Below are 72,089 nucleotides of genomic sequence, written 5' to 3'. Positions count from 1 at the left end.
GGAACGAAAGGGAGCAGGACGAACATATCGGAAAAAAAGTTGAGAAGTGGGGAACACTGCAGAACAGTGGGGAATCAAAGGGAGCAGGGGGAACAGATTGGAAAAAGTGGGGAACTGTGTGGAAAAATGCAGAACAGTGGGGAACCAAAGGGAGCAGGAGGAACAGATTGGAAAAAGTCGGGAACCGTTCGGAACACTGCACAACAGAGGGGAAACAAAGGAGCATGGGGAAGAGATTGGAAAAATTGGGAAACAGTGTGGAAAAATGCAGAAGAGTAAGGAAACAAAGGGAGCAGGGGGTATACATTGGAAAAATTGCGGAACCGTGGGGAACACTGCAGAACAGAGGGGAACCAAGGGAGCAGGTGGAACGAATTGGAAAAAGTGAGGAATCGTGAAGGACAATGCAGGACAGAGGGGAAAAAAAGGGCACAGGGGGAACGGATTGGAAAAAGTGGGGAACTGTGGGGAACACTGCAGAACAGAGGGGAACCAATAGGAGCAGGGCGAACAGATTGGAAAAAGTGGGGAACTGTGTGGAAAAATGCAGAAGAGTGGAGAAACAACGGGAACAGGGTGAACGGATTGGAAAAAGTGGGGAACCGTTAGGCACACTGCACAACAGAGGGGAAACAAAGGAGCACGGGGAAAAGATTGGAAAAATTGGGAAACAATGGAGGACAGTGCAGGACGGAGGGGAACCAAAGGGAGCAGGGGGAACAGATTGGAAAAAGTGCGGAACCGTGGCGAATACTGCAAAACAGTGGAGAACCAAACGGAGCAGCGGGAACGGATTGGAAAAAGTGGGGAACCGTGGGAAACACTGCAGAACAGAGGGGAACGAAAGGGAGCAGGAGGAACAGATTGGAAAATGTGGGGAACTGTATAGAATACTGCAGAATAGAGGGGAAACCAAAGGGAGCAGGGTGAACAGATTGGAAAAAGTGGAAACTGTGGGGTAAACTGCAGAACAGAGGGGAGCCCAAGGAGAAGGGCGAACAGATTGGAAAAAGTGGGGAACGGTGTGGAAAAATTGAGAAGAGTGGAGAAACAAAGGGAGCAGGGTGAACGGATTGGAAAATTTGGGGAACAGTGTGGAACACTGCAGAACAGAAGGGAATCAAAGGAAGCAGGGGGAACGGATTGGAAAAAGTGGGGAACCGTTCGGAACACTGCACTACAGAGGGGAACCAAAGGAGCACGGGGAAGAGATTGGAAAAATTGGGAAACCATGGAGGACAGTGCAGGACGGAGGGGAACCAAAGGGAGCAGGGGGAACAGATTGGATAAAGGTGGGAACTGTGGGGAACATTGTAGAACTGAGGGGAACCAAAGAGAGCACGGCGAACAGATTGCAAAAAGTGTGGAACCGTGGGGAACACTGCAGGACAGAGGGGAACCAAAGGGAACAGGAGGTACAGGTTGTAAAAAATGGGGAACCGTTAGCGAAAACTGCAGAACAGTGGGGAACCAAAGGGAGCAGGGGGAAAAGATTGCAAAAGGTGTGGAACAGTGGGGAATATTGCAGAAAAGAGGGGAACCAAATGGAGCATGGGAACAGATTGGAAAAATTGGGGAACCGTGTGGAAAAATGCAGAACAGTGGGAAACCAAAGGGAGCAGGGAGAACAGATTGGAAAATGTGGGGAACCGTGGAGAGCACTGCAGTATTGTGGGGAACTAAAGGGAGCAGGGGGAACGGATTGGAAAAGTGGGGAACTGTGGGGGAAAATGCAGGACAGAGGGGAACCAAAGGGAGCAGGGGGAATGGATTGGAATAAGTGGGTAACCGTGGGGAACACTGCAGGACAGAGGGGAACCAAAGGGAGCAGGGGGAACGGTTTGGAAAAAGTGGGTAACCGTGGGGAACACTGCAGAACACTGCAGAACCAAAGGGAGCCGGGGGAACAGCACGGAAAAGTGGGGAACCTTGGGGAACACTGCAGAATAAAGGAGAACCAAACGGAGCAGGGGGAACAGATTGGAAAAAGTGGGGAATCGTGGGGAGTTCTGCAGAACAGTGGGGAACCAAAAGGAGCAGGGGGAATGGATTGGAAAAAAGTGGGGAACCGTGGAGAACATTGCAGGACAGAGGGAAAACAAAGGGAGCAGGGCGATCTGATTGGTAAATGTGGGGAAACGTAGGGAACACTGCAGGACAGAGGGGAAACAAAGGGAGCAGGGTGAACAGATTCGAAAAAGTGTGCAGCTTGGGGAACACGGCAGAATAGAGGGGAACTAAACGGAGCATGGGGAACAGATTGGAAAAAGTGCAGAACCATGGCGAACACTTCAAAACAGTGGGGAACCAAAGGGAGCAGCGGGAACGGATTGGAAAAAGTGGGGAACCGTGGGAAACACTGCAGAACAGAGGGGAACGAAATGGAGCACGGCGAGCATATCGGAAAGAAGTTGAGAAGTGGGGAACACTGCAGGACAGAGGGGAACCAAAGGGAGCAGGGGGGAACGGATTGGATAAAGTGGGGAACTGTGAAGAACACTGCAGACAGAGAGGAACCAAAGCGATCACGGCGAACAAATTCGAAAATAGTGGAAAAGTGGGGAATACTGCAGAACAGTGGGGAACCAAAGGGATCGGGGGAAACAGATTGGAAAAAGTGGGGAACAGTGTGCAAAAATGCAGAAGAGTGAGGAAACAAAGGGAGCAGGGGGATCAGATTGGAAAAAGTGGCGAACAGTGTGGAAAAATGCAGAAGAGTGAGGAAACAAAGGGAGCAGGGGGAACAGATTGGAAAAAGTGGGGAATTGTGTGGAAAAATGCAGAACAGTGGGGAACCAAAGGGAGCAGGAGAACAGATTGGAAAAAGTCGGGAACCGTGGAGAACACTGCAGAACAGAGGGGAACCAAAGGGAGCAGGGGTAACGGATTGGAAAATGTGGGGAACTGTATAGAATACTGCAGAATAGAGGGGAGAGCAAAGGGAGCAGGGGGAACAGATTGGAAAAAGTGGAAACTGTGGGGTAAACTGCAGAACAGAGGGGAGCCCAAGGAGAAGGGCGAACAGATTGGAAAAAGTGGGGAACGGTGTGGAAAAATGCAGAAGAGTGGAGAAACAATGGGAGCAGGGTGATCGGATTGGAAAAATTGGGGAACAGTGTGGAACACTGCAGAACAGAAGGGAATCAAAGGAAGCAGGGGGAACGGATTGGAAAAAGTGGGGAACCGTTCGGAAGACTGCACAACAGAGGGGAACCAAAGGAGCACGGGGAAGAGATTGGAAAAATTGGGAAACCATGTAGGACAGTGCAGGACGGAGGGGAACCAAAGGGAGCAGGGGGAACAGCACGGAAAAGTGGGGAACCTTGGGTAACAACGCAGAATAAAGGAGAACCAAACGGAGCAGGGGGAACAGTTTGGAAAAAGTGGTGAATCGTGGGGAGTTCTGCAGAACAGTGGGGAACCAAAAGGAGCAGGGGGAATGGATTGGAAAAAGTGGGGAAGCGTGGAGAACATTGCAGGACGGAGGGGAACCTAAGGGAGCAGGGGGAACAGATTGGAAAAAGTGCGGAACCGTGGCGAATACTGCAGAACAGTGGAGAACCAAACGGAGCAGCGGGAACGGATTGGAAAAAGTGGGGAACCGTGGGAAACACTGCAGAACAGAGGGGAACGAAAGGGAGCAGGAGGAACAGATTGGAAAATGTGGGGAACTGTATAGAATACTGCAGAATAGAGGGGAAACCAAAGGGAGCAGGGTGAACAGATTGGAAAAAGTGGAAACTGTGGGGTAAACTGCAGAACAGAGGGGAGCCCAAGGAGAAGGGCGAACAGATTGGAAAAAGTGGGGAACGGTGTGGAAAAATTGAGAAGAGTGGAGAAACAAAGGGAGCAGGGTGAACGGATTGGAAAATTTGGGGAACAGTGTGGAACACTGCAGAACAGAAGGGAATCAAAGGAAGCAGGGGGAACGGATTGGAAAAAGTGGGGAACCGTTCGGAACACTGCACTACAGAGGGGAACCAAAGGAGCACGGGGAAGAGATTGGAAAAATTGGGAAACCATGGAGGACAGTGCAGGACGGAGGGGAACCAAAGGGAGCAGGGGGAACAGATTGGATAAAGTTGGGAACTGTGGGGAACATTGTAGAACTGAGGGGAACCAAAGAGAGCACGGCGAACAGATTGCAAAAAGTGTGGAACCGTGGGGAACACTGCAGGACAGTGGGGAACCAAAGGGAGCAGCGGGAACGGATTGGAAAAAGTGGGGAACCGTGGGAAACACTGCAGAACAGAGGGGAACGAAATGGAGCACGGCGAGCATATCGGAAAGAAGTTGAGAAGTGGGGAACACTGCAGGACAGAGGGGAACCAAAGGGAGCAGGGGGGAACGGATTGGATAAAGTGGGGAACTGTGAAGAACACTGCAGACAGAGAGGAACCAAAGCGATCACGGCGAACAAATTCGAAAATAGTGGAAAAGTGGGGAATACTGCAGAACAGTGGGGAACCAAAGGGATCGGGGGAAACAGATTGGAAAAAGTGGGGAAATGTGGGGAACATTGTAGAACTGAGGGGAACCAAAGCGATCACGGCGAACAAATTCGAAAATAGTGGAAAAGTGGGGAATACTGCAGAACAGTGGGGAACCAAAGGGAGCAGGGGGAACAGATTGCAAAAGGTGGGGAACAGTGGGGAATATTGCAGAAAAGAGGGGAACCAAATGGAGCATGGGAACAGATTGGAAAAATTGGGGAACCGTGTGGAAAAATGCAGAACAGTGGGAAACCAAAGGGAGCAGGGAGAACGGATTGGAAAATGTGGGGAACTGTGGGAGAAAATGCAGGACAGAGGGGAACCAAATGGAGCAGGGGGAATGGATTGGAATAAGAGGGTGACCGTGGGGAACACTGCAGGACAGAGGGGAACCAAAGGGAGCAGGGGCAATGGTTTGGAAAAAGTGGGTAACCGTGGGGAACACTGCAGAACACTGCAGAACCAAAGGGAGCAGGGGGAACAGCTCGGAAAAGTGGGGATCCTTGGGGAACACTGCAGAATAAAGGAGAACCAAACGGAGCAGGGGGAACAGATTGGAAAAAGTGGGGTATCCTGGGGAGTTCTGCAGAACAGTGGGGAACCAAAAGGAGCAGGGGGAATGGATTGGAAAAAGTGGGGAACAGTGGAGAACATTGCAGGACAGAGGGGAAACAAAGAGAGCAGGGCGAACTGATTGGAAAAAGAGGGGAAACGTGGGGAACACTGCAGGACAGAGGGGAAACAAAGGGAGCAGGGTGAACAGATTCGAAAAAGTGTGCAACCTTGGGGAACACTGCAGAACAGTGGGGAACCAAAGGGAGCAGGGGGAACAGATTGCAAAAGGTGGGGAACAGTGGGGAATATTGCAGAAAAGAGGGGAACCAAATGGATCATGGGAACAGATTGGAAAAATTGGGGAACCGTGTGGAAAAATGCAGAACAGTGGGAAACCAAAGGGATCAGGGAGAACGGATTGGAAAAAGTGGGGAACCGTTCGAAACACTGCACAACAGAGGGGAACCAAAGGAGCACGGGGAAGAGATTGGAAAAATTGGGAAACCATGGAGGACAGTGCAGGACGGAGGGGAACCAAAGGGAGCTGGGGGAAAAGATTGGATAAAGTGGGGAACTGTGGGGAACATTGTAGAACTGAGGGGAACCAAAGAGAGCACGGCGAACAGATTGGAAAAAGTGTGGAACCGTGGGGAACACTGCAGGACAGAGGGGAACCAAAGGGAACAGGAGGTACAGGTTGTAAAAAGTGGGGAACCGTTAGCGAACACTGCAGAACAGTGGGGAACCAAAGGGAGCAGTGGGAACAGATTGCAAAAGGTGGGGAACAGTGGGGAATATTGCAGAACAGAGGGGAACCAAATGGAGCATGGGAACAGAGTGGAAAAATTGGGGAACCGTGTGGAAAAATGTAGAACAGTGGGAAAACAAAGGGAGCAGGGAGAACGGATTGGAAAATGCGGGGAACCGTGGAGAGCACTGCAGTACAGAGGGGAACTAAAGGGAGCAGGGGGATCAGAATGGAAAAGTGGGGAACTGTGGGGGAAAATGCAGGACAGAGGGGAACCAAAGGGAGCAGGGGGAATGGATTGGAATAAGTGGGTAACCGTGGGGAACACTGCAGGACAGAGGGGAACCAAAGGGAGCAGGGGGAACGGTTTGGAAAAAGTGGGTAACCGTGGGGAACACTGCAGGACAGAGGGGAACCAAAGGGAGCAGGGGGAACGGTTTGGAAAAAGTGGGTAACCGTGGGGAACACTGCAGAACACTGCAGAACCAAAGGGAGTAAGGGGAACAGCTCGGAAAAGTGGGGAACCTTGGGTAACACTGCAGAATAAAGGAGAACCAAACGGAGCAGGGGGAACAGATTGGAAAAAGTGGGGAATCGTGGGGAGTTCTGCAGAACAGTGGGGAACCAAAAGGAGCAGGGGGAATGGATTGGAAAAAGTGGGGAACCGTGGAAAACATTGCAGGACAGAGGGGAAACAAAGGGAGCAGGGGTAACGGATTGGAAAATGTGGGGAACTGTATAGAAAACTGCAGAATAGAGGGGAACCAACGGGAGCAGGGGGAACAGATTGGAAAAAGTGGGGAACGGTGTGGAAAATGCAGAAGAGTGGAGAAACAACGGGAGCAGGGTGAACGGATTGGAAAAAGTGGGGAACAGTGTGGAACACTGCAGAACAGAGGGGAATCAAAGGAAGCAGGGGGAACGGATTGGAAAAAGTGGGGAACCGTTCAGAACACTGAACAACAGAGGGGAACCAAAGGAGCACGGGGAAGAGATTGGAAAAATTGGGAAACCATGGAGGACAGTGCAGGACGGAGGGGAACCAAAGGGAGCAGGGGGAACAGATTGGAAAAAGTGGGGAACTGTGGGGAACACTGTAGAACAGAGAGGAACCAAAGAGAGCACGGCGAATAGATTGGAAAAAGTGTGGAACAGTGGGGAATATTGCAGAAAAGAGGGGAAACAAATGGAGCATGGGAACAGATTGGAAAAATTGGGGAACCGTGTGGAAAAATGCAGAACAGTGGGAAACCAAAGAATGCAGGGAGAACGGATAGGAAAATGTGGGGAACCGTTCGGAACATTGAACAACAGAGGGGAACCAAAGGAGCACGGGGAAGAGATTGGAAAAATTGGGAAACCATGGAGGACACTGCAGGACAGAGGGGAACCAAAGGGAACAGGAGGTACAGGTTGTAAAAAGTGGGGAACCGTTAGCAAACACTGCAGAACAGTGGGGAACCAAAGGGAGCAGGGGGAACAGATTGCAAAAGGTGGGGAACAGTGGGGAATATTGCAGAAAAGAGGGGAACCAAATGGAGCATGGGAACAGATTGGAAAAATTGTGGAACCGTGTGGAAAAATGCAGAACAGTGGGAAACCAAAGGGAGCAGGGAGAACGGATTGGAAAAAGTGGGGAACCGTTCGGAACAGTGCACAACAGAGGGGAACCAAAGGAGCACGGGGAAGAGATTGGAAAAATTGGGAAACCATGGAGGACAGTGCAGGACGGAGGGGAACCAAAGGGAGCAGGGGGAAAAGATTGGATAAAGTGGGGAACTGTGGGGAACATTGTAGAACTGAGGGGAACCAAAGAGAGCACGGCGAACAGATTGGAAAAAGTGTGTAACAGTGGGGAACACTGCAGGACAGAGGGGAACCAAAGGGAACAGGAGGTACAGGTTGTAAAAAGTGGGGAACCGTTAGCGAACACTGCAGAACAGTGTGGAACCAAAGGGAGCAGTGGGAACAGATTGCAAAATGTGGGGAACAGTGGGGAACAGTGGGGAATATTGCAGAAAAGAGGGGAACCAAATGGAGCATGGGAACAGATTGGAAAAATTGGGGAACCGTGTGGAAAAATGCAGAACAGTGGGAAACCAAAGGGAGCAGGGAGAACGGATTGGAAAATGCGGGGAACCGTGTAGAGCACTGCAGTACAGAGGGGAACTAAAGGGAGCAGGGGGAACGGATTGGAAAAGTGGGGAACTGTGGGGGAAAATGCAGGACAGAGGGGAACCAAAGGGAGCAGGGGGAATGGATTGGAATAAGTGGGTAACCGTGGGGAACACTGCAGGACAGAGGGTAACCAAAGGGAGCAGGGGGAACGGTTTGGAAAAAGTGGGTAACCGTGGGGAACACTGCAGAACACTGCAAAACCAAAGGGAGCAGGGGGAACAGCTCGGAAAAGTGGGGAACCTTGGGTAACACTGCAGAATAAAGGAGAACCAAACGGAGCAGGGGGAACAGATTGGAAAAAGTGGTGAATCGTGGGGAGTTCTGCATAACAGTGGGAAACCAAAGAATGCAGGGAGAACGGATAGGAAAATGTGGGGAACCGTTCGGAACATTGAACAACAGAGGGGAACCAAAGGAGCACGGGGAAGAGATTGGAAAAATTGGGAAACCATGGAGGACACTGCAGGACAGAGGGGAACCAAAGGGAACAGGAGGTACAGGTTGTAAAAAGTGGGGAACCGTTAGCAAACACTGCAGAACAGTGGGGAACCAAAGGGAGCAGGGGGAACAGATTGCAAAAGGTGGGGAACAGTGGGGAATATTGCAGAAAAGAGGGGAACCAAATGGAGCATGGGAACAGATTGGAAAAATTGTGGAACCGTGTGGAAAAATGCAGAACAGTGGGAAACCAAAGGGAGCAGGGAGAACGGATTGGAAAAAGTGGGGAACCGTTCGGAACAGTGCACAACAGAGGGGAACCAAAGGAGCACGGGGAAGAGATTGGAAAAATTGGGAAACCATGGAGGACAGTGCAGGACGGAGGGGAACCAAAGGGAGCAGGGGGAAAAGATTGGATAAAGTGGGGAACTGTGGGGAACATTGTAGAACTGAGGGGAACCAAAGAGAGCACGGCGAACAGATTGGAAAAAGTGTGTAACAGTGGGGAACACTGCAGGACAGAGGGGAACCAAAGGGAACAGGAGGTACAGGTTGTAAAAAGTGGGGAACCGTTAGCGAACACTGCAGAACAGTGGGGAACCAAAGGGAGCAGTGGGAACAGATTGCAAAATGTGGGGAACAGTGGGGAACAGTGGGGAATATTGCAGAAAAGAGGGGAACCAAATGGAGCATGGGAACAGATTGGAAAAATTGGGGAACCGTGTGGAAAAATGCAGAACAGTGGGAAACCAAAGGGAGCAGGGAGAACGGATTGGAAAATGCGGGGAACCGTGTAGAGCACTGCAGTACAGAGGGGAACTAAAGGGAGCAGGGGGAACGGATTGGAAAAGTGGGGAACTGTGGGGGAAAATGCAGGACAGAGGGGAACCAAAGGGAGCAGGGGGAATGGATTGGAATAAGTGGGTAACCGTGGGGAACACTGCAGGACAGAGGGTAACCAAAGGGAGCAGGGGGAACGGTTTGGAAAAAGTGGGTAACCGTGGGGAACACTGCAGAACACTGCAAAACCAAAGGGAGCAGGGGGAACAGCTCGGAAAAGTGGGGAACCTTGGGTAACACTGCAGAATAAAGGAGAACCAAACGGAGCAGGGGGAACAGATTGGAAAAAGTGGTGAATCGTGGGGAGTTCTGCAGAACAGTGGGGAACCAAAAGGAGCAGGGGGAATGGATTGGAAAAAGTGGGGAAGCATGGAGAACATTGCAGGACAGAGGGGAAACAAAGGGAGCAGGGCGAACTGATTGGAAAAAGTGGGGAAACGTGGGGAACACTGCAGGACAGAGGGGAAACAAAGGGAGCAGGGTGAACAGATTCGAAAAAGTGTGCAACCTTGGGGAACACTGCAGAATAGAGGGGAACTAAACGGAGCAAAGGGAAAAGATTGGAAAAATTGCAGAACCATGGCGAACACTGCAAAAGAGTGGGGAACCAAAGGGAGCAGTGGGAACGGATTGGAAAAAGTGGGGAACCGTGGGAAACACTGCAGAACAGAGGGGAACTAAATGGAGCACGGCTAGCATATCGGAAAGAAGTTGAGAAGTGGGGAACACTGCAGGACAGAGGGGAACCAAAGGGAGCAGGGGGAGCAGATTGGAAAAAGTGGGGAACGGTGTGGAAAAATGCAGAAGAGTGGAGCAACAACGGGTGCAGGGTTAACGTATTGGAAAAAGTGGGGAACTGTTTGGAACACTGCAGAACAGAGGGGAACCAAAGGAGCACGGGGAAGAGATTGGAAAAATTGGGAAACAATGGAGGACAGTGCAGGTCGGAGGGGAACCAAAAGGAGCATGGGAACAGATTGGAAAAAATGTGGAGAACCATGGGGAACACTGCAGAACAGAGAGGACCCAAAGGGAGCAGAGGGAAGAACTCGGAAAAGTGGGGAACAGTGGGGAACCAAAGGGAGCGGGGGAAACAGATTGGAAAAAGTGGGGAACAGTGTGGAAAACGCAGAAGGGTGAGGAAACAAAGGGAGCAGGGGGAACAGATTGGAAAAAGTGGGGAACTGTGTGGAACACTGCAGAACATAGGGGAACTAAAGGGAACATGGAGAATAGATTGGAAAAAAGTGAGGAACCGTGGCGAACACTGCAAAACAGAGGGAAAGAAAGGGAGCAGTGGGAATGGATTGGAAAAAGTTGGGAACCGTGGGAAACACTGCAGAACAGAGGGGAACGAAAGGGAGCAGGACGAACATATCGGAAAAAAAGTTGAGAAGTGGGGAACACTGCAGAACAGTGGGGAATCAAAGGGAGCAGGGGGAACAGATTGGAAAAAGTGGGGAACTGTGTGGAAAAATGCAGAACAGTGGGGAACCAAAGGGAGCAGGAGGAACAGATTGGAAAAAGTCGGGAACCGTTCGGAACACTGCACAACAGAGGGGAAACAAAGGAGCATGGGGAAGAGATTGGAAAAATTGGGAAACAGTGTGGAAAAATGCAGAAGAGTAAGGAAACAAAGGGAGCAGGGGGTATACATTGGAAAAATTGCGGAACCGTGGGGAACACTGCAGAACAGAGGGGAACCAAGGGAGCAGGTGGAACGAATTGGAAAAAGTGAGGAATCGTGAAGGACAATGCAGGACAGAGGGGAAAAAAAGGGCACAGGGGGAACGGATTGGAAAAAGTGGGGAACTGTGGGGAACACTGCAGAACAGAGGGGAACCAATAGGAGCAGGGCGAACAGATTGGAAAAAGTGGGGAACTGTGTGGAAAAATGCAGAAGAGTGGAGAAACAACGGGAGCAGGGTGAACGGATTGGAAAAAGTGGGGAACCGTTAGGCACACTGCACAACAGAGGGGAAACAAAGGAGCACGGGGAAAAGATTGGAAAAATTGGGAAACAATGGAGGACAGTGCAGGACGGAGGGGAACCAAAGGGAGCAGGGGGAACAGATTGGAAAAAGTGCGGAACCGTGGCGAATACTGCAAAACAGTGGAGAACCAAACGGAGCAGCGGGAACGGATTGGAAAAAGTGGGGAACCGTGGGAAACACTGCAGAACAGAGGGGAACGAAAGGGAGCAGGAGGAACAGATTGGAAAATGTGGGGAACTGTATAGAATACTGCAGAATAGAGGGGAAACCAAAGGGAGCAGGGTGAACAGATTGGAAAAAGTGGAAACTGTGGGGTAAACTGCAGAACAGAGGGGAGCCCAAGGAGAAGGGCGAACAGATTGGAAAAAGTGGGGAACGGTGTGGAAAAATTGAGAAGAGTGGAGAAACAAAGGGAGCAGGGTGAACGGATTGGAAAATTTGGGGAACAGTGTGGAACACTGCAGAACAGAAGGGAATCAAAGGAAGCAGGGGGAACGGATTGGAAAAAGTGGGGAACCGTTCGGAACACTGCACTACAGAGGGGAACCAAAGGAGCACGGGGAAGAGATTGGAAAAATTGGGAAACCATGGAGGACAGTGCAGGACGGAGGGGAACCAAAGGGAGCAGGGGGAACAGATTGGATAAAGTTGGGAACTGTGGGGAACATTGTAGAACTGAGGGGAACCAAAGAGAGCACGGCGAACAGATTGCAAAAAGTGTGGAACCGTGGGGAACACTGCAGGACAGAGGGGAACCAAAGGGAACAGGAGGTACAGGTTGTAAAAAATGGGGAACCGTTAGCGAAAACTGCAGAACAGTGGGGAACCAAAGGGAGCAGGGTGAACAGATTGGAAAAAGTGGAAACTGTGGGGTAAACTGCAGAACAGAGGGGAGCCCAAGGAGAAGGGCGAACAGATTGGAAAAAGTGGGGAACGGTGTGGAAAAATTGAGAAGAGTGGAGAAACAAAGGGAGCAGGGTGAACGGATTGGAAAATTTGGGGAACAGTGTGGAACACTGCAGAACAGAAGGGAATCAAAGGAAGCAGGGGGAACGGATTGGAAAAAATGGGGAACCGTTAGGAACACTGCACTACAGAGGGGAACCAAAGGAGCACGGGGAAGAGATTGGAAAAATTGGGAAACCATGGAGGACAGTGCAGGACGGAGGGGAACCAAAGGGAGCAGGGGGAACAGATTGGATAAAGTTGGGAACTGTGGGGAACATTGTAGAACTGAGGGGAACCAAAGAGAGCACGGCGAACAGATTGCAAAAAGTGTGGAACCGTGGGGAACACTGCAGGACAGAGGGGAACCAAAGGGAACAGGAGGTACAGGTTGTAAAAAATGGGGAACCGTTAGCGAAAACTGCAGAACAGTGGGGAACCAAAGGGAGCAGGGGGAACAGATTGCAAAAGGTGTGGAACAGTGGGGAATATTGCAGAAAAGAGGGGAACCAAATGGAGCATGGGAACAGATTGGAAAAATTGGGGAACCGTGTGGAAAAATGCAGAACAGTGGGAAACCAAAGGGAGCAGGGAGAACGGATTGGAAAATGTGGGGAACCGTGGAGAGCACTGCAGTATTGTGGGGAACTAAAGGGAGCAGGGGGAACGGATTGGAAAAGTGGGGAACTGTGGGGGAAAATGCAGGACAGAGGGGAACCAAAGGGAGCAGGGGGAATGGATTGGAATAAGTGGGTAACCGTGGGGAACACTGCAGGACAGAGGGGAACCAAAGGGAGCAGGGGGAACGGTTTGGAAAAAGTGGGTAACCGTGGGGAACACTGCAGAACACTGCAGAACCAAAGGGAGCCGGGGGAACAGCACGGAAAAGTGGGGAACCTTGGGGAACACTGCAGGACAGAGGGTAACCAAAGGGAACAGGAGGTACAGGGTGGAAAAAGTGGGGAAGCGTTGGCGAACACTGCAGAACAGTGGGGAACCAAAGGGAGCAGGGGGAACAGATTGCAAAAAGTGGGGAACAGTGGGGAATATTGCAGAAAAGAGAGGAAGCAAATGGAGCATGGGAACAGATTGGAAAAATTGGGGAACCGTGTGGAAAAATGCAAAACAGTGGGAAACCAAAGGGATCAGGGAGAACGGATTGGAAAATGTGGGGAACCGTGCGGAACACTGCAGGACAGAGGGGAACCAAAGGGAACAGGAGGTACAGGTTGTAAAATGTGGGGAACCGTTAGCGAACACTGCAGAACAGTTGGGAACCAAAGGGAGCAGGGGGAACAGATTGCAAAAGGTGGGGAACAGTGGGGAATATTGCAGAAAAGAGGGGAACCAAATGGAGCATGGGAACAAATTGGAAAAATTGGGGAACCGTGTGGAAAAATGCAGAACAGTGGGAAACCAAAGGGAGCAGGGAGAACGGATTGGAAAAAGTGGGGAACCGTTCGAAACACTGCACAACAGAGGGGAACCAAAGGAGCACGGGGAAGAGATTGGAAAAATTGGGAAACCATGGAGGACAGTGCAGGACGGAGGGGAACCAAAGGGAGCAGGGGGAAAAGATTGGATAAAGTGGGGAACTGTGGGGAACATTGTAGAACTGAGGGGAACCAAAGAGAGCACGGCGAACAGATTGGAAAAAGTGTGGAACCGTGGGGAACACTGCAGGACAGAGGGGAACCAAAGGGAACAGGAGGTACAGGTTGTAAAAAGTGGGGAACCGTTAGCGAACACTGCAGAACAGTGGGGAACCAAAGGGAGCAGTGGGAACAGATTGCAAAAGGTGGGGAACAGTGGGGAATATTGCAGAAAAGAGGGGAACCAAATGGAGCATGGGAACAGATTGGAAAAATTGGGAAACAGTGTGGAAAATAGTAGAACAGTGGGAAAACAAAGGGAGCAGGGAGAACGGATTGGAAAATGCGGGGAACCGTGGAGAGCACTGCAGTACAGAGGGGAAGTAAAGGGAGCAGGGGGATCGGATTGGAAAAGTGGGGAACTGTGGGGGAAAATGCAGGACAGAGGGGAACCAAAGGGAGGAGGGGGAATGGATTGGAATAAGTGGGTAACCGTGGGGAACACTGCAGGACAGAGGGGAACCAAAGGGAGCAGGGGGAACGGTTTGGAAAAAGTGGGTAACCGTGGGGAACACTGCAGAACCAAAGGGAGCAGGGGGAACAGATCGGAAAAGTGGGGAACCTTGGGTAACACTGCAGAATAAAGGAGAACCAAACGGAGCAGGGGGAATAGATTGGAAAAAGTGGGGAATCGTGGGTAGTCCTGCAGAACAGTGGGGAACCAAAAGGAGCAGGGGGAATGGATTGGAAAAAGTGGGGAACCGTGGAAAACATTGCAGGACAGAGGGGAAACAAAGGGAGCAGGGGTAATGGATTGGAAAATGTGGGGAACTGTATAGAAAACTGCAGAATAGAGGGGAACCAACGGGAGCAGGGGGAACAGATTGGAAAAAGTGGAAAATGTGGGGAAAACTGCAGAACAGAGGGGAGCCCAAGGAGAAGGGGGAACAGATTGGAAAAAGTGGGGAACGGTGTGGAAAATGCAGAAGAGTGGAGAAACAACGGGAGCAGGGTGAACGGATTGGAAAAAGTGGGGAACAGTGTGGAACACTGCAGAAGAGAGAGGAACCAAAGAGAGCACGGCGAATAGATTGGAAAAAGTGTGGAACCGTGGGGAACACTGCAGGACAGAGGGTAACCAAAGGGAACAGGAGGTACAGGGTGGAAAAAGTGGGGAAGCGTTGGCGAACACTGCAGAACAGTGGGGAACCAAAGGGAGCAGGGGGAACAGATTGCAAAAAGTGGGGAACAGTGGGGAATATTGCAGAAAAGAGGGGAAGCAAATGGAGCATGGGAACAGATTGGAAAAATTGGGGAACCGTGTGGAAAAATGCAAAACAGTGGGAAACCAAAGGGAGCAGGGAGAACGGATTGGAAAATGTGGGGAACCGTGCGGAACACTGCAGGACAGAGGGGAACCAAAGGGAACAGGAGGTACAGGTTGTAAAAAGTGGGGAACCGTTAGCGAACACTGCAGAACAGTTGGGAACCAAAGGGAGCAGGGGGAACAGATTGCAAAAGGTGGGGAACAGTGGGGAATATTGCAGAAAAGAGGGGAACCAAATGGAGCATGGGAACAGTTTGGAAAAATTGGGGAACCGTGTGGAAAAATGCAGAACAGTGGGAAACCAAAGGGAGCAGGGAGAACGGATTGGAAAAAGTGGGGAACCGTTCGAAACACTGCACAACAGAGGGGAACCAAAGGAGCACGGGGAAGAGATTGGAAAAATTGGGAAACCATGGAGGACAGTGCAGGACGGAGGGGAACCAAAGGGAGCAGGGGGAAAAGATTGGATAAAGTGGGGAACTGTGGGGAACATTGTAGAACTGAGGGGAACCAAAGAGAGCACGGCGAACAGATTGGAAAAAGTGTGGAACCGTGGGGAACACTGCAGGACAGAGGGGAACCAAAGGGAACAGGAGGTACAGGTTGTAAAAAGTGGGGAACCGTTAGCGAACACTGCAGAACAGTGGGGAACCAAAGGGAGCAGTGGGAACAGATTGCAAAAGGTGGGGAACAGTGGGGAATATTGCAGAAAAGAGGGGAACCAAATGGAGCATGGGAACAGATTGGAAAAATTGGGAAACAGTGTGGAAAATAGTAGAACAGTGGGAAAACAAAGGGAGCAGGGAGAACGGATTGGAAAATGCGGGGAACCGTGGAGAGCACTGCAGTACAGAGGGGAAGTAAAGGGAGCAGGGGGATCGGATTGGAAAAGTGGGGAACTGTGGGGGAAAATGCAGGACAGAGGGGAACCAAAGGGAGGAGGGGGAATGGATTGGAATAAGTGGGTAACCGTGGGGAACACTGCAGGACAGAGGGGAACCAAAGGGAGCAGGGAGAACGGTTTGGAAAAAGTGGGTAACCGTGGGGAACACTGCAGAACACTGCAGAACCAAAGGGAGCAGGGGGAACAGATCGGAAAAGTGGGGAACCTTGGGTAAAACTGCAGAATAAAGGAGAACCAAACGGAGAAGGGGGAATAGATTGGAAAAAGTGGGGAATCGTGGGTAGTCCTGCAGAACAGTGGGGAACCAAAAGGAGCAGGGGGAATGGATTGGAAAAAGTGGGGAACCGTGGAAAACATTGCAGGACAGAGGGGAAACAAAGGGAGCAGGGGTAATGGATTGGAAAATGTGGGGAACTGTATAGAAAACTGCAGAATAGAGGGGAACCAACGGGAACAGGGGGAACAGATTGGAAAAAGTGGAAACAGTGGGGAAAACTGCAGAACAGAGGGGAGCCCAAGGAGAAGGGGGAACAGATTGGAAAAAGTGGGGAACGGTGTGGAAAATGCAGAAGAGTGGAGAAACAACGGGAGCAGGATGAACGGATTGGAAAAAGTGGGGAACAGTGTGGAACACTGCAGAACAGAGGGGAATCAAAGGAAGCAGGGGGAACGGATTGGAAAAAGTGGGGAACCGTTCGGAACACTGAACAACAGAGTGGAACCAAAGGAGCACGGGGAAGAGATTGGAAAAATTGGGAAACCATGGAGGACAGTGCAGGACGGAGGGGAACTAAAGGGAGCAGGGGGAACGGATTGGAAAAGTGGGGAACTGTGGGGGAAAATGCAGGACAGAGGGGAACCAAAGGGAGCAGGGGGAATGGATTGGAATAAGTGGGTAACCGTGGGGAACACTGCAGGACAGAGGGGAACCAAAGGGAGCAGGGGGAACGGTTTGGAAAAAGTGGGTAACCGTGGGGAACACTGCAGAACACTGCAGAACCAAAGGGAGCAGGGGGAACGGATTGGAAAAAGTGGGGAACCGTGGGAAACACTGCAGAACAGAGGGGAACTAAATGGAGCACGGCTAGCATATCGGAAAGAAGTTGAGAAGTGGGGAACACTGCAGGACAGAGGGGAACCAAAGGGAGCAGGGGGAGCAGATTGGAAAAAGTGGGGAACAGTGTGGAAAAATGCAGAAGAGTGGAGCAACAACGGGAGCAGGGTTAACGTTTTGGAAAAAGTGGGGAACTGTTTGGAACACTGCAGAACAGAGGGGAACCAAAGGAGCACGGGGAAGAGATTGGAAAAATTGGGAAACAATGGAGGACAGTGCAGGTCGGAGGGGAACCAAAAGGAGCATGGGAACAGATTGGAAAAAATGTGGAGAACCGTGGGGAATACTGCAGAACAGAGAGGACCCAAAGGGAGCAGAGGGAAGAACTCGGAAAAGTGGGGAACCGTGGGGAACCAAAGGGAGCGGGGGAAACAGATTGGAAAAAGTGGGGAACAGTGTGGAAAACGCAGAAGAGTGAGGAAACAAAGGGAGCAGGGGGAACAGATTGGAAAAAGTGGGGAACTGTGTGGAACACTGCAGAACATAGGGGAACTAAAGGGAACATGGAGAATAGATTGGAAAAAGTGAGGAACCGTGGCGAACACTGCAAAACAGAGGGAAAGAAAGGGAGCAGTGGGAATGGATTGGAAAAAGTTGAGAACTGTGGGAAACACTGCAGAACAGAGGGGAACGAAAGGGAGCAGGACGAACATATCGGAAAAAAGTTGAGAAGTGGGGAACACTGCAGAACAGTGGGGAATCAAAGGGAGCAGGGGGATCAGATTGGAAAAAGTGGGGAACAGTGTGGAAAAATGCAGAAGAGTGAGGAAACAAAGGGAGCAGGGGGAACAGATTGGAAAAAGTGGGGAACTGTGTGGAAAAATGCAGAACAGTGGGGAACCAAAGGGAGCAGGAGGAATAGGTTGGAAAAAGTCGGGAACCGTTCGGAACACTGCACAACAGAGGGGAAACAAAGGAGCACGGCGAACAGATTGGAAAAATTGGGAAACAGTGTGGAAAAATGCAGAAGAGTAAGGAAACAAAGGGAGCAGGGGGTATAAATTGGAAAAATTGCGGAACCGTGGGGAACACTGCAGAACAGAGGGGAACCAAGGGAGCAGGTGGAACGAATTGGAAAAAGTGGGGAATCGTGAAGGACAATGCAGGACAGAGGGGAAAGAAAGGGCACAGGGGGAACGGATTGGAAAAAGTGGGGAACTGTGGGGAACACTGCAGAACAGAGGGGAACCAATAGGAGCAGGGCGAACAGATTGGAAAAAGTGGGGAACTGTGAGGAAAAATGCAGAAGAGTGGAGAAACAACGGGAGCAGGGTGAACGGATTGGAAAAAGTGGGGAACTGTTAGGCACACTGCACAACAGAGGGGAAACAAAGGAGCACGGGGAAAAGATTGGAAAAATTGGGAAACAATGGATGACAGTGCAGGACGGAGGGGAACCAAAGGGAGCAGGGGGAACAGATTGGAAAAAGTGCGGAACCGTGGCAAATACTGCAAAACAGTGGGGAACCAAACGGAGCAGCGGGAACGGATTGGAAAAAGTGGGGAACCGAGGGAAACACTGCAAAACAGAGGGGAACGAAAGGGAGCAGGAGGAACAGATTGGAAAATGTGGGGAACTGTATAGAATACTGCAGAATAGAGGGGAAACCAAAGGGAGCAGGGTGAACAGATTGGAAAAAGTGGAAACTGTGGGGTAAACTGCAGAACAGAGGGGCGCCCAAGGAGAAGGGCGAACAGATTGGAAAAAGTGGGGAACGGTGTGGAAAAATTGAGAAGAGTGGAGAAACAAAGGGAGCAGGGTGAACGGATTGGAAAAATTGGGGAACAGTGTGGAACACTGCAGAACAGAAGGGAATCAAAGGAAGCAGGGGGAACGGATTGGAAAAAGTGGGGAACCGTTCGGAACACTGCACTACAGAGGGGATCCAAAGGAGCACGGGGAAGAGATTGGAAAAAGTGGGAAACCATGGAGGACAGTGCAGGACGGAGGGGAACCAAAGGGAGCAGGGGGAACAGATTGGATAAAGTGGGGAACTGTGGGGAACATTGTAGAACTGAGGGGAACCAAAGAGAGCACGGCGAACACATTGGAAAATGTGGGGAACCGTGGAGAGCACTGTAGTATTGTGGGGAACTAAAGGGAGCAGGGGGAACGGTTTGGAAAAAGTGGGTAACCGTGGGGAACACTGCAGGACAGAGGGGAACCAAAGGGAGCAGGGGGAACGGTTTCGAAAAAGTGGGTAACCGTGGGGAACACTGCAGAACACTGCAGAACCAAAGGGAGCAGGGGGAACAGCTCGGAAAAGTGGGGAACCTTGGGGAACACTGCAGAATAAAGGAGAACCAAACGGAGCAGGGGGAACATATTGGAAAAAGTGGGGAATCGTGGGGAGTTCTGCAGAACAGTGGGGAACCAAAAGGAGCAGGGGGAATGGATTGGAAAAAAGTGGGGAACCGTGGAGAACATTGCAGGCCAGAGGGAAAACAAAGGGAGCAGGGCGATCTGATTGGTAAATGTGGGGAAACGTGGGGAACACTGCAGGACAGAGGGGAAACAAAGGGAGCAGGGTGAACAGATTCGAAAAAGTGTGCACCTTGGGGAACACGGCAGAATAGAGGGGAACTAAACGGAGCATGGGGAACAGATTGGAAAAAGTGCAGAACCATGGCGAACACTGCAAAACAGTGGGGAACCAAAGGGAGCAGCGGGAACGGATTGGAAAAAGTGGGGAACCGTGGGAAACACTGCAGAACAGAGGGGAACGAAATGGAGCACGGCGAGCAAATCGGAAAGAAGTTGAGAAGTGGGGAACACTGCAGGACAGAGGGGAACCAAAAGGAGCAGGGGGGAACGGATTGGATAAAGTGGGGAACTGTGAAGAACACTGCAGACAGAGAGGAACCAAAGCGATCACGGCGAACAAATTCGAAAATAGTGGAAAAGTGGGGAATACTGCAGAACAGTGGGGAACCAAAGGGATCGGGGGAAACAGATTGGAAAAAGTGGGGAACAGTGTGCAAAAATGCAGAAGAGTGAGGAAACAAAGGGAGCAGGGGGATCAGATTGGAAAAAGTGGCGAACAGTGTGGAAAAATGCAGAAGAGTGAGGAAACAAAGGGAGCAGGGGGAACAGATTGGAAAAAGTGGGGAATTGTGTGGAAAAATGCAGAACAGTGGGGAACCAAAGGGAGCAGGAGAACAGATTGGAAAAAGTCGGGAACCGTGGAGAACACTGCAGAACAGAGGGGAACCAAAGGGAGCAGGGGTAACGGATTGGAAAATGTGGGGAACTGTATAGAATACTGCAGAATAGAGGGGAAAGCAAAGGGAGCAGGGGGAACAGATTGGAAAAAGTGGAAACTGTGGGGAACACTGTAGAACAGAGAGGAACCAAAGAGAGCACGGCGAATAGATTGGAAAAAGTGTGGAACAGTGGGGAATATTGCAGAAAAGAGGGGAAACAAATGGAGTATGGGAACAGATTGGAAAAATTGGGGAACAGTGTGGAAAAATGCAGAAGAGTGGAGCAACAACGGGAGCAGGGTTAACGTTTTGGAAAAAGTGGGGAACTGTTTGGAACACTGCAGAACAGAGGGGAACCAAAGGAGCACGGGGAAGAGATTGGAAAAATTGGGAAACAATGGAGGACAGTGCAGGTCGGAGGGGAACCAAAAGGAGCATGGGAACAGATTGGAAAAAATGTGGAGAACCATGGGGAATACTGAAGAACAGAGAGGACCCAAAGGGAGCAGAGGGAAGAACTCGGAAAAGTGGGGAACCGTGGGGAACCAAAGGGAGCGGGGGAAACAGATTGGAAAAAGTGGGGAACAGTGTGGAAAACGCAGAAGAGTGAGGAAACAAAGGGAGCAGGGGGAACAGATTGGAAAAAGTGGGGAACTGTGTGGAACACTGCAGAACATAGGGGAACTAAAGGGAACATGGAGAATAGATTGGAAAAAGTGAGGAACCGTGGCGAACACTGCAAAACAGAGGGAAAGAAAGGGAGCAGTGGGAATGGATTGGAAAAAGTTGGGAACTGTGGGAAACACTGCAGAACAGAGGGGAACGAAAGGGAGCAGGACGAACATATCGGAAAAAAGTTGAGAAGTGGGGAACACTGCAGAACAGTGGGGAATCAAAGGGAGCAGGGGGATCAGATTGGAAAAAGTGGGGAACAGTGTGGAAAAATGCAGAAGAGTGAGGAAACAAAGGGAGCAGGGGGAACAGATTGGAAAAAGTGGGGAACTGTGTGGAAAAATGCAGAACAGTGGGGAACCAAAGGGAGCAGGAGGAATAGGTTGGAAAAAGTCGGGAACCGTTCGGAACACTGCACAACAGAGGGGAAACAAAGGAGCACGGCGAACAGATTGGAAAAATTGGGAAACAGTGTGGAAAAATGCAGAAGAGTAAGGAAACAAAGGGAGCAGGGGGTATAAATTGGAAAAATTGCGGAACCGTGGGGAACACTGCAGAACAGAGGGGAACCAAGGGAGCAGGTGGAACGAATTGGAAAAAGTGGGGAATCGTGAAGGACAATGCAGGACAGAGGGGAAAGAAAGGGCACAGGGGGAACGGATTGGAAAAAGTGGGGAACTGTGGGGAACACTGCAGAACAGAGGGGAACCAATAGGAGCAGGGCGAACAGATTGGAAAAAGTGGGGAACTGTGAGGAAAAATGCAGAAGAGTGGAGAAACAACGGGAGCAGGGTGAACGGATTGGAAAAAGTGGGGAACTGTTAGGCACACTGCACAACAGAGGGGAAACAAAGGAGCACGGGGAAAAGATTGGAAAAATTGGGAAACAATGGATGACAGTGCAGGACGGAGGGGAACCAAAGGGAGCAGGGGGAACAGATTGGAAAAAGTGCGGAACCGTGGCAAATACTGCAAAACAGTGGGGAACCAAACGGAGCAGCGGGAACGGATTGGAAAAAGTGGGGAACCGAGGGAAACACTGCAAAACAGAGGGGAACGAAAGGGAGCAGGAGGAACAGATTGGAAAATGTGGGGAACTGTATAGAATACTGCAGAATAGAGGGGAAACCAAAGGGAGCAGGGTGAACAGATTGGAAAAAGTGGAAACTGTGGGGTAAACTGCAGAACAGAGGGGAGCCCAAGGAGAAGGGCGAACAGATTGGAAAAAGTGGGGAACGGTGTGGAAAAATTGAGAAGAGTGGAGAAACAAAGGGAGCAGGGTGAACGGATTGGAAAAATTGGGGAACAGTGTGGAACACTGCAGAACAGAAGGGAATCAAAGGAAGCAGGGGGAACGGATTGGAAAAAGTGGGGAACCGTTCGGAACACTGCACTACAGAGGGGATCCAAAGGAGCACGGGGAAGAGATTGGAAAAATTGGGAAACCATGGAGGACAGTGCAGGACGGAGGGGAACCAAAGGGAGCAGGGGGAACAGATTGGATAAAGTGGGGAACTGTGGGGAACATTGTAGAACTGAGGGGAACCAAAGAGAGCACAGCGAACAGATTGGAAAATGTGGGGAACCGTGGAGAGCACTGTAGTATTGTGGGGAACTAAAGGGAGCAGGGGGAACGGTTTGGAAAAAGTGGGTAACCGTGGGGAACACTGCAGGACAGAGGGGAACCAAAGGGAGCAGGGGGAACGGTTTCGAAAAAGTGGGTAACCGTGGGGAACACTGCAGAACACTGCAGAACCAAAGGGAGCAGGGGGAACAGCTCGGAAAAGTGGGGAACCTTGGGGAACACTGCAGAATAAAGGAGAACCAAACGGAGCAGGGGGAACATATTGGAAAAAGTGGGGAATCGTGGGGAGTTCTGCAGAACAGTGGGGAACCAAAAGGAGCAGGGGGAATGGATTGGAAAAAAGTGGGGAACCGTGGAGAACATTGCAGGACAGAGGGAAAACAAAGGGAGCAGGGCGATCTGATTGGTAAATGTGGGGAAACGTGGGGAACACTGCAGGACAGAGGGGAAACAAAGGGAGCAGGGTGAACAGATTCGAAAAAGTGTGCACCTTGGGGAACACGGCAGAATAGAGGGGAACTAAACGGAGCATGGGGAACAGATTGGAAAAAGTGCAGAACCATGGCGAACACTGCAAAACAGTGGGGAACCAAAGGGAGCAGCGGGAACGGATTGGAAAAAGTGGGGAACCGTGGGAAACACTGCAGAACAGAGGGGAACGAAATGGAGCACGGCGAGCAAATCGGAAAGAAGTTGAGAAGTGGGGAACACTGCAGGACAGAGGGGAACCAAAAGGAGCAGGGGGGAACGGATTGGATAAAGTGGGGAACTGTGAAGAACACTGCAGACAGAGAGGAACCAAAGCGATCACGGCGAACAAATTCGAAAATAGTGGAAAAGTGGGGAATACTGCAGAACAGTGGGGAACCAAAGGGATCGGGGGAAACAGATTGGAAAAAGTGGGGAACAGTGTGCAAAAATGCAGAAGAGTGAGGAAACAAAGGGAGCAGGGGGATCAGATTGGAAAAAGTGGCGAACAGTGTGGAAAAATGCAGAAGAGTGAGGAAACAAAGGGAGCAGGGGGAACAGATTGGAAAAAGTGGGGAATTGTGTGGAAAAATGCAGAACAGTGGGGAACCAAAGGGAGCAGGAGAACAGATTGGAAAAAGTCGGGAACCGTGGAGAACACTGCAGAACAGAGGGGAACCAAAGGGAGCAGGGGTAACGGATTGGAAAATGTGGGGAACTGTATAGAATACTGCAGAATAGAGGGGAAAGCAAAGGGAGCAGGGGGAACAGATTGGAAAAAGTGGAAACTGTGGGGAACACTGTAGAACAGAGAGGAACCAAAGAGAGCACGGCGAATAGATTGGAAAAAGTGTGGAACAGTGGGGAATATTGCAGAAAAGAGGGGAAACAAATGGAGTATGGGAACAGATTGGAAAAATTGGGGAACCGTGTGTAAAAATGCAGAACAGTGGGAAACCAAAGAAAGCAGGGAGAACGGATAGGAAAATGTGGGGAACCGTTCGGAACACTGAACAACAGAGGGGAACCAAAGGAGCACGGGGAAGAGATTGGAAAAATTTGGAAACCATGGAGGACACTGCAGGACAGAGGGGAACCAAAGGGAACAGGAGGTACAGGTTGTAAAAAGTGGGGAACCGTTAGCAAACACTGCAGAACAGTGGGGAACCAAAGGGAGCAGGGGGAACAGATTGCAAAAGGTGGGGAACAGTGGGGAATATTGCAGAAAAGAGGGGAACCAAATGGAGCATGGGAACAGATTGGAAAAATTGGGGAACCGTGTGGAAAAATGCAGAACAGTGGGAAACCAAATGGAGCAGGGAGAACGGATTGGAAAAAGTGGGGAACCGTTCGGAACAGTGCACAACAGAGGGGAACCAAAGGAGCACGGGGAAGAGATTGGAAAAATTGGGAAACAATGGAGGACAGTGCAGGTCGGAGGGGAACCAAAAGGAGCATGGGAACAGATTGGAAAAAATGTGGAGAACCATGGGGAACACTGCAGAACAGAGAGGAGCCAAAGGGAGCAGAGGGAAGAACTCGGAAAAGTGGGGAACCGTGGGGAACCAAAGGGAGCGGGGGAAACAGATTGGAAAAAGTGGGGAACAGTGTGGAAAACGCAGAAGAGTGAGGAAACAAAGGGATCAGGGGGAACAGATTGGAAAAAGTGAGGAACTGTGTGGAACACTGCAGAAGATAGGGGAACTAAAGGGAACATGGAGAATAGATTGGAAAAAGTGCGGAACCGTGGCGAACACTGCAAAACAGTGGGAAAGAAAGGGAGCAGTGGGAACGGATTGGAAAAAGTTGGGAACCGTGGGAAACACTGCAGAACAGAGGGGAACGAAAGGGAGCAGGACGAACATATCGGAAAAAAGTTGAGAAGTGGGGAACACTGCAGAACAGTGGGGAATCAAAGGGAGCAGGGGGATCAGATTGGAAAAAGTGGGGAACAGTGTGGAAAAATGCAGAAGAGTGAGGAAACAAAGGGAGCAGGGGGCACAGATTGGAAAAAGTGGGGAACAGTGTGGAAAACTGCAGAACAGTGGGGAACCAAAGGGAGCAGGAGGAACAGATTGGAAAAAGTCGGGAACCGTGGAGAACCCTGCAGAACAGAGGGGAACCAAAGGGAGCAGGGGTAACGGATTGGAAAATATGGGGAACTGTATAGAAAACTGCAGAATAGAGGGGAACCAACGGGAGCAGGGGGAACAGATTGGAAAAAGTGGAAACTGTGGGGAAAACTGCAGAACAGAGGGGAGCCCAAGGAGAAGGGGGAACGGATTGTAAAAAGTGGGGAACGGTGTGGAAAATGCAGAAGAGTGGAGAAACAACGGGAGCACGGTGAACGGATTGGAAAAAGTGGGGAACCGTTAGGCACACTGCACAACAGAGGGGAAACAAAGGAGCACGGGGAAAAGATTGAACAAATTGGGAAACAATGGAGGACAGTGCAGAACAGAGGGGAACGAAAGGGAGCAGGAGGAACAGATTGGAAAATGTGGGGAACTGTATAGAATACTGCAGAATAGAGGGGAAACCAAAGGGAGCAGGGTGAACAGATTGGAAAAAGTGGAAACTGTGGGGTAAACTGCAGAACAGAGGGGAGCCCAAGGAGAAGGGCGAACAGATTGGAAAAAGTGGGGAACGGTGTGGAAAAATTGAGAAGAGTGGAGAAACAAAGGGAGCAGGGTGAACGGATTGGAAAATTTGGGGAACAGTGTGGAACACTGCAGAACAGAAGGGAATCAAAGGAAGCAGGGGGAACGGATTGGAAAAAGTGGGGAACCGTTCGGAACACTGCACTACAGAGGGGAACCAAAGGAGCACGGGGAAGAGATTGGAAAAATTGGGAAACCATGGAGGACAGTGCAGGACGGAGGGGAACCAAAGGGAGCAGGGGGAACAGATTGGATAAAGTTGGGAACTGTGGGGAACATTGTAGAACTGAGGGGAACCAAAGAGAGCACGGCGAACAGATTGCAAAAAGTGTGGAACCGTGGGGAACACTGCAGGACAGAGGGGAACCAAAGGGAACAAGAGGTACAGGTTGTAAAAAATGGGGAACCGTTAGCGAAAACTGCAGAACAGTGGGGAACCAAAGGGAGCAGGGGGAACAGATTGCAAAAGGTGTGGAACAGTGGGGAATATTGCAGAAAAGAGGGGAACCAAATGGAGCATGGGAACAGATTGGAAAAATTGGGGAACCGTGTGGAAAAATGCAGAACGGTGGGAAACCAAAGGGAGCAGGGAGAACGGATTGGAAAATGTGGGGAACCGTGGAGAGCACTGCAGTATTGTGGGGAACTAAAGGGAGCAGGGGGAACGGATTGGAAAAGTGGGGAACTGTGGGGGAAAATGCAGGACAGAGGGGAACCAAAGGGAGCAGGGCGAATGGATTGGAATAAGTGGGTAACCGTGGGGAACACTGCAGGACAGAGGGGAACCAAAGGGAGCAGGGGGAACGGTTTGGAAAAAGTGGGTAACCGTGGGGAACACTGCAGAACACTGCAGAACCAAAGGGAGCAGGGGGAACAGCACGGAAAAGTGGGGAACCTTGGGGAACACTGCAGAATAAAGGAGAACCAAACGGAGCAGGGGGAACAGATTGGAAAAAGTGGGGAATCGTGGGGAGTTCTGCAGAACAGTGGGGAACCAAAAGGAGCAGGGGGAATGGATTGGAAAAAAGTGGGGAACCGTGGAGAACATTGCAGGACAGAGGGAAAACAAAGGGAGCAGGGCGATCTGATTGGTAAATGTGGGGAAACGTGGGGAACACTGCAGGACAGAGGGGAAACAAAGGGAGCAGGGTGAACAGATTCGAAAAAGTGTGCACCTTGGGGAACACGGCAGAATAGAGGGGAACTAAACGGAGCATGGGGAACAGATTGGAAAAAGTGAAGAACCATGGCGAACACTGCAAAACAGTGGGGAACCAAAGGGAGCAGCGGGAACGGATTGGAAAAAGTGGGGAACCGTGGGAAACACTGCAGAACAGAGGGGAACGAAATGGAGCACGGCGAGCATATCGGAAAGAAGTTGAGAAGTGGGGAACACTGCAGGACAGAGGGGAACCAAAGGGAGCAGAGGGGAACGGATTGGATAAAGTGGGGAACTGTGAAGAACACTGCAGACAGAGAGGAACCAAAGCGATCACGGCGAACAAATTCGAAAATAGTGGAAAAGTGGGGAATACTGCAGAACAGTGGGGAACCAAAGGGATCGGGGGAAACAGATTGGAAAAAGTGGGGAACAGTGTGCAAAAATGCAGAAGAGTGAGGAAACAAAGGGAGCAGGGGGATCAGATTGGAAAAAGTGGCGAACAGTGTGGAAAAATGCAGAAGAGTGAGGAAACAAAGGGAGCAGGGGGAACAGATTGGAAAAAGTGGGGAATTGTGTGGAAAAATGCAGAACAGTGGGGAACCAAAGGGAGCAGGAGAACAGATTGGAAAAAGTCGGGAACCGTGGAGAACACTGCAGAACAGAGGGGAACCAAAGGGAGCAGGGGTAACGGATTGGAAAATGTGGGGAACTGTATAGAATACTGCAGAATAGAGGGGAGAGCAAAGGGAGCAGGGGGAACAGATTGGAAAAAGTGGAAACTGTGGGGTAAACTGCAGAACAGAGGGGAGCCCAAGGAGAAGGGCGAACAGATTGGAAAAAGTGGGGAACGGTGTGGAAAAATGCAGAAGAGTGGAGAAACAATGGGAGCAGGGTGATCGGATTGGAAAAATTGGGGAACAGTGTGGAACACTGCAGAACAGAAGGGAATCAAAGGAAGCAGGGGGAACGGATTGGAAAAAGTGGGGAACCGTTCGGAAGACTGCACAACAGAGGGGAACCAAAGGAGCACGGGGAAGAGATTGGAAAAATTGGGAAACCATGGAGGACAGTGCAGGACGGAGGGGAACCACAGGGAGCAGGGGGAACAGAATGGAAAAAGTGGGGAATCGTGGGGAGTTCTGCAGAACAGTGGGGAACCAAAAGGAGCAGGGGGAATGGATTGGAAAAAAGTGGGGAAACGTGGGGAACACTGCAGGACAGAGGGGAAACAAAGGGAGCAGTGGGAACGGATTGAAAAAAGTGGGGAACCGTGGGAAACACTGCAGAACAGAGGGGAACTAAATGGAGCACGGCTAGCATATCGGAAAGAAGTTGAGAAGTGGGGAACACTGCAGGACAGAGGGGAACCAAAGGGAGCAGGGGGAGCAGATTGGAAAAAGTGGGGAACGGTGTGGAAAAATGCAGAAGAGTGGAACAACAACGGGTGCAGGGTTAACGTATTGGAAAAAGTGGGGAACTGTTTGGAACACTGCAGAACAGAGGGGAACCAAAGGAGCACGGGGAAGAGATTGGAAAAATTGGGAAACAATGGAGGACAGTGCAGGTCGGAGGGGAACCAAAAGGAGCATGGGAACAGATTGGAAAAAATGTGGAGAACCATGGGGAACACTGCAGAACAGAGAGGACCCAAAGGGAGCAGAGGGAAGAACTCGGAAAAGTGGGGAACCGTGGGGAACCAAAGGGAGCGGGGGAAACAGATTGGAAAAAGTGGGGAACAGTGTGGAAAACGCAGAAGGGTGAGGAAACAAAGGGAGCAGGGGGAACAGATTGGAAAAAGTGGGGAACTGTGTGGAACACTGCAGAACATAGGGGAACTAAAGGGAACATGGAGAATAGATTGGAAAAAAGTGAGGAACCGTGGCGAACACTGCAAAACAGAGGGAAAGAAAGGGAGCAGTGGGAATGGATTGGAAAAAGTTGGGAACCGTGGGAAACACTGCAGAACAGAGGGGAACGAAAGGGAGCAGGACGAACATATCGGAAAAAAAGTTGAGAAGTGGGGAACACTGCAGAACAGTGGGGAATCAAAGGGAGCAGGGGGAACAGATTGGAAAAAGTGGGGAACTGTGTGGAAAAATGCAGAACAGTGGGGAACCAAAGGGAGCAGGAGGAACAGATTGGAAAAAGTCGGGAACCGTTCGGAACACTGCACAACAGAGGGGAAACAAAGGAGCATGGGGAAGAGATTGGAAAAATTGGGAAACAGTGTGGAAAAATGCAGAAGAGTAAGGAAACAAAGGGAGCAGGGGGTATACATTGGAAAAATTGCGGAACCGTGGGGAACACTGCAGAACAGAGGAGAACCAAGGGAGCAGGTGGAACGAATTGGAAAAAGTGAGGAATCGTGAAGGACAATGCAGGACAGAGGGGAAAAAAAGGGCACAGGGGGAACGGATTGGAAAAAGTGGGGAACTGTGGGGGACACTGCAGAACAGAGGGGAACCAATAGGAGCAGGGCGAACAGATTGGAAAAAGTGGGGAACTGTGTGGAAAAATGCAGAAGAGTGGAGAAACAACGGGAGCAGGGTGAACGGATTGGAAAAAGTGGGGAACCGTTAGGCACACTGCACAACAGAGGGGAAACAAAGGAGCACGGGGAAAAGATTGGAAAAATTGGGAAACAATGGAGGACAGTGCAGGACGGAGGGGAACCAAAGGGAGCAGGGGAACAGATTGGAAAAAGTGCGGAACCGTGGCGAATACTGCAAAACAGTGGAGAACCAAACGGAGCAGCGGGAACGGATTGGAAAAAGTGGGGAACCGTGGGAAACACTGCAGAACAGAGGGGAACGAAAGGGAGCAGGAGGAACAGATTGGAAAATGTGGGGAACTGTATAGAATACTGCAGAATAGAGGGGAAAACAAAGGGAGCAGGGTGAACAGATTGGAAAAAGTGGAAACTGTGGGGTAAACTGCAAAACAGAGGGGAGCCCAAGGAGAAGGGCGAACAGATTGGAAAAAGTGGGGAACGGTGTGGAAAAATTGAGAAGAGTGGAGAAACAAAGGGAGCAGGGTGAACGGATTGGAAAATTTGGGGAACAGTGTGGAACACTGCAGAACAGAGGGGAATCAAAGGGAGCAGGGGGAACAGATTGGAAAAAGTGGAAACTGTGGGGTAAACTGCAGAACAGAGGGGAGCCCAAGGAGATTGGAAAAAGTGGGGAACGGTGTGGAAAAATGCAGAAGAGTGGAGAAACAATGGGAGCAGGGTGATCGGATTGGAAAAATTGGGGAACAGTGTGGAACACTGCAGAACAGAAGGGAATAAAAGGAAGCAGGGGGAACGGATTGGAAAAAGTGGGGAACCGTTCGGAAGACTGCACAACAGAGGGGAACCAAAGGAGCACGGGGAAGAGATTGGAAAAATTGGGAAACCATGTAGGACAGTGCAGGACGGAGGGGAACCAAAGGGAGCAGGGGGAACAGCTCGGAAAAGTGGGGAACCTTGGGTAACAACGCAGAATAAAGGAGAACCAAACGGAGCAGGGGGAACAGTTTAGAAAAAGTGGTGAATCGTGGGGAGTTCTGCAGAACAGTGGGGAACCAAAAGGAGCAGGGGGAATGGATTGGAAAAAGTGGGGAAGCGTGGAGAACATTGCAGGACAGAGGGGAAACAAAGGGAGCAGGGCGAACTGATTGGAAAAAGTGGAGAAACGTGGGGAACACTGCAGGACAGAGGGGAAACAAAGGGAGCAGTGGGAATGGATTGGAAAAAGTTGGGAACCGTGGGAAACACTGCAGAACAGAGGGGAACGAAAGGGAGAAGGACGAATATTTCGGAAAAAAGTTGAGAAGTGGGGAACACTGCAGAACAGTGGGGAATCAAAGGGAGCAGGGGGAACAGATTGGAAAAAGTGGGGAACTGTGTGGAAAAATGCAGAACAGTGGGGAACCAAAGGGAGCAGGAGGAACAGATTGGAAAAAGTCGGGAACCGTTCGGAACACTGCACAACAGAGGGGAAACAAAGGAGCATGGGGAAGAGATTGGAAAAATTGGGAAACAGTGTGGAAAAATGCAGAAGAGTAAGGAAACAAAGGGAGCAGGGGGTATACATTGGAAAAATTGCGGAACCGTGGGGAACACTGCAGAACAGAGGGGAACCAAGGGAGCAGGTGGAACGAATTGGAAAAAGTGAGGAATCGTGAAGGACAATGCAGGACAGAGGGGAAAAAAAGGGCACAGGGGGAACGGATTGGAAAAAGTGGGGAACTGTGGGGAACACTGCAGAACAGAGGGGAACCAATAGGAGCAGGGCGAACAGATTGGAAAAAGTGGGGAACCGTTAGGCACACTGCACAACAGAGGTGAAACAAAGGAGCACGGGGAAAAGATTGGAAAAATTGGGAAACAATGGAGGACAGTGCAGGTCGGAGGGGAACCAAAAGGAGCATGGGAACAGATTGGAAAAAATGTGGAGAACCATGGGGAACACTGCAGAACAGAGAGGACCCAAAGGGAGCAGAGGGAAGAACTCGGAAAAGTGGGGAACCGTGGGGAACCAAAGGGAGCGGGGGAAACAGATTGGAAAAAGTGGGGAACAGTGTGGAAAACGCAGAAGGGTGAGGAAACAAAGGGAGCAGGGGGAACAGATTGGAAAAAGTGGGGAACTGTGTGGAACACTGCAGAACATAGGGGAACTAAAGGGAACATGGAGAATAGATTGGAAAAAAGTGAGGAACAGTGGCGAACACTGCAAAACAGAGGGAGAGAAAGGGAGCAGTGGGAATGGATTGGAAAAAGTTGGGAACCGTGGGAAACACTGCAGAACAGAGGGGAACGAAAGGGAGCAGGACGAACATATCGGAAAAAAAGTTGAGAAGTGGGGAACACTGCAGAACAGTGGGGAATCAAAGGGAGCAGGGGGAACAGATTGGAAAAAGTGGGGAACTGTGTGGAAAAATGCAGAACAGTGGGGAACCAAAGGGAGCAGGAGGTACAGATTGGAAAAAGTCGGGAACCGTTCGGAACACTGCACAACAGAGGGGAAACAAAGGAGCATGGGGAAGAGATTGGAAAAATTGGGAAACAGTGTGGAAAAATGCAGAAGAGTAAGGAAACAAAGGGAGAAGGGGGTATACATTGGAAAAATTGCGGAACCGTGGGGAACACTGCAGAACAGAGGGGAACCAAGGGAGCAGGTGGAACGAATTGGAAAAAGTGAGGAATCGTGAAGGACAATGCAGGACAGAGGGGAAAAAAAGGGCACAGGGGGAACGGATTGGAAAAAGTGGGGAACTGTGGGGGACACTGCAGAACAGAGGGGAACCAATAGGAGCAGGGCGAACAGATTGGAAAAAGTGGGGAACTGTGTGGAAAAATGCAGAAGAGTGGAGAAACAACGGGAGCAGGGTGAACGGATTGGAAAAAGTGGGGAACCGTTAGGCACACTGCACAACAGAGGGGAAACAAAGGAGCACGGGGAAAAGATTGGAAAAATTGGGAAACAATGGAGGACAGTGCAGGACGGAGGGGAACCAAAGGGAGCAGGGGGAACAGATTGGAAAAAGTGCGGAACCGTGGCGAATACTGCAAAACAGTGGAGAACCAAACGGAGCAGCGGGAACGGATTGGAAAAAGTGGGGAACCGTGGGAAACACTGCAGAACAGAGGGGAACGAAAGGGAGCAGGAGGAACAGATTGGAAAATGTGGGGAACTGTATAGAATACTGCAGAATAGAGGGGAAACCAAAGGGAGCAGGGTGAACAGATTGGAAAAAGTGGAAACTGTGGGGTAAACTGCAGAACAGAGGGGAGCCCAAGGAGAAGGGCGAACAGATTGGAAAAAGTGGGGAACGGTGTGGAAAAATTGAGAAGAGTGGAGAAACAAAGGGAGCAGGGTGAACGGATTGGAAAATTTGGGGAACAGTGTGGAACACTGCAGAACAGAGGGGAATCAAAGGGAGCAGGGGGAACAGATTGGAAAAAGTGGAAACTGTGGGGTAAACTGCAGAACAGAGGGGAGCCCAAGGAGATTGGAAAAAGTGGGGAACGGTGTGGAAAAATGCAGAAGAGTGGAGAAACAATGGTAGCAGGGTGATCGGATTGGAAAAATTGGGGAACAGTGTGGAACACTGCAGAACAGAAGGGAATAAAAGGAAGCAGGGGGAACGGATTGGAAAAAGTGGGGAACCGTTCGGAAGACTGCACAACAGAGGGGAACCAAAGGAGCACGGGGAAGAGATTGGAAAAATTGGGAAACCATGTAGGACAGTGCAGGACGGAGGGGAACCAAAGGGAGCAGGGGGAACAGCTCGGAAAAGTGGGGAACCTTGGGTAACAACGCAGAATAAAGGAGAACCAAACGGAGCAGGGGGAACAGTTTGGAAAAAGTGGTGAATCGTGGGGAGTTCTGCAGAACAGTGGGGAACCAAAAGGAGCAGGGCGAACTGATTGGAAAAAGTGGGGAAACGTGGGGAACACTGCAGGACAGAGGGGAAACAAAGGGAGCAGTGGGAATGGATTGGAAAAAGTTGGGAACCGTGGGAAACACTGCAGAACAGAGGGGAACGAAAGGGAGAAGGACGAATATATCGGAAAAAAGTTGAGAAGTGGGGAACACTGCAGAACAGTGGGGAATCAAAGGGAGCAGGGGGAACAGATTGGAAAAAGTGGGGAACTGTGTGGAAAAATGCAGAACAGTGGGGAACCAAAGGGAGCAGGAGGAACAGATTGGAAAAAGTCGGGAACCGTTCGGAACACTGCACAACAGAGGGGAAACAAAGGAGCATGGGGAAGAGATTGGAAAAATTGGGAAACAGTGTGGAAAAATGCAGAAGAGTAAGGAAACAAAGGGAGCAGGGGGTATACATTGGAAAAATTGCGGAACCGTGGGGAACACTGCAGAACAGAGGGGAACCAAGGGAGCAGGTGGAACGAATTGGAAAAAGTGAGGAATCGTGAAGGACAATGCAGGACAGAGGGGAAAAAAAGGGCACAGGGGGAACGGATTGGAAAAAGTGGGGAACTGTGGGGAACACTGCAGAACAGAGGGGAACCAATAGGAGCAGGGCGAACAGATTGGAAAAAGTGGGGAACCGTTAGGCACACTGCACAACAGAGGGGAAACAAAGGAGCACGGGGAAAAGATTGGAAAAATTGGGAAACAATGGAGGACAGTGCAGGACGGAGGGGAACCAAAGGGAGCAGGGGGAACAGATTGGAAAAAGCGCGGAACCGTGGCGAATACTGCAAAACAGTGGAGAACCAAACGGAGCAGCGGGAACGGATTGGAAAAAGTGGGGAACCGTGGGAAACACTGCAGAACAGAGGGGAACGAAAGGGAGCAGGAGGAACAGATTGGAAAATGTGGGGAACTATAGAATACTGCAGAATAGAGGGGAAACCAAAGGGAGCAGGGTGAACAGATTGGAAAAAGTGGAAACTGTGGGGTAAACTGCAGAACAGAGGGGAACCCAAGGAGAAGGGCGAACAGATTGGAAAAAGTGGGGAACGGTTTGGAAAAATTGAGAAGAGTGGAGAAACAAAGGGAGCAGGGTGAACGGATTGGAAAATTTGGGGAACAGTGTGGAACACTGCAGAACAGAAGGGAATCAAAGGAAGCAGGGGGAACGGATTGGAAAAAGTGGGGAACCGTTCGGAACACTGCACTACAGAGGGGAACCAAACGAGCACGGGGAAGAGATTGGAAAAATTGGGAAACCATGGAGGACAGTGCAGGACGGAGGGGAACCAAAGGGAGCAGGGAGAACAGATTGGATAAAGTTGGGAACTGTGGGGAACATTGTAGAACTGAGGGGAACCAAAGAGAGCACGGCGAACAGATTGCAAAAAGTGTGGAACCGTGGGGAACACTGCAGGACAGAGGGGAACCAAAGGGAACAGGAGGTACAGGTTTTAAAAAATGGGGAACCGTTAGCGAAAACTGCAGAACAGTGGGGAACCAAAGGGAGCAGGGGGAACAGATTGCAAAAGGTGGGGAACAGTGGGGAATATTGCAGAAAAGAGGGGAACCAAATGGAGCATGGGAACAGATTGGAAAAATTGGGGAACCGTGTGGAAAAATGCAGAACAGTGGGAAACCAAAGGGAGCAGGGAGAACGGATTGGAAAATGTGGGGAACCATGGAGAGCACTGCAGTATTGTGGGGAACTAAAGGGAGCAGGGGGAACGGATTGGAAAAGTGGGGAACTGTGGGGGAAAATGCAGGACAGAGGGGAACCAAAGGGAGCAGGGAGAACGGATTGGAAAAAGTGGGGAACCGTTCGAAACACTGCACAACAGAGGGGAACCAAAGGAGCACGGGGAAGAGATTGGAAAAATTGGGAAACCATGGAGGACAGTGCAGGACGGAGGGGAACCAAAGGGAGCAGGGGGAAAAGATTGGATAAAGTGGGGAACTGTGGGGAACATTGTAGAACTGAGGGGAACCAAAGAGAGCACGGCGAACAGATTGGAAAAAAGTGTGGAACCGTGGGGAACACTGCAGGACAGAGGGGAACCAAAGGGAACAGGAGGTACAGGTTGTAAAAAGTGGGGAACCGTTAGCGAACACTGCAGAACAGTGGGGAACCAAAGGGAGCAGTGGGAACAGATTGCAAAAGGTGGGGAACAGTGGGGAATATTGCAGAAAAGAGGGGAACCAAATGGAGCATGGGAACAGATTGGAAAAATTGGGAAACAGTGTGGAAAATAGTAGAACAGTGGGAAAACAAAGGGAGCAGGGAGAACGGATTGGAAAATGCGGGGAACCGTGGAGAGCACTGCAGTACAGAGGGGAAGTAAAGGGAGCAGGGGGATCGGATTGGAAAAGTGGGGAACTGTGGGGGAAAATGCAGGACAGAGGGGAACCAAAGGGAGGAGGGGGAATGGATTGGAATAAGTGGGTAACCGTGGGGAACACTGCAGGACAGAGGGGAACCAAAGGGAGCAGGGGGAACGGTTTGGAAAAAGTGGGTAACCGTGGGGAACACTGCAGAACACTGCAGAACCAAAGGGAGCAGGGGGAACAGATCGGAAAAGTGGGGAACCTTGGGTAAAACTGCAGAATAAAGGAGAACCAAACGGAGAAGGGGGAATAGATTGGAAAAAGTGGGGAATCGTGGGTAGTCCTGCAGAACAGTGGGGAACCAAAAGGAGCAGGGGGAATGGATTGGAAAAAGTGGGGAACCGTGGAAAACATTGCAGGACAGAGGGGAAACAAAGGGAGCAGGGGTAATGGATTGGAAAATGTGGGGAACTGTGGGGTAAACTGCAGAACAGAGGGGAGCCCAAGGAGAAGGGGGAACAGATTGGAAAAAGTGGGGAACGGTGTGGAAAATGCAGAAGAGTGGAGAAACAACGGGAGCAGGATGAACGGATTGGAAAAAGTGGGGAACAGTGTGGAACACTGCAGAACAGAGGGGAATCAAAGGAAGCAGGGGGAACGGATTGGAAAAAGTGGGGAACCGTTCGGAACACTGAACAACAGAGTGGAACCAAAGGAGCACGGGGAAGAGATTGGAAAAATTGGGAAACCATGGAGGACAGTGCAGGACGGAGGGGAACTAAAGGGAGCAGGGGGAACGGATTGGAAAAGTGGGGAACTGTGGGGGAAAATGCAGGACAGAGGGGAACCAAAGGGAGCAGGGGGAATGGATTGGAATAAGTGGGTAACCGTGGGGAACACTGCAGGACAGAGGGGAACCAAAGGGAGCAGGGGGAACGGTTTGGAAAAAGTGGGTAACCGTGGGGAACACTGCAGAACACTGCAGAACCAAAGGGAGCAGGGGGAACGGATTGGAAAAAGTGGGGAACCGTGGGAAACACTGCAGAACAGAGGGGAACTAAATGGAGCACGGCTAGCATATCGGAAAGAAGTTGAGAAGTGGGGAACACTGCAGAACAGAGGGGAACCAAAGGGAGCAGGGGGAGCAGATTGGAAAAAGTGGGGAACAGTGTGGAAAAATGCAGAAGAGTGAAGCAACAACGGGAGCAGGGTTAACGTTTTGGAAAAAGTGGGGAACTGTTTGGAACACTGCAGAACAGAGGGGAACCAAAGGAGCACGGGGAAGAGATTGGAAAAATTGGGAAACAATGGAGGACAGTGCAGGTCGGAGGGGAACCAAAAGGAGCATGGGAACAGATTGGAAAAAATGTGGAGAACCATGGGGAATACTGCAGAACAGAGAGGACCCAAAGGGAGCAGAGGGAAGAACTCGGAAAAGTGGGGAACCGTGGGGAACCAAAGGGAGCGGGGGAAACAGATTGGAAAAAGTGGGGAACAGTGTGGAAAACGCAGAAGAGTGAGGAAACAAAGGGAGCAGGGGGAACAGATTGGAAAAAGTGGGGAACTGTGTGGAACACTGCAGAACATAGGGGAACTAAAGGGAACATGGAGAATAGATTGGAAAAAGTGAGGAACCGTGGCGAACACTGCAAAACAGAGGGAAAGAAAGGGAGCAGTGGGAATGGATTGGAAAAAGTTGGGAACTGTGGGAAACACTGCAGAACAGAGGGGAACGAAAGGGAGCAGGACGAACATATCGGAAAAAAGTTGAGAAGTGGGGAACACTGCAGAACAGTGGGGAATCAAAGGGAGCAGGGGGATCAGATTGGAAAAAGTGGGGAACAGTGTGGAAAAATGCAGAAGAGTGAGGAAACAAAGGGAGCAGGGGGAACAGATTGGAAAAAGTGGGGAACTGTGTGGAAAAATGCAGAACAGTGGGGAACCAAAGGGAGCAGGAGGAATAGGTTGGAAAAAGTCGGGAACCGTTCGGAACACTGCACAACAGAGGGGAAACAAAGGAGCACGGCGAACAGATTGGAAAAATTGGGAAACAGTGTGGAAAAATGCAGAAGAGTAAGGAAACAAAGGGAGCAGGGGGTATAAATTGGAAAAATTGCGGAACCGTGGGGAACACTGCAGAACAGAGGGGAACCAAGGGAGCAGGTGGAACGAATTGGAAAAAGTGGGGAATCGTGAAGGACAATGCAGGACAGAGGGGAAAGAAAGGGCACAGGGGGAACGGATTGGAAAAAGTGGGGAACTGTGGGGAACACTGCAGAACAGAGGGGAACCAATAGGAGCAGGGCGAACAGATTGGAAAAAGTGGGGAACTGTGAGGAAAAATGCAGAAGAGTGGAGAAACAACGGGAGCAGGGTGAACGGATTGGAAAAAGTGGGGAACTGTTAGGCACACTGCACAACAGAGGGGAAACAAAGGAGCACGGGGAAAAGATTGGAAAAATTGGGAAACAATGGATGACAGTGCAGGACGGAGGGGAACCAAAGGGAGCAGGGGGAACAGATTGGAAAAAGTGCGGAACCGTGGCAAATACTGCAAAACAGTGGGGAACCAAACGGAGCAGCGGGAACGGATTGGAAAAAGTGGGGAACCGAGGGAAACACTGCAAAACAGAGGGGAACGAAAGGGAGCAGGAGGAACAGATTGGAAAATGTGGGGAACTGTATAGAATACTGCAGAATAGAGGGGAAACCAAAGGGAGCAGGGTGAACAGATTGGAAAAAGTGGAAACTGTGGGGTAAACTGCAGAACAGAGGGGAGCCCAAGGAGAAGGGCGAACAGATTGGAAAAAGTGGGGAACGGTGTGGAAAAATTGAGAAGAGTGGAGAAACAAAGGGAGCAGGGTGAACGGATTGGAAAAATTGGGGAACAGTGTGGAACACTGCAGAACAGAAGGGAATCAAAGGAAGCAGGGGGAACGGATTGGAAAAAGTGGGGAACCGTTCGGAACACTGCACTACAGAGGGGATCCAAAGGAGCACGGGGAAGAGATTGGAAAAATTGGGAAACCATGGAGGACAGTGCAGGACGGAGGGGAACCAAAGGGAGCAGGGGGAACAGATTGGATAAAGTGGGGAACTGTGGGGAACATTGTAGAACTGTGGGGAACCAAAGAGAGCACGGCGAACAGATTGGAAAATGTGGGGAACCGTGGAGAGCACTGTAGTATTGTGGGGAACTAAAGGGAGCAGGGGGAACGGTTTGGAAAAAGTGGGTAACCGTGGGGAACACTGCAGGACAGAGGGGAACCAAAGGGAGCAGGGGGAACGGTTTCGAAAAAGTGGGTAACCGTGGGGAACACTGCAGAACACTGCAGAACCAAAGGGAGCAGGGGGAGCAGCTCGGAAAAGTGGGGAACCTTGGGGAACACTGCAGAATAAAGGAGAACCAAACGGAGCAGGGGGAACATATTGGAAAAAGTGGGGAATCGTGGGGAGTTCTGCAGAACAGTGGGGAACCAAAAGGAGCAGGGGGAATGGATTGGAAAAAAGTGGGGAACCGTGGAGAACATTGCAGGACAGAGGGAAAACAAAGGGAGCAGGGCGATCTGATTGGTAAATGTGGGGAAACGTGGGGAACACTGCAGGACAGAGGGGAAACAAAGGGAGCAGGGTGAACAGATTCGAAAAAGTGTGCACCTTGGGGAACACGGCAGAATAGAGGGGAACTAAACGGAGCATGGGGAACAGATTGGAAAAAGTGCAGAACCATGGCGAACACTGCAAAACAGTGGGGAACCAAAGGGAGCAGCAGGAACGGATTGGAAAAAGTGGGGAACCGTGGGAAACACTGCAGAACAGAGGGGAACGAAATGGAGCACGGCGAGCAAATCGGAAAGAAGTTGAGAAGTGGGGAACACTGCAGGACAGAGGGGAACCAAAAGGAGCAGGGGGGAACGGATTGGATAAAGTGGGGAACTGTGAAGAACACTGCAGACAGAGAGGAACCAAAGCGATCACGGCGAACAAATTCGAAAATAGTGGAAAAGTGGGGAATACTGCAGAACAGTGGGGAACCAAAGGGATCGGGGGAAACAGATTGGAAAAAGTGGGGAACAGTGTGCAAAAATGCAGAAGAGTGAGGAAACAAAGGGAGCAGGGGGATCAGATTGGAAAAAGTGGCGAACAGTGTGGAAAAATGCAGAAGAGTGAGGAAACAAAGGGAGCAGGGGGAACAGATTGGAAAAAGTGGGGAATTGTATGGAAAAATGCAGAACAGTGGGGAACCAAAGGGAGCAGGAGAACAGATTGGAAAAAGTCGGGAACCGTGGAGAACACTGCAGAACAGAGGGGAACCAAAGGGAGCAGGGGTAACGGATTGGAAAATGTGGGGAACTGTATAGAATACTGCAGAATAGAGGGGAGAGCAAAGGGAGCAGGGGGAACAGATTGGAAAAAGTGGAAACTGTGGGGAACACTGTAGAACAGAGAGGAACCAAAGAGAGCACGGCGAATAGATTGGAAAAAGTGTGGAACAGTGGGGAATATTGCAGAAAAGAGGGGAAACAAATGGAGTATGGGAACAGATTGGAAAAATTGGGGAACCGTGTGTAAAAATGCAGAACAGTGGGAAACCAAAGAAAGCAGGGAGAACGGATAGGAAAATGTGGGGAACCGTTCGGAACACTGAACAACAGAGGGGAACCAAAGGAGCACGGGGAAGAGATTGGAAAAATTTGGAAACCATGGAGGACACTGCAGGACAGAGGGGAACCAAAGGGAACAGGAGGTACAGGTTGTAAAAAGTGGGGAACCGTTAGCAAACACTGCAGAACAGTGGGGAACCAAAGGGAGCAGGGGGAACAGATTGCAAAAGGTGGGGAACAGTGGGGAATATTGCAGAAAAGAGGGGAACCAAATGGAGCATGGGAACAGATTGGAAAAATTGGGGAACCGTGTGGAAAAATGCAGAACAGTGGGAAACCAAATGGAGCAGGGAGAACGGATTGGAAAAAGTGGGGAACCGTTCGGAACACTGCACAACAGAGGGGAACCAAAGGAGCACGGGGAAGAGATTGGAAAAATTGGGAAACAATGGAGGACAGTGCAGGTCGGAGGGGAACCAAAAGGAGCATGGGAACAGATTGGAAAAAATGTGGAGAACCATGGGGAACACTGCAGAACAGAGAGGAGCCAAAGGGAGCAGAGGGAAGAACTCGGAAAAGTGGGGAACCGTCGGGAACCAAAGGGAGCGGGGGAAACAGATTGGAAAAAGTGGGGAACAGTGTGGAAAACGCAGAAGAGTGAGGAAACAAAGGGAGCAGGGGGAACAGATTGGAAAAAGTGAGGAACTGTGTGGAACACTGCAGAAGATAGGGGAACTAAAGGGAACATGGAGAATAGATTGGAAAAAGTGCGGAACCGTGGCGAACACTGCAAAACAGTGGGAAAGAAAGGGAGCAGTGGGAACGGATTGGAAAAAGTTGGGAACCGTGGGAAACACTGCAGAACAGAGGGGAACGAAAGGGAGCAGGACGAACATATCGGAAAAAAGTTGAGAAGTGGGGAACACTGCAGAACAGTGGGGAATCAAAGGGAGCAGGGGGATCAGATTGGAAAAAGTGGGGAACAGTGTGGAAAAATGCAGAAGAGTGAGGAAACAAAGGGAGCAGGGGGCACAGATTGGAAAAAGTGGGGAACAGTGTGGAAAACTGCAGAACAGTGGGGAACCAAAGGGAGCAGGAGGAACAGATTGGAAAAAGTCGGGAACCGTGGAGAACCCTGCAGAACAGAGGGGAACCAAAGGGAGCAGGGGTAACGGATTGGAAAATATGGGGAACTGTATAGAAAACTGCAGAATAGAGGGGAACCAACGGGAGCAGGGGGAACAGATTGGAAAAAGTGGAAACTGTGGGGAAAACTGCAGAACAGAGGGGAGCCCAAGGAGAAGGGGGAACGGATTGTAAAAAGTGGGGAACGGTGTGGAAAATGCAGAAGAGTGGAGAAACAACGGGAGCACGGTGAACGGATTGGAAAAAGTGGGGAACCGTTAGGCACACTGCACAACAGAGGGGAAACAAAGGAGCACGGGGAAAAGATTGGACAAATTGGGAAACAATGGAGGACAGTGCAGAACAGAGGGGAACGAAAGGGAGCAGGAGGAACAGATTGGAAAATGTGGGGAACTGTATAGAATACTGCAGAATAGAGGGGAAACCAAAGGGAGCAGGGTGAACAGATTGGAAAAAGTGGAAACTGTGGGGTAAACTGCAGAACAGAGGGGAGCCCAAGGAGAAGGGCGAACAGATTGGAAAAAGTGGGGAACGGTGTGGAAAAATTGAGAAGAGTGGAGAAACAAAGGGAGCAGGGTGAACGGATTGGAAAATTTGGGGAACAGTGTGGAACACTGCAGAACAGAAGGGAATCAAAGGAAGCAGGGGGAACGGATTGGAAAAAGTGGGGAACCGTTCGGAACACTGCACTACAGAGGGGAACCAAAGGAGCACGGGGAAGAGATTGGAAAAATTGGGAAACCATGGAGGACAGTGCAGGACGGAGGGGAACCAAAGGGAGCAGGGGGAACAGATTGGATAAAGTTGGGAACTGTGGGGAACATTGTAGAACTGAGGGGAACCAAAGAGAGCACGGCGAACAGATTGCAAAAAGTGTGGAACCGTGGGGAACACTGCAGGACAGAGGGGAACCAAAGGGAAAAAGAGGTACAGGTTGTAAAAAATGGGGAACCGTTAGCGAAAACTGCAGAACAGTGGGGAACCAAAGGGAGCAGGGGGAACAGATTGCAAAAGGTGTGGAACAGTGGGGAATATTGCAGAAAAGAGGGGAACCAAATGGAGCATGGGAACAGATTGGAAAAATTGGGGAACCGTGTGGAAAAATGCAGAACGGTGGGAAACCAAAGGGAGCAGGGAGAACGGATTGGAAAATGTGGGGAACCGTGGAGAGCACTGCAGTATTGTGGGGAACTAAAGGGAGCAGGGGGAACGGATTGGAAAAGTGGGGAACTGTGGGGGAAAATGCAGGACAGAGGGGAACCAAAGGGAGCAGGGCGAATGGATTGGAATAAGTGGGTAACCGTGGGGAACACTGCAGGACAGAGGGGAACCAAAGGGAGCAGGGGGAACGGTTTGGAAAAAGTGGGTAACCGTGGGGAACACTGCAGAACACTGCAGAACCAAAGGGAGCAGGGGGAACAGCACGGAAAAGTGGGGAACCTTGGGGAACACTGCAGAATAAAGGAGAACCAAACGGAGCAGGGGGAACAGATTGGAAAAAGTGGGGAATCGTGGGGAGTTCTGCAGAACAGTGGGGAACCAAAAGGAGCAGGGGGAATGGATTGGAAAAAAGTGGGGAACCGTGGAGAACATTGCAGGACAGAGGGAAAACAAAGGGAGCAGGGCGATCTGATTGGTAAATGTGGGGAAACGTGGGGAACACTGCAGGACAGAGGGGAAACAAAGGGAGCAGGGTGAACAGATTCGAAAAAGTGTGCACCTTGGGGAACACGGCAGAATAGAGGGGAACTAAACGGAGCATGGGGAACAGATTGGAAAAAGTGAAGAACCATGGCGAACACTGCAAAACAGTGGGGAACCAAAGGGAGCAGCGGGAACGGATTGGAAAAAGTGGGGAACCGTGGGAAACACTGCAGAACAGAGGGGAACGAAATGGAGCACGGCGAGCATATCGGAAAGAAGTTGAGAAGTGGGGAACACTGCAGGACAGAGGGGAACCAAAGGGAGCAGAGGGGAACGGATTGGATAAAGTGGGGAACTGTGAAGAACACTGCAGACAGAGAGGAACCAAAGCGATCACGGCGAACAAATTCGAAAATAGTGGAAAAGTGGGGAATACTGCAGAACAGTGGGGAACCAAAGGGATCGGGGGAAACAGATTGGAAAAAGTGGGGAACAGTGTGCAAAAATGCAGAAGAGTGAGGAAACAAAGGGAGCAGGGGGATCAGATTGGAAAAAGTGGCGAACAGTGTGGAAAAATGCAGAAGAGTGAGGAAACAAAGGGAGCAGGGGGAACAGATTGGAAAAAGTGGGGAATTGTGTGGAAAAATGCAGAACAGTGGGGAACCAAAGGGAGCAGGAGAACAGATTGGAAAAAGTCGGGAACCGTGGAGAACACTGCAGAACAGAGGGGAACCAAAGGGAGCAGGGGTAACGGATTGGAAAATGTGGGGAACTGTATAGAATACTGCAGAATAGAGGGGAGAGCAAAGGGAGCAGGGGGAACAGATTGGAAAAAGTGGAAACTGTGGGGTAAACTGCAGAACAGAGGGGAGCCCAAGGAGAAGGGCGAACAGATTGGAAAAAGTGGGGAACGGTGTGGAAAAATGCAGAAGAGTGGAGAAACAATGGGAGCAGGGTGATCGGATTGGAAAATTTGGGGAACAGTGCTGAACACTGCAGAACAGAAGGGAATCAAAGGAAGCAGGGGGAACGGATTGGAAAAAGTGGGGAACCGTTCGGAAGACTGCACAACAGAGGGGAACCAAAGGAGCACGGGGAAGAGATTGGAAAAATTGGGAAACCATGGAGGACAGTGCAGGACGGAGGGGAACCACAGGGAGCAGGGGGAACAGAATGGAAAAAGTGGGGAATCGTGGGGAGTTCTGCAGAACAGTGGGGAACCAAAAGGAGCAGGGGGAATGGATTGGAAAAAAGTGGGGAAACGTGGGGAACACTGCAGGACAGAGGGGAAACAAAGGGAGCAGTGGGAACGGATTGGAAAAAGTGGGGAACCGTGGGAAACACTGCAGAACAGAGGGGAACTAAATGTAGCACGGCTAGCATATCGGAAAGAAGTTGAGAAGTGGGGAACACTGCAGGACAGAGGGGAACCAAAGGGAGCAGGGGGAGCAGATTGGAAAAAGTGGGGAACGGTGTGGAAAAATGCAGAAGAGTGGAACAACAACGGGTGCAGGGTTAACGTATTGGAAAAAGTGGGGAACTGTTTGGAACACTGCAGAACAGAGGGGAACCAAAGGAGCACGGGGAAGAGATTGGAAAAATTGGGAAACAATGGAGGACAGTGCAGGTCGGAGGGGAACCAAAAGGAGCATGGGAACAGATTGGAAAAAATGTGGAGAACCATGGGGAACACTGCAGAACAGAGAGGACCCAAAGGGAGCAGAGGGAAGAACTCGGAAAAGTGGGGAACCGTGGGGAACCAAAGGGAGCGGGGGAAACAGATTGGAAAAAGTGGGGAACAGTGTGGAAAACGCAGAAGGGTGAGGAAACAAAGGGAGCAGGGGGAACAGATTGGAAAAAGTGGGGAACTGTGTGGAACACTGCAGAACATAGGGGAACTAAAGGGAACATGGAGAATAGATTGGAAAAAAGTGAGGAACCGTGGCGAACACTGCAAAACAGAGGGAAAGAAAGGGAGCAGTGGGAATGGATTGGAAAAAGTTGGGAACCGTGGGAAACACTGCAGAACAGAGGGGAACGAAAGGGAGCAGGACGAACATATCGGAAAAAAAGTTGAGAAGTGGGGAACACTGCAGAACAGTGGGGAATCAAAGGGAGCAGGGGGAACAGATTGGAAAAAGTGGGGAACTGTGTGGAAAAATGCAGAACAGTGGGGAACCAAAGGGAGCAGGAGGAACAGATTGGAAAAAGTCGGGAACCGTTCGGAACACTGCACAACAGAGGGGAAACAAAGGAGCATGGGGAAGAGATTGGAAAAATTGGGAAACAGTGTGGAAAAATGCAGAAGAGTAAGAAAACAAAGGGAGCAGGGGGTATACATTGGAAAAATTGCGGAACCGTGGGGAACACTGCAGAACAGAGGAGAACCAAGGGAGCAGGTGGAACGAATTGGAAAAAGTGAGGAATCGTGAAGGACAATGCAGGACAGAGGGGAAAAAAAGGGCACAGGGGGAACGGATTGGAAAAAGTGGGGAACTGTGGGGGACACTGCAGAACAGAGGGGAACCAATAGGAGCAGGGCGAACAGATTGGAAAAAGTGGGGAACTGTGTGGAAAAATGCAGAAGAGTGGAGAAACAACGGGAGCAGGGTGAACGGATTGGAAAAAGTGGGGAACCGTTAGGCACACTGCACAACAGAGGGGAAACAAAGGAGCACGGGGAAAAGATTGGAAAAATTGGGAAACAATGGAGGACAGTGCAGGACGGAGGGGAACCAAAGGGAGCAGGGGAACAGATTGGAAAAAGTGCGGAACCGTGGCGAATACTGCAAAACAGTGGAGAACCAAACGGAGCAGCGGGAACGGATTGGAAAAAGTGGGGAACCGTGGGAAACACTGCAGAACAGAGGGGAACGAAAGGGAGCAGGAGGAACAGATTGGAAAATGTGGGGAACTGTATAGAATACTGCAGAATAGAGGGGAAACCAAAGGGAGCAGGGTGAACAGATTGGAAAAAGTGGAAACTGTGGGGTAAACTGCAGAACAGAGGGGAGCCCAAGGAGAAGGGCGAACAGATTGGAAAAAGTGGGGAACGGTGTGGAAAAATTGAGAAGAGTGGAGAAACAAAGGGAGCAGGGTGAACGGATTGGAAAATTTGGGGAACAGTGTGGAACACTGCAGAACAGAGGGGAATCAAAGGGAGCAGGGGGAACAGATTGGAAAAAGTGGAAACTGTGGGGTAAACTGCAGAACAGAGGGGAGCCCAAGGAGATTGGAAAAAGTGGGGAATGGTGTGGAAAAATGCAGAAGAGTGGAGAAACAATGGGAGCAGGGTGATCGGATTGGAAAAATTGGGGAACAGTGTGGAACACTGCAGAACAGAAGGGAATAAAAGGAAGCAGGGGGAACGGATTGGAAAAAGTGGGGAACCGTTCGGAAGACTGCACAACAGAGGGGAACCAAAGGAGCACGGGGAAGAGATTGGAAAAATTGGGAAACCATGTAGGACAGTGCAGGACGGAGGGGAACCAAAGGGAGCAGGGGGAACAGCTCGGAAAAGTGGGGAACCTTGGGTAACAACGCAGAATAAAGGAGAACCAAACGGAGCAGGGGGAACAGTTTGGAAAAAGTGGTGAATCGTGGGGAGTTCTGCAGAACAGTGGGGAACCAAAAGGAGCAGGGGGAATGGATTGGAAAAAGTGGGGAAGCGTGGAGAACATTGCAGGACAGAGGGGAAACAAAGGGAGCAGGGCGAACTGATTGGAAAAAGTGGAGAAACGTGGGGAACACTGCAGGACAGAGGGGAAACAAAGGGAGCAGTGGGAATGGATTGGAAAAAGTTGGGAACCGTGGGAAACACTGCAGAACAGAGGGGAACGAAAGGGAGAAGGACGAATATATCGGAAAAAAGTTGAGAAGTGGGGAACACTGCAGAACAGTGGGGAATCAAAGGGAGCAGGGGGAACAGATTGGAAAAAGTGGGGAACTGTGTGGAAAAATGCAGAACAGTGGGGAACCAAAGGGAGCAGGAGGAACAGATTGGAAAAAGTCGGGAACCGTTCGGAACACTGCACAACAGAGGGGAAACAAAGGAGCATGGGGAAGAGATTGGAAAAATTGGGAAACAGTGTGGAAAAATGCAGAAGAGTAAGGAAACAAAGGGAGCAGGGGGTATACATTGGAAAAATTGCGGAACCGTGGGGAACACTGCAGAACAGAGGGGAACCAAGGGAGCAGGTGGAACGAATTGGAAAAAGTGAGGAATCGTGAAGGACAATGCAGGACAGAGGGGAAAAAAAGGGCACAGGGGGAACGGATTGGAAAAAGTGGGGAACTGTGGGGAACACTGCAGAACAGAGGGGAACCAATAGGAGCAGGGCGAACAGATTGGAAAAAGTGGGGAACCGTTAGGCACACTGCACAACAGAGGTGAAACAAAGGAGCACGGGGAAAAGATTGGAAAAATTGGGAAACAATGGAGGACAGTGCAGGTCGGAGGGGAACCAAAAGGAGCATGGGAACAGATTGGAAAAAATGTGGAGAACCATGGGGAACACTGCAGAACAGAGAGGACCCAAAGGGAGCAGAGGGAAGAACTCGGAAAAGTGGGGAACCGTGGGGAACCAAAGGGAGCGGGGGAAACAGATTGGAAAAAGTGGGGAACAGTGTGGAAAACGCAGAAGGGTGAGGAAACAAAGGGAGCAGGGGGAACAGATTGGAAAAAGTGGGGAACTGTGTGGAACACTGCAGAACATAGGGGAACTAAAGGGAACATGGAGAATAGATTGGAAAAAAGTGAGGAACAGTGGCGAACACTGCAAAACAGAGGGAGAGAAAGGGAGCAGTGGGAATGGATTGGAAAAAGTTGGGAACCGTGGGAAACACTGCAGAACAGAGGGGAACGAAAGGGAGCAGGACGAACATATCGGAAAAAAAGTTGAGAAGTGGGGAACACTGCAGAACAGTGGGGAATCAAAGGGAGCAGGGGGAACAGATTGGAAAAAGTGGGGAACTGTGTGGAAAAATGCAGAACAGTGGGGAACCAAAGGGAGCAGGAGGTACAGATTGGAAAAAGTCGGGAACCGTTCGGAACACTGCACAACAGAGGGGAAACAAAGGAGCATGGGGAAGAGATTGGAAAAATTGGGAAACAGTGTGGAAAAATGCAGAAGAGTAAGGAAACAAAGGGAGCAGGGGGTATACATTGGAAAAATTGCGGAACCGTGGGGAACACTGCAGAACAGAGGGGAACCAAGGGAGCAGGTGGAACGAATTGGAAAAAGTGAGGAATCGTGAAGGACAATGCAGGACAGAGGGGAAAAAAAGGGCACAGGGGGAACGGATTGGAAAAAGTGGGGAACTGTGGGGGACACTGCAGAACAGAGGGGAACCAATAGGAGCAGGGCGAACAGATTGGAAAAAGTGGGGAACTGTGTGGAAAAATGCAGAAGAGTGGAGAAACAACGGGAGCAGGGTGAACGGATTGGAAAAAGTGGGGAACCGTTAGGCACACTGCACAACAGAGGGGAAACAAAGGAGCACGGGGAAAAGATTGGAAAAATTGGGAAACAATGGAGGACAGTGCAGGACGGAGGGGAACCAAAGGGAGCAGGGGGAACAGATTGGAAAAAGTGCGGAACCGTGGCGAATACTGCAAAACAGTGGAGAACCAAACGGAGCAGCGGGAACGGATTGGAAAAAGTGGGGAACCGTGGGAAACACTGCAGAACAGAGGGGAACGAAAGGGAGCAGGAGGAACAGATTGGAAAATGTGGGGAACTGTATAGAATACTGCAGAATAGAGGGGAAACCAAAGGGAGCAGGGTGAACAGATTGGAAAAAGTGGAAACTGTGGGGTAAACTGCAGAACAGAGGGGAGCCCAAGGAGAAGGGCGAACAGATTGGAAAAAGTGGGGAACGGTGTGGAAAAATTGAGAAGAGTGGAGAAACAAAGGGAGCAGGGTGAACGGATTGGAAAATTTGGGGAACAGTGTGGAACACTGCAGAACAGAGGGGAATCAAAGGGAGCAGGGGGAACAGATTGGAAAAAGTGGAAACTGTGGGGTAAACTGCAGAACAGAGGGGAGCCCAAGGAGATTGGAAAAAGTGGGGAACGGTGTGGAAAAATGCAGAAGAGTGGAGAAACAATGGGAGCAGGGTGATCGGATTGGAAAAATTGGGGAACAGTGTGGAACACTGCAGAACAGAAGGGAATAAAAGGAAGCAGGGGGAACGGATTGGAAAAAGTGGGGAACCGTTCGGAAGACTGCACAACAGAGGGGAACCAAAGGAGCACGGGGAAGAGATTGGAAAAATTGGAAAACCATGTAGGACAGTGCAGGACGGAGGGGAACCAAAGGGAGCAGGGGGAACAGCTCGGAAAAGTGGGGAACCTTGGGTAACAACGCAGAATAAAGGAGAACCAAACGGAGCAGGGGGAACAGTTTGGAAAAAGTGGTGAATCGTGGGGAGTTCTGCAGAACAGTGGGGAACCAAAAGGAGCAGGGGGAATGGATTGGAAAAAGTGGGGAAGCGTGGAGAACATTGCAGGACAGAGGGGAAACAAAGGGAGCAGGGCGAACTGATTGGAAAAAGTGGAGAAACGTGGGGAACACTGCAGGACAGAGGGGAAACAAAGGGAGCAGTGGGAATGGATTGGAAAAAGTTGGGAACCGTGGGAAACACTGCAGAACAGAGGGGAACGAAAGGGAGAAGGACGAATATATCGGAAAAAAGTTGAGAAGTGGGGAACACTGCAGAACAGTGGGGAATCAAAGGGAGCAGGGGGAACAGATTGGAAAAAGTGGGGAACTGTGTGGAAAAATGCAGAACAGTGGGGAACCAAAGGGAGCAGGAGGAACAGATTGGAAAAAGTCGGGAACCGTTCGGAACACTGCACAACAGAGGGGAAACAAAGGAGCATGGGGAAGAGATTGGAAAAATTGGGAAACAGTGTGGAAAAATGCAGAAGAGTAAGGAAACAAAGGGAGCAGGGGGTATACATTGGAAAAATTGCGGAACCGTGGGGAACACTGCAGAACAGAGGGGAACCAAGGGAGCAGGTGGAACGAATTGGAAAAAGTGAGGAATCGTGAAGGACAATGCAGGACAGAGGGGAAAAAAAGGGCACAGGGGGAACGGATTGGAAAAAGTGGGGAACTGTGGGGAACACTGCAGAACAGAGGGGAACCAATAGGAGCAGGGCGAACAGATTGGAAAAAGTGGGGAACCGTTAGGCACACTGCACAACAGAGGGGAAACAAAGGAGCACGGGGAAAAGATTGGAAAAATTGGGAAACAATGGAGGACAGTGCAGGACGGAGGGGAACCAAAGGGAGCAGGGGGAACAGATTGGAAAAAGTGCGGAACCGTGGCGAATACTGCAAAACAGTGGAGAACCAAACGGAGCAGCGGGAACGGATTGGAAAAAGTGGGGAACCGTGGGAAACACTGCAGAACAGAGGGGAACGAAAGGGAGCAGGAGGAACAGATTGGAAAATGTGGGGAACTATAGAATACTGCAGAATAGAGGGGAAACCAAAGGGAGCAGGGTGAACAGATTGGAAAAAGTGGAAACTGTGGGGTAAACTGCAGAACAGAGGGGAACCCAAGGAGAAGGGCGAACAGATTGGAAAAAGTGGGGAACGGTGTGGAAAAATTGAGAAGAGTGGAGAAACAAAGGGAGCAGGGTGAACGGATTGGAAAATTTGGGGAACAGTGTGGAACACTGCAGAACAGAAGGGAATCAAAGGAAGCAGGGGGAACGGATTGGAAAAAGTGGGGAACCGTTCGGAACACTGCACTACAGAGGGGAACCAAACGAGCACGGGGAAGAGATTGGAAAAATTGGGAAACCATGGAGGACAGTGCAGGACGGAGGGGAACCAAAGGGAGCAGGGAGAACAGATTGGATAAAGTTGGGAACTGTGGGGAACATTGTAGAACTGAGGGGAACCAAAGAGAGCACGGCGAACAGATTGCAAAAAGTGTGGAACCGTGGGGAACACTGCAGGACAGAGGGGAACCAAAGGGAACAGGAGGTACAGGTTTTAAAAAATGGGGAACCGTTAGCGAAAACTGCAGAACAGTGGGGAACCAAAGGGAGCAGGGGGAACAGATTGCAAAAGGTGGGGAACAGTGGGGAATATTGCAGAAAAGAGGGGAACCAAATGGAGCATGGGAACAGATTGGAAAAATTGGGGAACCGTGTGGAAAAATGCAGAACAGTGGGAAACCAAAGGGAGCAGGGAGAACGGATTGGAAAATGTGGGGAACCATGGAGAGCACTGCAGTATTGTGGGGAACTAAAGGGAGCAGGGGGAACGGATTGGAAAAGTGGGGAACTGTGGGGGAAAATGCAGGACAGAGGGGAACCAAAGGGAGCAGGGCGAATGGATTGGAATAAGTGGGTAACCGTGGGGAACACTGCAGGACAGAGGGGAACCAAAGGGAGCAGGGGGAACGGTTTGGAAAAAGTGGGTAACCGTGGGGAACACTGCAGAACACTGCAGAACCAAAGGGAGCAGGGGGAACAGCACGGAAAAGTGGGGAACCTTGGGGAACACTGCAGAATAAAGGAGAACCAAACGGAGCAGGGGGAACAGATTGGAAAAAGTGGGGAATCGTGGGGAGTTCTGCAGAACAGTGGGGAACCAAAAGGAGCAGGGGGAATGGATTGGAAAAAAGTGGGGAACCGTGGAGAACATTGCAGGACAGAGGGAAAACAAAGGGAGCAGGGCGATCTGATTGGTAAATGTGGGGAAACGTGGGGAACACTGCAGGACAGAGGGGAAACAAAGGGAGCAGGGTGAACAGATTCGAAAAAGTGTGCACCTTGGGGAACACGGCAGAATAGAGGGGAACTAAACGGAGCATGGGGAACAGATTGGAAAAAGTGAAGAACCATGGCGAACACTGCAAAACAGTGGGGAACCAAAGGGAGCAGCGGGAACGGATTGGAAAAAGTGGGGAACCGTGGGAAACACTGCAGAACAGAGGGGAACGAAATGGAGCACGGCGAGCATATCGGAAAGAAGTTGAGAAGTGGGGAACACTGCAGGACAGAGGGGAACCAAAGGGAGCAGAGGGGAACGGATTGGATAAAGTGGGGAACTGTGAAGAACACTGCAGACAGAGAGGAACCAAAGCGATCACGGCGAACAAATTCGAAAATAGTGGAAAAGTGGGGAATACTGCAGAACAGTGGGGAACCAAAGGGATCGGGGGAAACAGATTGGAAAAAGTGGGGAACAGTGTGCAAAAATGCAGAAGAGTGAGGAAACAAAGGGAGCAGGGGGATCAGATTGGAAAAAGTGGCGAACAGTGTGGAAAAATGCAGAAGAGTGAGGAAACAAAGGGAGCAGGGGGAACAGATTGGAAAAAGTGGGGAATTGTGTGGAAAAATGCAGAACAGTGGGGAACCAAAGGGAGCAGGAGAACAGATTGGAAAAAGTCGGGAACCGTGGAGAACACTGCAGAACAGAGGGGAACCAAAGGGAGCAGGGGTAACGGATTGGAAAATGTGGGGAACTGTATAGAATACTGCAGAATAGAGGGGAGAGCAAAGGGAGCAGGGGGAACAGATTGGAAAAAGTGGAAACTGTGGGGTAAACTGCAGAACAGAGGGGAGCCCAAGGAGAAGGGCGAACAGATTGGAAAAAGTGGGGAACGGTGTGGAAAAATGCAGAAGAGTGGAGAAACAATGGGAGCAGGGTGATCGGATTGGAAAATTTGGGGAACAGTGTGGAACACTGCAGAACAGAAGGGAATCAAAGGAAGCAGGGGGAACGGATTGGAAAAAGTGGGGAACCGTTCGGAAGACTGCACAACAGAGGGGAACCAAAGGAGCACGGGGAAGAGATTGGAAAAATTGGGAAACCATGGAGGACAGTGCAGGACGGAGGGGAACCACAGGGAGCAGGGGGAACAGAATGGAAAAAGTGGGGAATCGTGGGGAGTTCTGCAGAACAGTGGGGAACCAAAAGGAGCAGGGGGAATGGATTGGAAAAAAGTGGGGAAACGTGGGGAACACTGCAGGACAGAGGGGAAACAAAGGGAGCAGTGGGAACGGATTGGAAAAAGTGGGGAACCGTGGGAAACACTGCAGAACAGAGGGGAACTAAATGTAGCACGGCTAGCATATCGGAAAGAAGTTGAGAAGTGGGGAACACTGCAGGACAGAGGGGAACCAAAGGGAGCAGGGGGAGCAGATTGGAAAAAGTGGGGAACGGTGTGGAAAAATGCAGAAGAGTGGAACAACAACGGGTGCAGGGTTAACGTATTGGAAAAAGTGGGGAACTGTTTGGAACACTGCAGAACAGAGGGGAACCAAAGGAGCACGGGGAAGAGATTGGAAAAATTGGGAAACAATGGAGGACAGTGCAGGTCGGAGGGGAACCAAAAGGAGCATGGGAACAGATTGGAAAAAATGTGGAGAACCATGGGGAACACTGCAGAACAGAGAGGACCCAAATGGAGCAGAGGGAAGAACTCGGAAAAGTGGGGAACCGTGGGGAACCAAAGGGAGCGGGGGAAACAGATTGGAAAAAGTGGGGAACAGTGTGGAAAACGCAGAAGGGTGAGGAAACAAAGGGAGCAGGGGGAACAGATTGGAAAAAGTGGGGAACTGTGTGGAACACTGCAGAACATAGGGGAACTAAAGGGAACATGGAGAATAGATTGGAAAAAAGTGAGGAACCGTGGCGAACACTGCAAAACAGAGGGAAAGAAAGGGAGCAGTGGGAATGGATTGGAAAAAGTTGGGAACCGTGGGAAACACTGCAGAACAGAGGGGAACGAAAGGGAGCAGGACGAACATATCGGAAAAAAAGTTGAGAAGTGGGGAACACTGCAGAACAGTGGGGAATCAAAGGGAGCAGGGGGAACAGATTGGAAAAAGTGGGGAACTGTGTGGAAAAATGCAGAACAGTGGGGAACCAAAGGGAGCAGGAGGAACAGATTGGAAAAAGTCGGGAACCGTTCGGAACACTGCACAACAGAGGGGAAACAAAGGAGCATGGGGAAGAGATTTGAAAAATTGGGAAACAGTGTGGAAAAATGCAGAAGAGTAAGGAAACAAAGGGAGCAGGGGGTATACATTGGAAAAATTGCGGAACCGTGGGGAACACTGCAGAACAGAGGAGAACCAAGGGAGCAGGTGGAACGAATTGGAAAAAGTGAGGAATCGTGAAGGACAATGCAGGACAGAGGGGAAAAAAAGGGCACAGGGGGAACGGATTGGAAAAAGTGGGGAACTGTGGGGGACACTGCAGAACAGAGGGGAACCAATAGGAGCAGGGCGAACAGATTGGAAAAAGTGGGGAACTGTGTGGAAAAATGCAGAAGAGTGGAGAAACAACGGGAGCAGGGTGAACGGATTGGAAAAAGTGGGGAACCGTTAGGCACACTGCACAACAGAGGGGAAACAAAGGAGCACGGGGAAAAGATTGGAAAAATTGGGAAACAATGGAGGACAGTGCAGGACGGAGGGGAACCAAAGGGAGCAGGGGAACAGATTGGAAAAAGTGCGGAACCGTGGCGAATACTGCAAAACAGTGGAGAACCAAACGGAGCAGCGGGAACGGATTGGAAAAAGTGGGGAACCGTGGGAAACACTGCAGAACAGAGGGGAACGAAAGGGAGCAGGAGGAACAGATTGGAAAATGTGGGGAACTGTATAGAATACTGCAGAATAGAGGGGAAACCAAAGGGAGCAGGGTGAACAGATTGGAAAAAGTGGAAACTGTGGGGTAAACTGCAGAACAGAGGGGAGCCCAAGGAGAAGGGCGAACAGATTGGAAAAAGTGGGGAACGGTGTGGAAAAATTGAGAAGAGTGGAGAAACAAAGGGAGCAGGGTGAACGGATTGGAAAATTTGGGGAACAGTGTGGAACACTGCAGAACAGAGGGGAATCAAAGGGAGCAGGGGGAACAGATTGGAAAAAGTGGAAACTGTGGGGTAAACTGCAGAACAGAGGGGAGCCCAAGGAGATTGGAAAAAGTGGGGAATGGTGTGGAAAAATGCAGAAGAGTGGAGAAACAATGGGAGCAGGGTGATCGGATTGGAAAAATTGGGGAACAGTGTGGAACACTGCAGAACAGAAGGGAATAAAAGGAAGCAGGGGGAACGGATTGGAAAAAGTGGGGAACCGTTCGGAAGACTGCACAACAGAGGGGAACCAAAGGAGCACGGGGAAGAGATTGGAAAAATTGGGAAACCATGTAGGACAGTGCAGGACGGAGGGGAACCAAAGGGAGCAGGGGGAACAGCTCGGAAAAGTGGGGAACCTTGGGTAACAACGCAGAATAAAGGAGAACCAAACGGAGCAGGGGGAACAGTTTGGAAAAAGTGGTGAATCGTGGGGAGTTCTGCAGAACAGTGGGGAACCAAAAGGAGCAGGGGGAATGGATTGGAAAAAGTGGGGAAGCGTGGAGAACATTGCAGGACAGAGGGGAAACAAAGGGAGCAGGGCGAACTGATTGGAAAAAGTGGAGAAACGTGGGGAACACTGCAGGACAGAGGGGAAACAAAGGGAGCAGTGGGAATGGATTGGAAAAAGTTGGGAACCGTGGGAAACACTGCAGAACAGAGGGGAACGAAAGGGAGAAGGACGAATATATCGGAAAAAAGTTGAGAAGTGGGGAACACTGCAGAACAGTGGGGAATCAAAGGGAGCAGGGGGAACAGATTGGAAAAAGTGGGGAACTGTGTGGAAAAATGCAGAACAGTGGGGAACCAAAGGGAGCAGGAGGAACAGATTGGAAAAAGTCGGGAACCGTTCGGAACACTGCACAACAGAGGGGAAACAAAGGAGCATGGGGAAGAGATTGGAAAAATTGGGAAACAGTGTGGAAAAATGCAGAAGAGTAAGGAAACAAAGGGAGCAGGGGGTATACATTGGAAAAATTGCGGAACCGTGGGGAACACTGCAGAACAGAGGGGAACCAAGGGAGCAGGTGGAACGAATTGGAAAAAGTGAGGAATCGTGAAGGACAATGCAGGACAGAGGGGAAAAAAAGGGCACAGGGGGAACGGATTGGAAAAAGTGGGGAACTGTGGGGAACACTGCAGAACAGAGGGGAACCAATAGGAGCAGGGCGAACAGATTGGAAAAAGTGGGGAACCGTTAGGCACACTGCACAACAGAGGTGAAACAAAGGAGCACGGGGAAAAGATTGGAAAAATTGGGAAACAATGGAGGACAGTGCAGGTCGGAGGGGAACCAAAAGGAGCATGGGAACAGATTGGAAAAAATGTGGAGAACCATGGGGAACACTGCAGAACAGAGAGGACCCAAAGGGAGCAGAGGGAAGAACTCGGAAAAGTGGGGAACCGTGGGGAACCAAAGGGAGCGGGGGAAACAGATTGGAAAAAGTGGGGAACAGTGTGGAAAACGCAGAAGGGTGAGGAAACAAAGGGAGCAGGGGGAACAGATTGGAAAAAGTGGGGAACTGTGTGGAACACTGCAGAACATAGGGGAACTAAAGGGAACATGGAGAATAGATTGGAAAAAAGTGAGGAACAGTGGCGAACACTGCAAAACAGAGGGAGAGAAAGGGAGCAGTGGGAATGGATTGGAAAAAGTTGGGAACCGTGGGAAACACTGCAGAACAGAGGGGAACGAAAGGGAGCAGGACGAACATATCGGAAAAAAAGTTGAGAAGTGGGGAACACTGCAGAACAGTGGGGAATCAAAGGGAGCAGGGGGAACAGATTGGAAAAAGTGGGGAACTGTGTGGAAAAATGCAGAACAGTGGGGAACCAAAGGGAGCAGGAGGTACAGATTGGAAAAAGTCGGGAACCGTTCGGAACACTGCACAACAGAGGGGAAACAAAGGAGCATGGGGAAGAGATTGGAAAAATTGGGAAACAGTGTGGAAAAATGCAGAAGAGTAAGGAAACAAAGGGAGCAGGGGGTATACATTGGAAAAATTGCGGAACCGTGGGGAACACTGCAGAACAGAGGGGAACCAAGGGAGCAGGTGGAACGAATTGGAAAAAGTGAGGAATCGTGAAGGACAATGCAGGACAGAGGGGAAAAAAAGGGCACAGGGGGAACGGATTGGAAAAAGTGGGGAACTGTGGGGGACACTGCAGAACAGAGGGGAACCAATAGGAGCAGGGCGAACAGATTGGAAAAAGTGGGGAACTGTGTGGAAAAATGCAGAAGAGTGGAGAAACAACGGGAGCAGGGTGAACGGATTGGAAAAAGTGGGGAACCGTTAGGCACACTGCACAACAGAGGGGAAACAAAGGAGCACGGGGAAAAGATTGGAAAAATTGGGAAACAATGGAGGACAGTGCAGGACGGAGGGGAACCAAAGGGAGCAGGGGGAACAGATTGGAAAAAGTGCGGAACCGTGGCGAATACTGCAAAACAGTGGAGAACCAAACGGAGCAGCGGGAACGGATTGGAAAAAGTGGGGAACCGTGGGAAACACTGCAGAACAGAGGGGAACGAAAGGGAGCAGGAGGAACAGATTGGAAAATGTGGGGAACTGTATAGAATACTGCAGAATAGAGGGGAAACCAAAGGGAGCAGGGTGAACAGATTGGAAAAAGTGGAAACTGTGGGGTAAACTGCAGAACAGAGGGGAGCCCAAGGAGAAGGGCGAACAGATTGGAAAAAGTGGGGAACGGTGTGGAAAAATTGAGAAGAGTGGAGAAACAAAGGGAGCAGGGTGAACGGATTGGAAAATTTGGGGAACAGTGTGGAACACTGCAGAACAGAGGGGAATCAAAGGGAGCAGGGGGAACAGATTGGAAAAAGTGGAAACTGTGGGGTAAACTGCAGAACAGAGGGGAGCCCAAGGAGATTGGAAAAAGTGGGGAACGGTGTGGAAAAATGCAGAAGAGTGGAGAAACAATGGGAGCAGGGTGATCGGATTGGAAAAATTGGGGAACAGTGTGGAACACTGCAGAACAGAAGGGAATAAAAGGAAGCAGGGGGAACGGATTGGAAAAAGTGGGGAACCGTTCGGAAGACTGCACAACAGAGGGGAACCAAAGGAGCACGGGGAAGAGATTGGAAAAATTGGAAAACCATGTAGGACAGTGCAGGACGGAGGGGAACCAAAGGGAGCAGGGGGAACAGCTCGGAAAAGTGGGGAACCTTGGGTAACAACGCAGAATAAAGGAGAACCAAACGGAGCAGGGGGAACAGTTTGGAAAAAGTGGTGAATCGTGGGGAGTTCTGCAGAACAGTGGGGAACCAAAAGGAGCAGGGGGAATGGATTGGAAAAAGTGGGGAAGCGTGGAGAACATTGCAGGACAGAGGGGAAACAAAGGGAGCAGGGCGAACTGATTGGAAAAAGTGGAGAAACGTGGGGAACACTGCAGGACAGAGGGGAAACAAAGGGAGCAGTGGGAATGGATTGGAAAAAGTTGGGAACCGTGGGAAACACTGCAGAACAGAGGGGAACGAAAGGGAGAAGGACGAATATATCGGAAAAAAGTTGAGAAGTGGGGAACACTGCAGAACAGTGGGGAATCAAAGGGAGCAGGGGGAACAGATTGGAAAAAGTGGGGAACTGTGTGGAAAAATGCAGAACAGTGGGGAACCAAAGGGAGCAGGAGGAACAGATTGGAAAAAGTCGGGAACCGTTCGGAACACTGCACAACAGAGGGGAAACAAAGGAGCATGGGGAAGAGATTGGAAAAATTGGGAAACAGTGTGGAAAAATGCAGAAGAGTAAGGAAACAAAGGGAGCAGGGGGTATACATTGGAAAAATTGCGGAACCGTGGGGAACACTGCAGAACAGAGGGGAACCAAGGGAGCAGGTGGAACGAATTGGAAAAAGTGAGGAATCGTGAAGGACAATGCAGGACAGAGGGGAAAAAAAGGGCACAGGGGGAACGGATTGGAAAAAGTGGGGAACTGTGGGGAACACTGCAGAACAGAGGGGAACCAATAGGAGCAGGGCGAACAGATTGGAAAAAGTGGGGAACCGTTAGGCACACTGCACAACAGAGGGGAAACAAAGGAGCACGGGGAAAAGATTGGAAAAATTGGGAAACAATGGAGGACAGTGCAGGACGGAGGGGAACCAAAGGGAGCAGGGGGAACAGATTGGAAAAAGTGCGGAACCGTGGCGAATACTGCAAAACAGTGGAGAACCAAACGGAGCAGCGGGAACGGATTGGAAAAAGTGGGGAACCGTGGGAAACACTGCAGAACAGAGGGGAACGAAAGGGAGCAGGAGGAACAGATTGGAAAATGTGGGGAACTATAGAATACTGCAGAATAGAGGGGAAACCAAAGGGAGCAGGGTGAACAGATTGGAAAAAGTGGAAACTGTGGGGTAAACTGCAGAACAGAGGGGAACCCAAGGAGAAGGGCGAACAGATTGGAAAAAGTGGGGAACGGTGTGGAAAAATTGAGAAGAGTGGAGAAACAAAGGGAGCAGGGTGAACGGATTGGAAAATTTGGGGAACAGTGTGGAACACTGCAGAACAGAAGGGAATCAAAGGAAGCAGGGGGAACGGATTGGAAAAAGTGGGGAACCGTTCGGAACACTGCACTACAGAGGGGAACCAAACGAGCACGGGGAAGAGATTGGAAAAATTGGGAAACCATGGAGGACAGTGCAGGACGGAGGGGAACCAAAGGGAGCAGGGAGAACAGATTGGATAAAGTTGGGAACTGTGGGGAACATTGTAGAACTGAGGGGAACCAAAGAGAGCACGGCGAACAGATTGCAAAAAGTGTGGAACCGTGGGGAACACTGCAGGACAGAGGGGAACCAAAGGGAACAGGAGGTACAGGTTTTAAAAAATGGGGAACCGTTAGCGAAAACTGCAGAACAGTGGGGAACCAAAGGGAGCAGGGGGAACAAATTGCAAAAGGTGGGGAACAGTGGGGAATATTGCAGAAAAGAGGGGAACCAAATGGAGCATGGGAACAGATTGGAAAAATTGGGGAACCGTGTGGAAAAATGCAGAACAGTGGGAAACCAAAGGGAGCAGGGAGAACGGATTGGAAAATGTGGGGAACCTTGGAGAGCACTGCAGTATTGTGGGGAACTAAAGGGAGCAGGGGGAACGGATTGGAAAAGTGGGGAACTGTGGGGGAAAATGCAGGACAGAGGGGAACCAAAGGGAGCAGGGGGAATGGATTGGAATAAGTGGGTAACCGTGGGGAACACTGCAGGACAGAGGGGAACCAAAGGGAGCAGGGGGAACGGTTTGGAAAAAGTGGGTAACCGTGGAGAACACTGCAGAACACTGCAGAACCAAAGGGAGCAGGGGGAACAGCTCGGAAAAGTGGGGAACCTTGGGGAACACTGCAGAATAAAGGAGAACCAAACGGAGCAGGGGGAACAGATTGGAAAAAGTGGGGAATCGTGGGGAGTTCTGCAGAACAGTGGGGAACCAAAAGGAGCAGGGGGAATGGATTGGAAAAAAGTGGGGAACCGTGCAGAACATTGCAGGACAGAGGGAAAACAAAGGGAGCAGGGCGATCTGATTGGTAAATGTGGGGAAACGTGGGGAACACTGCAGGACAGAGGGGAAACAAAGGGAGCAGGGTGAACAGATTCGAAAAAGTGTGCACCTTGGGGAACACGGCAGAATAGAGGGGAACTAAACGGAGCATGGGGAACAGATTGGAAAAAGTGCAGAACCATGGCGAACACTGCAAAACAGTGGGGAACCAAAGGGAGCAGCGGGAACGGATTGGAAAAAGTGGGGAACCGTGGGAAACACTGCAGAACAGAGGGGAACGAAATGGAGCACGGCGAGCATATCGGAAAGAAGTTGAGAAGTGGGGAACACTGCAGGACAGAGGGGAACCAAAGGGAGCAGGGGGGAACGGATTGGATAAAGTGGGGAACTGTGAAGAACACTGCAGACAGAGAGGAACCAAAGCGATCACGGCGAACAAATTCGAAAATAGTGGAAAAGTGGGGAATACTGCAGAACAGTGGGGAACCAAAGGGATCGGGGGAAACAGATTGGAAAAAGTGGGGAACAGTGTGCAAAAATGCAGAAGAGTGAGGAAACAAAGGGAGCAGGGGGAACAGATTGGAAAAAGTGGGGAATTGTGTGGAAAAATGCAGAACAGTGGGGAACCAAAGGGAGCAGGAGAACAGATTGGAAAAAGACGGGAACCGTGGAGAACACTGCAGAACAGAGGGGAACCAAAGGGAGCAGGGGTAACGGATTGGAAAATGTTGGGAACTGTATAGAATACTGCAGAATAGAGGGGAAAGCAAAGGGAGCAGGGGGAACAGATTGGAAAAAATGGAAACTGTGGGGTAAACTGCAGAACAGAGGGGAGCCCAAGGAGAAGGGCGAACAGATTGGAAAAAGAGGGGAACGGTGTGGAAAAATGCAGAAGAGTGGAGAAACAATGGGAGCAGGGTGAACGGATTGGAAAAATTGGGGAACAGTGTGGAACACTGCAGAACAGAAGGGAATCAAAGGAAGCAGGGGGAACGGATTGGAAAAATTGGGGAACCGTTCGGAAGACTGCACAACAGAGGGGAACCAAAGGAGCACGGGGAAGAGATTGGAAAAATTGGGAAATCATGTAGGACAGTGCAGGACGGAGGGGAACCAAAGGGAGCAGGGGGAACAGATTGGATAAAGTGGGGAAATGTGGGGAACATTGTAGAACTGAGGGGAACCAAAGAGAGCACGGCGAACAGATTGGAAAAAGTGTGGAACCGTGGGGAACACTGCAGGACAGACGGGAACCAAAGGGAACAGGAGGTACAGGTTGTAAAAAGTGGGGAACCGTTAGCGAACACTGCAGAACAGTGGGGAACCAAAGGGAGCAGGGGGAACAGATTGCAAAAGGTGGGGAACAGTGGGGAATATTGCAGAAAAGAGGGGAACCAAATGGAGCATGGGAACAGATTGGAAAAATTGGGGAACCGTGTGGAAAAATGCAGAACAGTGGGAAACCAAAGGGAGCAGGGAGAACGGATTGGAAAATGTGGGGAACTGTGGGAGAAAATGCAGGACAGAGGGGAACCAAATGGAGCAGGGGGAATGGATTGGAATAAGAGGGTGACCGTGGGGAACACTGCAGGACAGAGGGGAACCAAAGGGAGCAGGGGCAATGGTTTGGAAAAAGTGGGTAACCGTGGGGAACACTGCAGAACACTGCAGAACCAAAGGGAGCAGGGGGAACAGCTCGGAAAAGTGGGGATCCTTGGGGAACACTGCAGAATAAAGGAGAACCAAACGGAGCAGGGGGAACAGATTGGAAAAAGTGGGGTATCCTGGGGAGTTCTGCAGAACAGTGGGGAACCAAAAGGAGCAGGGGGAATGGATTGGAAAAAGTGGGGAACCGTGGAGAACATTGCAGGACAGAGGGGAAACAAAGAGAGCAGGGTGAACAGATTCGAAAAAGTGTGCAACCTTGGGGAACACTGCAGAACAGTGGGGAACCAAAGGGAGCAGGGGGAACAGATTGCAAAAGGTGGGGAACAGTGGGGAATATTGCAGAAAAGAGGGGAACCAAATGGATCATGGGAACAGATTGGAAAAATTGGGGAACCGTGTGGAAAAATGCAGAACAGTGGGAAACCAAAGGGATCAGGGAGAACGGATTGGAAAAAGTGGGGAACCGTTCGAAACACTGCACAACAGAGGGGAACCAAAGGAGCACGGGGAAGAGATTGGAAAAATTGGGAAACCATGGAGGACAGTGCAGGACGGAGGGGAACCAAAGGGAGCAGGGGGAAAAGATTGGATAAAGTGGGGAACTGTGGGGAACATTGTAGAACTGAGGGGAACCAAAGAGAGCACGGCGGACAGATTGGAAAAAGTGTGGAACCGTGGGGAACACTGCAGGACAGAGGGGAACCAAAGGGAACAGGAGGTACAGGTTGGAAAAAGTGGGGAACTGTGTGGAAAAATGCAGAACAGTGGGGAACCAAAGGGAGCAGGAGGAACAGATTGGAAAAAGTCGGGAACCGTTCGGAACACTGCACAACAGAGGGGAAACAAAGGAGCATGGGGAAGAGATTGGAAAAATTGGGAAACAGTGTGGAAAAATGCAGAAGAGTAAGGAAACAAAGGGAGCAGGGGGTATACATTGGAAAAATTGCGGAACCGTGGGGAACACTGCAGAACAGAGGGGAACCAAGGGAGCAGGTGGAACGAATTGGAAAAAGTGAGGAATCGTGAAGGACAATGCAGGACAGAGGGGAAAAAAAGGGCACAGGGGGAACGGATTGGAAAAAGTGGGGAACTGTGGGGAACACTGCAGAACAGAGGGGAACCAATAGGAGCAGGGCGAACAGATTGGAAAAAGTGGGGAACCGTTAGGCACACTGCACAACAGAGGGGAAACAAAGGAGCACGGGGAAAAGATTGGAAAAATTGGGAAACAATGGAGGACAGTGCAGGACGGAGGGGAACCAAAGGGAGCAGGGGGAACAGATTGGAAAAAGTGCGGAACCGTGGCGAATATTGCAAAACAGTGGAGAACCAAACGGAGCAGCGGGAACGGATTGGAAAAAGTGGGGAACCGTGGGAAACACTGCAGAACAGAGGGGAACGAAAGGGAGCAGGAGGAACAGATTGGAAAATGTGGGGAACTATAGAATACTGCAGAATAGAGGGGAAACCAAAGGGAGCAGGGTGAACAGATTGGAAAAAGTGGAAACTGTGGGGTAAACTGCAGAACAGAGGGGAACCCAAGGAGAAGGGCGAACAGATTGGAAAAAGTGGGGAACGGTGTGGAAAAATTGAGAAGAGTGGAGAAACAAAGGGAGCAGGGTGAACGGATTGGAAAATTTGGGGAACAGTGTGGAACACTGCAGAACAGAAGGGAATCAAAGGAAGCAGGGGGAACGGATTGGAAAAAGTGGGGAACCGTTCGGAACACTGCACTACAGAGGGGAACCAAACGAGCACGGGGAAGAGATTGGAAAAATTGGGAAACCATGGAGGACAGTGCAGGACGGAGGGGAACCAAAGGGAGCAGGGAGAACAGATTGGATAAAGTTGGGAACTGTGGGGAACATTGTAGAACTGAGGGGAACCAAAGAGAGCACGGCGAACAGATTGCAAAAAGTGTGGAACCGTGGGGAACACTGCAGGACAGAGGGGAACCAAAGGGAACAGGAGGTACAGGTTTTAAAAAATGGGGAACCGTTAGCGAAAACTGCAGAACAGTGGGGAACCAAAGGGAGCAGGGGGAACAGATTGCAAAAGGTGGGGAACAGTGGGGAATATTGCAGAAAAGAGGGGAACCAAATGGAGCATGGGAACAGATTGGAAAAATTGGGGAACCGTGTGGAAAAATGCAGAACAGTGGGAAACCAAAGGGAGCAGGGAGAACGGATTGGAAAATGTGGGGAACCTTGGAGAGCACTGCAGTATTGTGGGGAACTAAAGGGAGCAGGGGGAACGGATTGGAAAAGTGGGGAACTGTGGGGGAAAATGCAGGACAGAGGGGAACCAAAGGGAGCAGGGGGAATGGATTGGAATAAGTGGGTAACCGTGGGGAACACTGCAGGACAGAGGGGAACCAAAGGGAGCAGGGGGAACGGTTTGGAAAAAGTGGGTAACCGTGGAGAACACTGCAGAACACTGCAGAACCAAAGGGAGCAGGGGGAACAGCTCGGAAAAGTGGGGAACCTTGGGGAACACTGCAGAATAAAGGAGAACCAAACGGAGCAGGGGGAACAGATTGGAAAAAGTGGGGAATCGTGGGGAGTTCTGCAGAACAGTGGGGAACCAAAAGGAGCAGGGGGAATGGATTGGAAAAAAGTGGGGAACCGTGCAGAACATTGCAGGACAGAGGGAAAACAAAGGGAGCAGGGCGATCTGATTGGTAAATGTGGGGAAACGTGGGGAACACTGCAGGACAGAGGGGAAACAAAGGGAGCAGGGTGAACAGATTCGAAAAAGTGTGCACCTTGGGGAACACGGCAGAATAGAGGGGAACTAAACGGAGCATGGGGAACAGATTGGAAAAAGTGCAGAACCATGGCGAACACTGCAAAACAGTGGGGAACCAAAGGGAGCAGCGGGAACGGATTGGAAAAAGTGGGGAACCGTGGGAAACACTGCAGAACAGAGGGGAACGAAATGGAGCACGGCGAGCATATCGGAAAGAAGTTGAGAAGTGGGGAACACTGCAGGACAGAGGGGAACCAAAGGGAGCAGGGGGGAACGGATTGGATAAAGTGGGGAACTGTGAAGAACACTGCAGACAGAGAGGAACCAAAGCGATCACGGCGAACAAATTCGAAAATAGTGGAAAAGTGGGGAATACTGCAGAACAGTGGGGAACCAAAGGGATCGGGGGAAACAGATTGGAAAAAGTGGGGAACAGTGTGCAAAAATGCAGAAGAGTGAGGAAACAAAGGGAGCAGGGGGATCAGATTGGAAAAAGTGGCGAACAGTGTGGAAAAATGCAGAAGAGTGAGGAAACAAAGGGAGCAGGGGGAACAGATTGGAAAAAGTGGGGAATTGTGTGGAAAAATGCAGAACAGTGGGGAACCAAAGGGAGCAGGAGAACAGATTGGAAAAAGACGGGAACCGTGGAGAACACTGCAGAACAGAGGGGAACCAAAGGGAGCAGGGGTAACGGATTGGAAAATGTTGGGAACTGTATAGAATACTGCAGAATAGAGGGGAAAGCAAAGGGAGCAGGGGGAACAGATTGGAAAAAGTGGAAACTGTGGGGTAAACTGCAGAACAGAGGGGAGCCCAAGGAGAAGGGCGAACAGATTGGAAAAAGAGGGGAACGGTGTGGAAAAATGCAGAAGAGTGGAGAAACAATGGGAGCAGGGTGAACGGATTGGAAAAATTGGGGAACAGTGTGGAAAACTGCAGAACAGAAGGGAATCAAAGGAAGCAGGGGGAACGGATTGGAAAAATTGGGGAACCGTTCGGAAGACTGCACAACAGAGGGGAACCAAAGGAGCACGGGGAAGAGATTGGAAAAATTGGGAAATCATGTAGGACAGTGCAGGACGGAGGGGAACCAAAGGGAGCAGGGGGAACAGATTGGATAAAGTGGGGAAATGTGGGGAACATTGTAGAACTGAGGGGAACCAAAGAGAGCACGGCGAACAGATTGGAAAAAGTGTGGAACCGTGGGGAACACTGCAGGACAGACGGGAACCAAAGGGAACAGGAGGTACAGGTTGTAAAAAGTGGGGAACCGTTAGCGAACACTGCAGAACAGTGGGGAACCAAAGGGAGCAGGGGGAACAGATTGCAAAAGGTGGGGAACAGTGGGGAATATTGCAGAAAAGAGGGGAACCAAATGGAGCATGGGAACAGATTGGAAAAATTGGGGAACCGTGTGGAAAAATGCAGAACAGTGGGAAACCAAAGGGAGCAGGGAGAACGGATTGGAAAATGTGGGGAACTGTGGGAGAAAATGCAGGACAGAGGGGAACCAAATGGAGCAGGGGGAATGGATTGGAATAAGAGGGTGACCGTGGGGAACACTGCAGGACAGAGGGGAACCAAAGGGAGCAGGGGCAATGGTTTGGAAAAAGTGGGTAACCGTGGGGAACACTGCAGAACACTGCAGAACCAAAGGGAGCAGGGGGAACAGCTCGGAAAAGTGGGGATCCTTGGGGAACACTGCAGAATAAAGGAGAACCAAACGGAGCAGGGGGAACAGATTGGAAAAAGTGGGGTATCCTGGGGAGTTCTGCAGAACAGTGGGGAACCAAAAGGAGCAGGGGGAATGGATTGGAAAAAGTGGGGAACCGTGGAGAACATTGCAGGACAGAGGGGAAACAAAGAGAGCAGGGCGAACTGATTGGAAAAAGTGGGGAAACGTGGGGAACACTGCAGGACAGAGGGGAAACAAAGGGAGCAGGGTGAACAGATTCGAAAAAGTGTGCAACCTTGGGGAACACTGCAGAACAGTGGGGAACCAAAGGGAGCAGGGGGAACAGATTGCAAAAGGTGGGGAACAGTGGGGAATATTGCAGAAAAGAGGGGAACCAAATGGATCATGGGAACAGATTGGAAAAATTGGGGAACCGTGTGGAAAAATGCAGAACAGTGGGAAACCAAAGGGATCAGGGAGAACGGATTGGAAAAAGTGGGGAACCGTTCGAAACACTGCACAACAGAGGGGAACCAAAGGAGCACGGGTAAGAGATTGGAAAAATTGGGAAACCATGGAGGAGAGTGCAGGACGGAGGGGAACCAAAGGGAGCAGGGGGAAAAGATTGGATAAAGTGGGGAACTGTGGGGAACATTGTAGAACTGAGGGGAACCAAAGAGAGCACGGCGGACAGATTGGAAAAAGTGTGGAACCGTGGGGAACACTGCAGGACAGAGGGGAACCAAAGGGAACAGGAGGTACAGGTTGGAAAAAGTGGGGAACCGTTAGCGAACACTGCAGAACAGTGGGGAACCAAAGGGAGCAGTGGGAACAGATTGCAAAAGGTGGGGAACAGTGGGGAATATTGCAGAAAAGAGGGGAACCAAATGGAGCATGGGAAAGATTGGAAAAATTGGGGAACCGTGTGGAAAAATGTAGAACAGTGGGAAACCAAACGGAGCAGGGAGAACGGATTGGAAAATGCGGGAAACCGTGGAGAGCACTGCAGTACAGAGGGGAAATAAAGGGAGCAGGGGGATCGGATTGGAAAAGTGGGGAACTGTGGGGGAAAATGCAGGACAGAGGGGAACCAAAGGGAGCAGGGGGAATGGATTGGAATAAGTGGGTAACCGTGGGGAACATGCAGGACAGAGGGGAACCAAAGGGAGCAGGGGGAACGGTTTGGAAAAAGTGGGTAACCGTGGGGAACACTGCAGAACACTGCAGAACCAAAGGGAGCAGGGGGAACAGATCGGAAAAGTGGGGAACCTTGGGTAACACTGCAGAATAAAGGAGAACCAAACGGAGCAGGAGGAACAGATTGGAAAAAGTGGGGAATCGTGGGGAGTTCTGCAGAACAGTGGGGAACCAAAAGGAGCAGGGGGAATGGATTGGAAAAAGTGGGGAACCGTGGAGAACATTGCAGGACAGAGGGGAAACAAAGGGAGCAGGGGTAACGGATTGGAAAATGTGGGGAACTGTATAGAAAACTGCAGAATAGAGGGGAACCAACGGGAGCAGGGGGAACAGATTGGAAAAAGTGGAAACTGTGGGGAAAACTGCAGAACAGAGGGGAGCCCAAGGAGAAGGGGGAACAGATTGGAAAAAGTGGGGAACGGTGTGGAAAATGCAGAAGAGTGGAGAAACAACGGGAGCAGGGAGAACGGATTGGAAAAAGTGGGGAACAGTGTGGAACACTGCAGAACAGAGGGGAATCAAAGGAAGCAGGGGGAACGGATTGGAAAAAGTGGGGAATCGTTCGGAACACTGAACAACAGAGGGGAACCAAAGGAGCACGGGGAAGAGATTGGAAAAATTGGGAAACCATGGAGGACAGTGCAGGACGGAGGGGAACCAAAGGGAGCACGGGGAACAGATTGGAAAAAGTGCGGAACTCTGGGGAACACTGTAGAACAGAGAGGAACCAAAGAGAGCACGGCGAATAGATTGGAAAAAGTGTGGAACCGTGGGGAACACTGCAGGACAGAGGGTAACCAAAGGGAACAGGAGGTACAGGGTGGAAAAAGTGGGGAACCGTTGGCGAACACTGCAGAACAGTGGGGAACCAAAGGGAGCAGGGGGAACAGATTGCAAAAAGTGGGGAACAGTGGGGAATATTGCAGAAAAGAGGGGAAGCAAATGGAGCATGGGAACAGATTGGAAAAATTGGGGAACCGTGTGGAAAAATGCAGAACAGTGGGAAACCAAAGGGAGCAGGGAGAACGGATTGGAAAATGTGGGGAACCGTGCGGAACACTGCAGGACAGAGGGGAACCAAAGGGAACAGGAGGTACAGGTTGTAAAAAGTGGGGAACCGTTAGCGAACACTGCAGAACAGTTGGGAACCAAAGGGAGCAGGGGGAACAGATTGCAAAAGGTGGGGAACAGTGGGGAATATTGCAGAAAAGAGGGGAACCAAATGGAGCATGGGAACAGTTTGGAAAAATTGGGGAACCGTGTGGAAAAATGCAGAACAGTGGGAAACCAAAGGGAGCAGGGAGAACGGATTTGAAAAAGTGGGGAACCGTTCGAAACACTGCACAACAGAGGGGAACCAAAGGAGCACGGGGAAGAGATTGGAAAAATTGGGAAACCATGGAGGACAGTGCAGGACGGAGGGGAACCAAAGGGAGCAGGGGGAAAAGATTGGATAAAGTGGGGAACTGTGGGGAACATTGTAGAACTGAGGGGAACCAAAGAGAGCACGGCGAACAGATTGGAAAAAGTGTGGAACCGTGGGGAACACAGCAGGACAGAGGGGAACCAAAGGGAACAGGAGGTACAGGTTGTAAAAAGTGGGGAACCGTTAGCGAACACTGCAGAACAGTGGGGAACCAAAGGGAGCAGTGGGAACAGATTGCAAAAGGTGGGGAACAGTGGGGAATATTGCAGAAAAGAGGGGAACCAAATGGAGCATGGGAACAGATTGGAAAAATTGGGAAACAGTGTGGAAAATAGAAGAACAGTGGGAAAACAAAGGGAGCAGGGAGAACGGATTGGAAAATGCGGGGAACCGTGGAGAGCACTGCAGTACAGAGGGGAAGTAAAGGGAGCAGGGGGATCGGATTGGAAAAGTGGGGAACTGTGGGGGAAAATGCAGGACAGAGGGGAACCAAAGGGAGGAGGGGGAATGGATTGGAATAAGTGGGTAACCGTGGGGAACACTGCAGGACAGAGGGGAACCAAAGGGAGCAGGGGGAACGGTTTGGAAAAAGTGGGTAACCGTGGGGAACACTGCAGAACACTGCAGAACCAAAGGGAGCAGGGGGAACAGATCGGAAAAGTGGGGAACCTTGGGTAACACTGCAGAATAAAGGAGAACCAAACGGAGCAGGGGGAATAGATTGGAAAAAGTGGGGAATCGTGGGTAGTCCTGCAGAACAGTGGGGAACCAAAAGGAGCAGGGGGAATGGATTGGAAAAAGTGGGGAACCGTGGAAAACATTGCAGGACAGAGGGGAAACAAAGGGAGCAGGGGCAATGGATTGGAAAATGTGGGGAACTGTATAGAAAACTGCAGAATAGAGGGGAACCAACGGGAGCAGGGGGAACAGATTGGAAAAAGTGGAAACTGTGGGGAAAACTGCAGAACAGAGGGGAGCCCAAGGAGAAGGGGGAACAGATTGGAAAAAGTGGGGAACGGTGTGGAAAATGCAGAAGAGTGGAGAAACAACGGGAGCAGGGTGAACGGATTGGAAAAAGTGGGGAACAGTGTGGAACACTGCAGAAGAGAGAGGAACCAAAGAGAGCACGGCGAATAGATTGGAAAAAGTGTGGAACCGTGGGGAACACTGCAGGACAGAGGGTAACCAAAGGGAACAGGAGGTACAGGGTGGAAAAAGTGGGGAAGCGTTGGCGAACACTGCAGAACAGTGGGGAACCAAAGGGAGCAGGGGGAACAGATTGCAAAAAGTGGGGAACCGTGTGGAAAAATGCAGAACAGTGGGAAACCAAAGGGAGCAGGGAGAACGGATTGGAAAAAGTGGGGAACCGTTCGAAACACTGCACAACAGAGGGGAACCAAAGGAGCACGGGAAGAGACTGGAAAAATTGGGAAACCATGGAGGACAGTGCAGGACGGAGGGGAACCAAAGGGAGCAGGGGGAAAAGATTGGATAAAGTGGGGAACTGTGGGGAACATTGTAGAACTGAGGGGAACCAAAGAGAGCACGGCGAACAGATTGGAAAAAGTGTGGAACCGTGGGGAACACTGCAGGACAGAGGGGAACCAAAGGGAACAGGAGGTACAGGTTGTAAAAAGTGGGGAACCGTTAGCGAACACTGCAGAACAGTGGGGAACCAAAGGGAGCAGTGGGAACAGATTGCAAAAGGTGGGGAACAGTGGGGAATATTGCAGAAAAGAGGGGAACCAAATGGAGCATGGGAACAGATTGGAAAAATTGGGAAACAGTGTGGAAAATAGTAGAACAGTGGGAAAACAAAGGGAGCAGGGAGAACGGATTGGAAAATGCGGGGAACCGTGGAGAGCACTGCAGTACAGAGGGGAAGTAAAGGGAGCAGGGGGATCGGATTGGAAAAGTGGGGAACTGTGGGGGAAAATGCAGGACAGAGGGGAACCAAAGGGAGGAGGGGGAATGGATTGGAATAAGTGGGTAACCGTGGGGAACACTGCAGGACAGAGGGGAACCAAAGGGAGCAGGGGGAACGGTTTGGAAAAAGTGGGTAACCGTGGGGAACACTGCAGAACACTGCAGAACCAAAGGGAGCAGGGGGAACAGATCGGAAAAGTGGGGAACCTTGGGTAAAACTGCAGAATAAAGGAGAACCAAACGGAGCAGGGGGAATAGATTGGAAAAAGTGGGGAATCGTGGGTAGTCCTGCAGAACAGTGGGGAACCAAAAGGAGCAGGGGGAATGGATTGGAAAAAGTGGGGAACCGTGGAAAACATTGCAGGACAGAGGGGAAACAAAGGGAGCAGGGGTAATGGATTGGAAAATGTGGGGAACTGTATAGAAAACTGCAGAATAGAGGGGAACCAACGGGAGCAGGGGGAACAGATTGGAAAAAGTGGAAACTGTGGGGAAAACTGCAGAACAGAGGGGAGCCCAAGGAGAAGGGGGAACAGATTGGAAAAAGTGGGGAACGGTGTGGAAAATGCAGAAGAGTGGAGAAACAACGGGAGCAGGATGAACGGATTGGAAAAAGTGGGGAACAGTGTGGAACACTGCAGAACAGAGGGGAATCAAAGGAAGCAGGGGGAACGGATTGGAAAAAGTGGGGAACCGTTCGGAACACTGAACAACAGAGTGGAACCAAAGGAGCACGGGGAAGAGATTGGAAAAATTGGGAAACCATGGAGGACAGTGCAGGACGGAGGGGAACTAAAGGGAGCAGGGGGAACGGATTGGAAAAGTGGGGAACTGTGGGGGAAAATGCAGGACAGAGGGGAACCAAAGGGAGCAGGGGGAATGGATTGGAATAAGTGGGTAACCGTGGGGAACACTGCAGGACAGAGGGGAACCAAAGGGAGCAGGGGGAACGGTTTGGAAAAAGTGGGTAACCGTGGGGAACACTGCAGAACACTGCAGAACCAAAGGGAGCAGGGGGAACGGATTGG

Source organism: Narcine bancroftii, chromosome 3, assembly GCF_036971445.1.
Source record: "Narcine bancroftii isolate sNarBan1 chromosome 3, sNarBan1.hap1, whole genome shotgun sequence".
Lineage (NCBI taxonomy): Eukaryota > Metazoa > Chordata > Chondrichthyes > Torpediniformes > Narcinidae > Narcine > Narcine bancroftii.
Note: the sequence above shows the minus strand (reverse complement) of the source record.